The following is a 56,497-nucleotide window of genomic DNA, read 5'->3' as shown; positions in this document are numbered from 1 at the left end:
GGCTAAAGCTAAAACTGGCGAGTGTAGAGAGTATAGAGATATTGTTATCCACGTCGGCACCAATGATGTTAGGATGAAACAGTCAGAGATCACCAAGCGCAACATAGCTTCTGCGTGCATATCAGCTAGAAAGATGTGTCGGCATCGAGTAATTGTCTCTGGCCCCCTCCCAGTTAGGGGGAGTGATGAGCTCTACAGCAGAGTCTCACAACTCAATCGCTGGTTGAAAACTGTTTTCTGCCCCTCCCAAAAGATAGAATTTGTAGATAATTGGCCCTCTTTCTGGGACTCGCCCACAAACAGGACCAAGCCTGACCTGCTGAGGAGTGACGGACTCCATCCTAGCTGGAGGGGTGCTCTCATCTTATCTGCCAACATAGACAGGGCTCTAACTCCTCTAGCTCCACAATGAAATAGGGTGCAGGCCAGGCAGCAGGCTATTAGCCAGCCTGCCAGCATAGTGGAGTCTGCCACTAGCATAGTTAGTGTAGTCAGCTCAGCTATCACCATTGAGACCGTGTCTGTGCCTCGACCTGGGTTGGGCAAAACTAAACATGGCGGTGTTCGCCTTAGCAATCTCACTAGGATAAAGACCACCTCCATTCCTGTCATTACTGAAAGAGATCATGATACCTCACATCTCAAAATAGGGCTACTTAATGTTAGATCCCTTACTTCAAAGGCAATTATAGTCAATGAACTAATCACTGATCATAATCTTGATGTGATTGGCCTGACTGAAACATGGCTTAAGCCTGATGAATTTACTGTGTTAAATGAGGCCTCACCTCCTGGCTACACTAGTGACCATATCCCCGTGCATCCCGCAAAGGCGGAGGTGTTGCTAACATTTACGATAGCAAATTTCAATTTACAAAAAAAAAAAATGACGTTTTCGTCTTTTGAGCTTCTAGTCATGAAATCTATGCAGCCTACTCAATCACTTTTTATAGCTACTGTTTACAGGCCTCCTGGGCCATATACAGCGTTTCTCACTGAGTTCCCTGAATTCCTATCAGACCTTGTAGTCATTGCAGATAATATTCTAATCTTTGGTGACTTTAATATTCACATGGAAAAGTCCACAGACCCACTCCAAAAGGCTTTTGCAGCCATCATCGACTCAGTGGGTTTTGTCCAACATGTCTCTGGACCCACTCACTCTCACAGTCATACGCTGGACCTAGTTTTGTCCCATGGAATAAATGTTGTGGATCTTAATGTTTTTCCTCATAATCCTGGACTATCAGACCACCATTTTATTACGTTTGCAATTGCAACAAATAATCTGCTCAGACCCCAACCAAGGAACATCAAAAGTCGTGCTATAAATTCACAGACAACACAAAGATTCCTTGATGCCCTTCCAGACTCCCTCTGCCTACCCAAGGACGCCAGAGGACAAAAATCCGTTAACCACCTAACTGAGGATCTCAATTTAACCTTGCGCAATACCCTAGATGCAGTTGCACCCCTAAAAACTAAAAAAATGTCTCATAAGAAACTAGCTCCATGGTACACAGAAAATACCCGAGCTCTGAAGCAAGCTTCCAGAAAATTGGAACGGAAATGGCGCCACACCAAACTGGAAGTCTTCCGACTAGCTTGGAAGGATGGTACCGTGCAGTACCGAAGAGCCCTTACTGCTGCTCGATCGTCCTATTTTTCTAACTTAATTGAGGAAAATAAGAACAATCCGAAATTCCTTTTTGATACTGTGGCAAAGCTAACTAAAAAGCAGCATTCCCCAAGAGAGGATGACTTGCACTTTAGCAGTGATAAATTCATGAACTTCTTTGAGGAAAATATTATGATTATTAGAAAGCAAATTACGGACTCCTCTTTAAACCTGCGTATTCCTCCAAACCTCAGTTGTCCTGAGTCTGCACAACTCTGCCAGGACCTAGGATCAAGAGAGACGCTCAAGTGTTTTAGTACTATATCTCTTGACACAATGATGAAAATAATCATGGCCTCTAAACCTTCAAGCTGTATACTGGACCCTATTCCAACTAAACTACTGAAAGAGCTGCTTCCTGTGCTTGGCCCTCCTATGTTGAACATAATAAACGGCTCTCTATCCACTGGATGTGTACCAAACTCACTAAAAGTGGCAGTAATAAAGCCTCTCTTGAAAAAGCCAAACCTTGACCCAGAAAATATAAAAAACTATCGGCCTATATCGAATCTTCCATTCCTCTCAAAGATTTTAGAGAAGGCTGTTGCGCAGCAACTCACTGCCTTCCTGAAGACAAACAATGTATACGAAATGCTTCAGTCTGGTTTTAGACCCCATCATAGCACTGAGACGGCACTTGTGAAGGTGGTAAATGACATTTTGATGGCATCGGACCGAGGCTCTGCATCTGTCCTCGTGCTCCTAGACCTTAGTGCTGCTTTTGATACCATCGATCACCACATTCTTTTGGAGAGATTGGAAACCCAAATTGGTCTACACGGACATGTTCTGGCCTGGTTTAGGTCTTATCTGTCGGAAAGATATCAGTTTGTCTCTGTGAATGGTTTGTCCTCTGACAAATCAACTGTACATTTCGGTGTTCCTCAAGGTTCTGTTTTAGGACCACTATTGTTTTCACTATATATTTTACCTCTTGGGGATGTTATTCGAAAACATAATGTAAACTTTCACTGCTATGCGGATGACACACAGCTGTACATTTCAATGAAACATGGTGAAGCACCAAAATTGCCCTCGCTAGAAGCATGTGTTTCAGACATAAGGAAGTGGATGGCTGCAAACTTTCTACTATTAAACTCGGACAAAACAGAGATGCTTGTTCTAGGTCCCAAGAAACAAAGAGATCTTCTGTTGAATCTGAAAATTAATCTTAATGGTTGTACAGTCGTCTCAAATAAAACTGTGAAGGACCTCGGCGTTACTCTGGACCCTGATCTCTCTTTTGAAGAACATATCAAGACCATTTCGAGGACAGCTTTTTCCATCTACGTAACATTGCAAAAATCAGAAACTTTCTGTCCAAAAATGATGCAGAAAAATTAATCCATGCTTTTGTCACTTCTAGGTTAGACTACTGCAATGCTCTATTTTCCGGCTACCCGGATAAAGCACTAAATAAACTTCAGTTAGTGCTAAATACGGCTGCTAGAATCCTGACTAGAACCCAAAAATTTGATCATATTACTCCAGTGCTAGCCTCTCTACACTGGCTTCCTGTCAAAGCAAGGGCTGATTTCAAGGTTTTACTGCTAACCTACAAAGCATTACATGGGCTTGCTCCTACCTACCTCTCTGATTTGGTCCTGCCGTACATACCTATACGTACGCTACGGTCACAAGACGCAGGCCTCCTAATTGTCCCTAGAATTTCTAAGCAAACAGCTGGAGGCAGGGCTTTCTCCTATAGAGCTCCATTTTTATGGAACGGTCTGCCTACCCATGTCAGAGACGCAAACTCGGTCTCAACCTTTAAGTCTTTACTGAAGACTCATCTCTTCAGTGGGTCATATGATTGAGTGTAGTCTGGCCCAGGAGTGGGAAGGTGAACGGAAAGGCTCTGGAGCAACGAACCGCCCTTGCTGTCTCTGCCTGGCCGGTTCCCCTTTTCCACTGGGATTCTCTGCCTCTAACCCTGTTACGGGGCTGAGTCACTGGCTTGCTGGGGCTCTCTCGTGCCGTCCCTGGGGGGATGCGTCACCTGGGGGGTTGATTCACTGTTGTGGTCGCCTGTCTGGGTTCCCCCCCCCCCCTTGGGTTGTACCGTGTCGGAGATCTTTGTGGGCTATACTCGGCCTTGTCTCAGGATGGTAAGTTGGTGGTTGAAGATTTCCCTCTAGTGGTGTGGGGGCTGTGCTTTGGCAAAGTGGGTTGGGTTATATCCTTCCTGTTTGGCCCTGTCCGGGGTGTCCTCGGATGGGGCCACAGTGTCTCCTGACCCCTCCTGTCTCAGCCTCCAGTATTTATGCTGCAGTAGTTTATGTGTCGGGGGCTAGGGTCAGTTTGTTTATCTGGAGTACTTCTCCTGTCCTATTCGGTGTCCTGTGTAAATCTAAGTGTGCGTTCTCTAATTCTCTCCTTCTCTCTTTCTTTCTCTCTCTCGGAGGACCTGAGCCCTAGAACCATGCCCCAGGACTACCTGACATGATGACTCCTTGCTGTCCCCAGTCCACCTGGCCATGCTGCTGCTCCAGTTTCAACTGGCCTGGGCCCTAGGACCATGTCCCAGGACTACCTGACATGAGGACTCCTTGCTGTCCCCAGTCCACCTGGCCATGCTCCTGCTCCAGTTTCAACTGTTCTGCCTTACTATTATTCAACCATGCTGGTCATTTATGAACATTTGAACATCTTGGCCACGTTCTGTTATAATCTCCACCCGGCACAGCCAGAAGAGGACTGGCCACCCCACATATGCTCTCTCTAATTCTCTCTTTCTTTCTCTCTCTCGGAGGACCTGAGCCCTAGGACCGTGCCCCAGGACTACCTGACATGATGGCTCCTTGCTGTCCCCAGTCCACCTGACTGTGCTGCTGCTCCAGTTTCAACTGTTCTGCCTTATTATTATTTGACCATGCTGGTCATTTATGAACATTTGAACATCTTGGTCATGTTCTGTTATAATCTCTACCCGGCACAGCCAGAAGAGGACTGGCCACCCCACATAGCCCGGTTCCTCTCTAGGTTTCTTCCTAGGTTTTGGCCTTTCTAGGGAGTTTTTCCTAGCCACCGTGCTTTTACACCTGCATTGTTTGCTGTTTGGGGTTTTAGGCTGGGTTTCTGTACAGCACTTTGAGATATCAGCTGATGTACGAAGGGCTATATAAATAAATTTGATTTGATTTGATTTGTTTGTATTAAATACTTGTTCTCCCCACTGTATATACTGTACTCAATACCATCTACTGTATCTTGCCTATGCCGTTCTGTACCATCACTCATTCATATATCTTTATTTACATATTCTTCATCCATTTACAATTGTGTCTATAAGGTTGTTGTTGTGAAATTGTTAGTTAGATTACTTGTTGGTTATTACTGCATTGTCGAACTAGAAGCACAAGAATTTCTCTACACTCGCATTAACATCTGCTAACCATGTGTATGGGACAAATAAAATTTCATTTGATTTGGAATAGAGTTCCATGTGGTCATGGCTCTATGTAGTACTGTTCTGGACTTGGGGACTGTGAGGATACCTCTGGTGGCATGTCTTGTGGGGTATGCATGGGTGTCCGAGCTGTGTGCTAGTATTTTAAACAGACAGCTCGGTACCTTCAGCTTGTCAACACCTCTTACAAAAACAAGTAATGAGGAAGTCAATCTCTCCTCCACTTTGAGCCATGAGAGATTGACATGCACATCATTAATGTTAGCTCTCCATGTACTTTTCAGGGCCATGCTGCCCTGTTCTGAGTCCTTTTTTGTGGCACCTGACCACACGACTGAACAGTAGTCCAGGTGTGACAAAACTAGGGCCTGTAGGACCTGCCTTGTTAATAGTGCTGTTAAGACAGACTTCTCCCCATTTTGGCTACTGTTGTATCGATATGTTTTGACCGTGACAGGTTACAATCCAGGCAGTTTAGTCACCTCAACTTGCTCAATTTCCACATTATTCATTACAAGATGTAGTTGAGGTTTAGGGTTTAGTGAATGATTTTTCCCAAATACAATGTTTTTAGTTTTGGAAATATGTAGGACTAACTTATTCCTTACCATTCTGAAACAAACTGCAGCTCTTTGTTGAGTGTTGCAGTCATTTCAGTCGCTGTAGTAGCTGACATGTATAGTGTTGAGTCATCCTCATACCTAGACACACTGGCCTTACTCAAAGCCAGTGGAATGTTGTTTGTAAACATTTTAAAAAGAAAGGGGCCAAAACCGCTACCATGGGAATTCCTGTTTCTACCTGGATTATGTTTCTCTCAGCCAATCATCAGTCTAATCGACCTGGCCCGGGTATCCTGGAAGGACATAGACCTCATCCCGTTAGCTGAGGATGCCTGGTCATTCTTTAAAAGTAACTTCCTCACCATTTTAGATAAGCATGCTCCATTCAAAAATGCAGAACTAAGAACAGATGTAGCCCTTGGATCACTCCAGACCTGACTGCCCTCGACCAGCACAAAAACATCCTGTGGCGGATTGCAATAGCATCGAATAGTCCCCGCGATATGCAACTGTTCAGGGAAGTAAGGAACCAATACACGCAGTCAGTCTGGAAAGCTAAGGCCAGCTTCTTCAGGCAGAAATTTGCATCCTGTAGCTCCAACTCCAAAAAGTTCTGGGACACTGTGAAGTCCATGGAGAACAAGAGCACCACCTCCCAGCTGCCCACTGCTCTGAGGCTAGGTAACACGGTCACCATCGATAAATCCATGATTATCGGAAACGTCAACAAGCATTTCTCAACGGCTGGCCATGCCTTCCGCCTGGCTACTCCAACCTCGGTCAACAGCTCCGCCCCCCCGCAGCTACTCGCCCAAGCCTCTCCACGTTATCCTTTACCCAATTCCAGATAGCAGATGTTCTGAAAGAGCTGCAAAACCTGGACCCGTACAAATCAGCTGGGCTTGACAATCTGGACCCTCTATTTCTGAAAATATCCGCCGCCATTGTCGCAACCCCCATAACCAGCCTGTTCAACCTCTCTTTCATATCGTCTGAGATCCCCAAGGATTGGAAAGCTGCCGCAGTCATCCCCCTCTTCAAAGGGGGAGACACCCTGGACCCAAACTGTTACAGACCTATATCCATCCTGCCCTGCCTATCTAAGGTCTTCGAAAGCCAAGTCAACAAACAGGTCACTGACCATCTCGAATCCCACCGTACCTTCTCCGCTGTGCAATCTGGTTTCCGAGCCAGTCATGGGTGCACCTCAGCCACGCTCAAGGTACTAAATGATATCATAACCGCCATCGATAAAAGACAGTACTGTGCAGCCGTCTTCATCGACCTTGCCAAGGCTTTCGACTCTGTCAATCACCATATTCTTATCGGCAGACTCAGTAGCCTTGGTTTTTCTGATGACTGCCGTGCCTGGTTCACCAACTACTTTGCAGACAGAGTTCAGTGGGCCGACTCTTTACTCTGTATATATCAATGATGTTGCTCTTGCTGCGGGCGATTCCCTGATCCACCTCTACGCAGACGACACCATTCTATATACTTCCGGCCCGTCCTTGGACACTGTGCTATCTAACCTTCAAACGAGCTTCAATGCCATACAACACTCCTTCCGTGGCCTCCAACTGCTCTTAAACGCTAGTAAAACCAAATGCATGCTTTTCAACCGTTCGCTGCCTGCATCCGCACGCCTTACTAGCATCACCACCCTGGATGGTTCCGACCTTGAATATGTGGACATCTGTAAGTACCTAGGTGTCTGGCGATGTCATCTACAAAATAGCTTCCAACACTCTACTCAGCAAACTGGATGCAGTTTATCACAGTGCCATCCGTTTTGTCACTAAAGCACCTTATACCACCCACCACTGCGACCTGTATGCTCTAGTCAGCTGGCCCTCGCTACATATTCGTCGCCAGACCCACTGGCTCGAGGTCATCTACAAGTCCATGCTAAGTAAAGCTCCGCCTTATCTCAGTTCATTGGTCACAATGGCAACACCCATCCGTAGCATGCGCTCCAGCAGGTGTATCTCACTGATCATCCCTAAATCCAACACCTCATTTGGCCACCTTTCGTTCCAATTCTCTGCTGCCTGTGACTGGAACGAATTGCAAAAATCGCTGAAGTTGGAGACTTTTATCTCCCTCACCAACTTCAAACATCTGCTATCTGAGCAGCTAACCGATCGCTGCAGCTGTACATAGGCTATCGGTAAATAGCCCACCCAATTTTACCTACATCATCCCCATACTGTTTTTATACTGTTTTTTTATTTATTTACTTTTCCGCTGTTTTGCACACCAATATCTCTACCTGTACATGACCGTCTGATCATTTATCACTCCAGTGTTAATCTGCAATATTGTAATTATTCGCCTACCTCCTCATGCCTTTTGCACACAATGTATATAGACTCTCTTTTTTCTACTGTGTTATTGACTTGTTAATTGTTCACTCCATGTGTAACTCTGTGTTGTCTGTTCACACTGCTATGCTTTATCTTGGCCAGGTCGCAGTTGCAAATGAGAACTTGTTCTCAACTAGCCTACCTGGTTAAATAAAGGTGAAATAAAAAAAAATAAAAAAAAATAAAAAAAATAAAGGTCATTTGTGTAAGTGCCATGCCGTGCTTGTCGAGCGTCCTTCCCTGTAAGCATGTTGAAAGTCTGTTGTCAATTTGTTTACACCCTCGACAACTACTGTGATGATTATTATTTGACCATGCTGGTCATTTATGAACATTTGAACATCTTGGCCATGTTCTGTTATAATCTCCACCCGGCACAGCCAGAAGAGGACTGGCCACCCCTCATAGCCTGGTTCCTCTCATGGTTTCTTCCTAGGTTTTGGCCTTTCTAGGGAGTTTTTCCTAGCCACCGTGGGTTTCTGTACAGCACTGATCAAATCAAATGTATTTATATAGCCCTTCTTACATCAGCTGCTATATCAAAGTGCTGTACTAAAACCCAGCCTAAAACCCCAAACATATTGCACATACACGCACAAATCTAAATTACACCTGTGCTGGAATAATACATTATGGCATTTCAAACATGATAGTACAAAAAAACGCATTTCATATTTCCACAAACTTCAGTGTTTCCTTTCAAATGGTATCAAAAATAGGTCCTGAGCTACAGGCAGTTAGATTTGGGTCCTGAGCTACAGGCAGTTAGATTTGGGTCCTGAGCTACAGGCAGTTAGATTTGGGTCCTGAGCTACAGGCAGTTAGATTTGGGTCCTGAGCTACAGGCAGTTAGATTTGGGTCCTGAGCTACAGGCAGTTAGATTTGGGTCCTGAGCTACAGGCAGTTAGATTGGGGTCCTGAGCTACAGGCAGTTAGATTTGGGTCCTGAGCTACAGGCAGTTAGATTTGGGTCCTGAGCTACAGGCAGTTCGATTTGGGTCCTGAGCTACAGGCAGTTAGATTGGGGTCCTGAGCTACAGGCAGTTAGATTTGGGTCCTGAGCTACAGGCAGTTAGATTGGGGTCCTGAGCTACAGGCAGTTAGATTTGGGTCCTGAGCTACAGGCAGTTAGATTTGGGTCCTGAGCTACAGGCAGTTAGATTTGGGTCGTGAGCTACAGGCAGTTAGATTGGGGTCCTGAGCTACAGGCAGTTAGATTTGGGTCCTGAGCTACAGGCAGTTAGATTTGGGTCCTGAGCTACAGGCAGTTAGATTTGGGTCCTGAGCTACAAGCAGTTAGATTTGGGTCCTGAGCTACAGGCAGTTAGATTTGGGTCCTGAGCTACAGGCAGTTAGATTTGGGTCCTGAGCTACAGGCAGTTAGATTTGGGTCCTGAGCTACAGGCAGTTAGATTGGGGTCCTGAGCTACAGGCAGTTAGATTTGGGTCCTGAGCTACAGGCAGTTAGATTTGGGTCCTGAGCTACAGGCAGTTAGATTTGGGTCCTGAGCTACAGGCAGTTAGATTGGGGTCCTGAGCTACAGGCAGTTAGATTTGGGTCCTGAGCTACAGGCAGTTAGATTTGGTCCTGAGCTACAGGCAGTTAGATTTGGGTCCTGAGCTACAGGCAGTTAGATTTGGGTCCTGAGCTACAGGCAGTTAGATTGGGGTCCTGAGCTACAGGCAGTTAGATTTGGGTCCTGAGCTACAGGCAGTTAGATTTGGGTCCTGAGCTACAGGCAGTTAGATTTGGGTCCTGAGCTACAGGCAGTTAGATTTGGGTCCTGAGCTACAGGCAGTTAGATTTGGGTCCTGAGCTACAGGCAGTTAGATTTGGGTCCTGAGCTACAGGCAGTTAGATTTGGGTCCTGAGCTACAGGCAGTTAGATTTGGGTCCTGAGCTACAGGCAGTTAGATTTGGGTCCTGAGCTACAGGCAGTTAGATTTGGGTCCTGAGCTACAGGCAGTTAGATTTGGGTCCTGAGCTACAGGCAGTTAGATTTGGGTCCTGAGCTACAGGCAGTTAGATTTGGGTCCTGAGCTACAGGCAGTTAGATTTGGGTCCTGAGCTACAGGCAGTTAGATTTGGGTCCTGAGCTACAGGCAGTTAGATTTGGGTCCTGAGCTACAGGCAGTTAGATTTGGGTCCTGAGCTACAGGCAGTTAGATTTGGGTCCTGAGCTACAGGCAGTTAGATTGGGGTCCTGAGCTACAGGCAGTTAGATTTGGGTCCTGAGCTACAGGCAGTTAGATTTGGGTCCTGAGCTACAGGCAGTTAGATTTGGGTCCTGAGCTACAGGCAGTTAGATTTGGGTCCTGAGCTACAGGCAGTTAGATTGGGGTCCTGAGCTACAGGCAGTTAGATTTGGGTCCTGAGCTACAGGCAGTTAGATTTGGGTCCTGAGCTACAGGCAGTTAGATTTGGGTCCTGAGCTACAGGCAGTTAGATTTGGGTCCTGAGCTACAGGCAGTTAGATTGGGGTCCTGAGCTACAGGCAGTTAGATTTGGGTCCTGAGCTACAGGCAGTTAGATTGGGGTCCTGAGCTACAGGCAGTTAGATTGGGGTCCTGAGCTACAGGCAGTTAGATTGGGGTCCTGAGCTACAGGCAGTTAGATTGGGGTCCTGAGCTACAGGCAGTTAGATTTGGGTCCTGAGCTACAGGCAGTTAGATTGGGGTCCTGAGCTACAGGCAGTTAGATTGGGGTCCTGAGCTACAGGCAGTTAGATTGGGGTCCTGAGCTACAGGCAGTTAGATTTGGGTCCTGAGCTACAGGCAGTTAGATTTGGGTCCTGAGCTACAGGCAGTTAGATTTGGGTCCTGAGCTACAGGCAGTTAGATTTGGGTCCTGAGCTACAGGCAGTTAGATTTGGGTCCTGAGCTACAGGCAGTTAGATTTGGGTCCTGAGCTACAGGCAGTTAGATTGGGGTCCTGAGCTACAGGCAGTTAGATTGGGGTCCTGAGCTACAGGCAGTTAGTTTGGGGTCCTGAGCTACAGGCAGTTAGATTTGGGTCCTGAGCTACAGGCAGTTAGATTTGGGTCCTGAGCTACAGGCAGTTAGATTGGGGTCCTGAGCTACAGGCAGTTAGATTTGGGTCCTGAGCTACAGTCAGTTAGATTGGGGTCCTGAGCTACAGGCAGTTAGATTTGGGTCCTGAGCTACAGGAAGTTAGATTCGGGTATGTAATTTTAGGTGAAAATTTAAATAAAGGGGCGGATCCTTTTAATGGGTTTGTGCTTATTAGTAAGTGGAATAAGCAATTGCATAAATGTGTCAAGTGCAGCGTCTGGTTGCTCCTCATTACACACCACAGACCAGCAAATATTATTTACATCAACATATTAATCAATAAAAAACGTATTGTATGACCTCTCATACACCATATTAGGCCCAGACATTGGAACTTTGGTTTTCCTAGATAAATAAATGAAATCAAAGTTTATTTGTCACGTGCGCTGAATACAACAGGTGTAGACCTTACAGGGAAATGCTTAAAATGGCTATTATATTGTGATCAGTACATCTTATGGATTTGGATACTGCTTTAAAGCAAATATCTGCAGCATTAGTAAAGATATGATCAATACATGTTGATGATTTAATTCCTGTGATGTTTGTAACTACCTGGTAGGTTGACCGACAACCTGATCCAGGTTACAGGTTCTGGTTACAGTATGAAGCTTTTCCTGATTGGGCAGCTTGATGATGTCCAGTCAATATTTAAATCACCCAGAAAATATACTTCTGTTGATATCACATACATTATCAAGCATTTCACACATGTTATCCAGATACTGACTGTTGTCAATTGGTGATCTATAGCAGCTTTCCACCAGAATGGGCTTTAGGTGAGGCAGATGAACCTGTAGCCATATTACTTCAACAGTATTTAACATCATCCAGATACTGACTGTTAACACTTGGTGATCTATAGCAGCTTCCCACCAGAATGGGCTTTAGGTGAGGCAGATGAACCTGTAGCCATATTACTTCAAGATCATTTAGCATGCTATCCTCTCTAATCTTTACAGGAATGTGGTTCTTTATATTTCCTAGTCATGGCGACGTATATTTCCTCATTGTACATGTTTGGGGCTTTAAAGATCAGCTCCTACTGCTGCTAGCGTGGGGGTGAGACTGGTAGGGAGCACCACAGGGTTAAAGATCAGTTCCTACTGCTGCTGGCGTGGGGGTGAGACTGGTAGGGAGCACCACAGGGTTAAAGATCAGCTCCTACTGCTGCTAGCGTGGGGGTGAGACTGGTAGGGAGCACCACAGGGTTAAAGATCAGCTCCTACTGCTGCTAGCGTGGGGGTGAGACTGGTAGGGAGCACCACAGGGTTAAAGATCAGCTCCTACTGCTGCTAGCGTGGGGGTGAGACTGGTAGGGATACCACAGGGTTAAAGATCAGCTCCTACTGCTGCTAGCGTGGGGATGAGACTGGTAGGGAGCACCACAGGGTTAAAGATCAGCTCCTACTGCTGCTGGCGTGGGGGTGAGACTGGTAGGGAGCACCACAGGGTTAAAGATCAGCTCCTACTGCTGCTGGCGTGGGGGTGAGACTGGTAGGGAGCACCACAGGGTTAAAGATCAGCTCCTACTGCTGCTGGCGTGGGGTGAGACTGGTAGGGAGCACCACAGGGTTAAAGATCAGCTCCTACTGCTGCTCGCGTGGGGTGAGACTGGTAGGGAGCACCACAGGGTTAAAGATCAGCTCCTAATGCTGCTAGCGTGGGGGTGAGACTGGTAGGGAGCACCACAGGGTTAAAGATCAGCTCCTACTGCTGCTAGCATGGGGGTGAGACTGGCAGGGAGCACCACAGGGTTAAAGATCAGCTCCTACTGCTGCTAGCGTGGGGACGAGTGGGAGACTGCTAGGGAGCACCACAGGGTTAAAGATCATTCACAGTTGAGGGTTCCAGATCAAAGCTGATGCTGAATATTACATGGTTTGGGCTTTTCATGCAATAATCGTTTAGAGGTCATATATTTATTGATGACTAAGTATAAAAAACATACATGCTATAGTGCTAGCCATTAAAAAGTATTTTCCAATAGAGCTGACATACGACATCTACCGTGAATGGAGTCTCCGCGAATATGGGAACATTGCCTTTAAAGGCTTCTGACAAAGGGGCGATCAGATTGAATCCAGGTCAAGGTATGATGATTACCATACATCACTCCTTTATGGTCACCTCAAGAAAGTACCATGAACGGTAACACTTTTCTTAGAAGATGAGAGAATCGACAGTTGTCAGAAGTCAAACCATCCAGTCAACAAGCCACAGAAAATGTGTTTATTAAAAGTTAAGCCAAATGCCCCAAATTCATATCAAATACTGAACAATTTTTATTTAAGAGACAATAACAAGGAGTTTAAATACAGGAACATTTGTATTAATCAGAGAATCACTGTATAAAGATGAATGGTGGATGGTGGATGGCTTGATAAAGCGGCTAAGACAGGGGTTCTCGGACCTCTCCTCTGGGACCCCCAGCAGTTCCAAACCTCTCCTCAGGGCAACTAGCTGTTCCAAACCTCTCCTCAGGACAACTAGCTGTTCCAAACCTCTCCTCTGAGACCCCCAACTGTTCCAAACCTCTCCTCTGGGAACCCCAGCTGTTCCAAACCTCTTCTCAGGACAACTAGCTGTTCCAAACCTCCTCTCAGGACCCCCAGCTGTTCCAAACCTCTCCTCAGGAACCACAGCTGTTCCATACCTCTCCTCTGAGACCCCCAGCTGTTCCAAACCTCTCCTCTGGACCCCCAGCTGTTCCAAACCTGTCCTCAGGACCCACAGCTGATCCAAACCTCTCCTCAGGACCCCCAACGGTTCCAAACCTCTTCTCAGGACAACTAGCTGTTCCAAACCTCCTCTCAGGACTACTAGCTGTTCCAAACCTCTCCTCAGGACAACTAGCTGTTCCAAACCTCTCCTCGGAGACCCCCAGCTGTTCCAAACCTCTCCTCAGGACAACTAGCTGTTCCAAACCTCTCCTCTGACACCCCCAGGCTGTTTCATACCTCTCCCCAGGACAACTAGCTGTTCCAAACCTCTCCTCGGGACAACTAGCTGTTCCAAACCTCTTCTCAGGACCCCCAGCTGTTCCAAACCTCTCCTCAGGTACCACAGCTGTTCCATACCTCTCCTTTGAGACCCCCAGCTGTTCCAAACCTCTCCTCTGGACCCCCAGCTGTTCCAAACCTGTCCTCAGGACCCACAGCTGATCCAAACCTCTCCTCAGGACCCCCAGCGGTTCCAAACCTCTTCCCAGGACAACTAGCTGTTCCAAAAACCTCCTCTTAGGACAACTAGCTGTTCCAAACCTCTCCTCGGGACAACTAGCTGTTCCAAACCTCTCCTCTGAGACCCACAGCTGTTCCAAACCTCTTCTCAGGACAACTAGCTGTTCCAAACCTCTCCTCTGAGACCCCCAGCTCTTCCAAACCTCTCCTCTGGACCCCCAGCTGTTCCAAACCTTTCCTCTGGACCCCTAGCTGTTCCAAACCTCTTCTCAGGACAACTAGCTGTTCCAAACCTCTCCTCAGGAACCACAGCTGTTCCATACCTCTCCTCTGAGACCCCCAGCTGTTCCAAACCTCTCCTCTGGACCCCCAGCTGTTCCAAACCTGTCCTCAGGACCCACAGCTGATCCAAACCTCTCCTCAGGACCCCCAACGTTCCAAACCTCTTCTCAGGACAACTAGCTGTTCCAAACCTCTCATCTCAGGACTACTAGCTGTTCCAAACCTCTCCTCAGGACAACTAGTTGTTCCAAACCTCTCCTCTGAGACCCCCAGCTGTTCTCTCCTCAGGACAAAGCTGTTCCAAACCTCTCCTCTGACACCCCCAGGCTGTTTCATACAGGACAACTAGCTGTTCCAAACCTCTCCTCGGGACAACTAGCTGTTCCAAACCTCTTCTCTGGACCCCTAGCTGTTCCAAACCTCTCCTCAGGTACCACAGCTGTTCCATACCTCTCCTTTGAGACCCCCAGCTGTTCCAAACCTCTCCTCTGGACCCCCAGCTGTTCCAAACCTGTCCTCAGGACCCACAGCTGATCCAAACCTCTCCTCAGGACCCCCAGCGGTTCCAAACCTCTTCCCAGGACAACTAGCTGTTCCAAAAACCTCCTCTTAGGACAACTAGCTGTTCCAAACCTCTCCTCGGGACAACTAGCTGTTCCAAACCTCTCCTCTGAGACCCACAGCTGTTCCAAACCTCTTCTCAGGACAACTAGCTGTTCCAAACCTCTCCTCTGAGACCCCCAGCTCTTCCAAACCTCTCCTCTGGACCCCCAGCTGTTCCAAACCTTTCCTCTGGACCCCTAGCTGTTCCAAACCTCTTCTCAGGACAACTAGCTGTTCCAAACCTCTCCTCTGAGACCCCCAGCTGTTCCAAACCCCTCCTCTGGACCCCCAGCTGTTCCAAACCTTTCCTCTGGGTCCCCTAGCTGTTCCAAACCTCTTCTCAGGACAACTAGCTGTTCCAAATCTCTCATCTGAGACCCCCAGCTGTTCCAAACCTCTTCTCAGGACAACTAGCTGTTCCAAACCTCTCCTCTGAGACCCCCAGCTCTTCCAAACCTCTCCTCTGGACCCCCAGCTGTTCCAAACCTTTCCTCTGGACCCCTAGCTGTTCCAAACCTCTTCTCTGGACAACTAGCTGTTCCAAACCTCTCCTCTGAGACCCCCAGCTGTTCAAAACCCCTCCTCTGGACCCCCAGCTGTTCCAAACCTTTCCTCTGGGTCCCCTAGCTGTTCCAAACCTCTTCTCAGGACAACTAGCTGTTCCAAACCTCTCATCTGAGACCCCCAGCTGTTCCAAACCTCTTCTCAGGACAACTAGCTGTTCCAAACCTCTCCTCTGAGACCCCCAGCTGTTCCAAACCTCTCCTCTGGGAACCCCAGCTGTTCCAAACCTCTCCTCAGGACAACTAGCTGTTCCAAACCTCTCATCGGAGACCCCCAGCTGTTCCAAACCTCTCCTCAGGACAACTAGCTGTTCCAAACCTCTCCTCTGACACCCCCAGGCTGTTTCATACCTCTCCCCAGGACAACTAGCTGTTCCAAACCTCTCCTCGGGACAACTAGCTGTTCCAAACCTCTTCTCAGGACAACTAGCTGTTCCAAACCTCCTCTCAGGACCCCCAGCTGTTGCAAACCTCTCCTCAGGAACCACAGCTGTTCCATACCTCTCCTCGGAGACCCCCAGCTGTTCCAAACCTCTCCTCTGGACCCCCAGCTGTTCCAAACCTGTCCTCAGGACCCACAGCTGATCCAAACCTCTCCTCAGGACCCACAGCTGATCCAAACCTCTCCTCAGGACAACTAGCTGTTCCAAACCTCCTCTCAGGAATACTAGCTGTTCCAAACCTCTCCTCAGGACAACTAGCTGTTCCAAACCTCTCCTCGGAGACCCCCAGCTGTTCCAAACCTCTCCTCAGGACAACTAGCTGTTCCAAACCTCTCCTCTGACACCCCAGGCTGTTTCATACCTCTCCCCGGGATAACTAGCTGTTCCAAACCTCTCCTAGGGACAACTAGCTGTTCCAAACCTTTCATCGGGACAACTAGCTGTTCCAAACCTCTCCTTAGGACCCCCAGCTGTTCCATACCTCTCCTCCGAGACCCCCAGCTGTTCCAAACCTCTCCTCTGGACCCCCAGCTGTTCCAAACCTGTCCTCATGACCCACAGCTGATCCAAACCTCTCCTCAGGACCCCCAGCGGTTCCAAACCTCTCCTCAGGACAACTAGCTGTTCCAAACCTCTCCTCGGGACAACTAGCTGTTCCAAACCTCTCCTTTGAGACCCCTAGCTCTTCCAAACCTCTCCTCTGGACCCCCAGCTGTTCCAAACCTCTCCTCTGGACCCCCAGCTGTTCCAAACCTTTCCTCTGGGTCCCCTAGCTGTTCCAAACCTCTTCTCAGGACAACTAGCTGTTCCAAACCTCTCCTCAGGACCCCCAGCTATTCCAAACCTCTCCTCAGGACCCCCAGCTGTTCCGAACCTCTCCTCTGAGACCCCCAGCTGTTCCAAACCTCTCCTCTGGACCCCCAGCTGTTCCAAATCTCTCCTCAGGACCCCCAGCTGTTCCAAACCTATCCTCTGAGACCCCCAGCTGTTCCAAACCTATCCTCGGGAACCCCAGCTGTTCCAAACCTCTTCTCTTGGACCCCCAGACATTCAATGTATTTTACCTATACCACAGCTAGCACACCTGATTCAACTTGTCAACTAATAATCAGGCCCTTATAGGTGAATCAGGTGAGCTACGTCAGGGATATATCAACATTGTGAATTGTCTGAGGGTCCCCAGAGGAGAGGGGTAAGAGACTGGTAGCAGTCGAGATGTCTGAGGGTCCCCTGAGGAGAGGGGTAAGAGACTGGTAGCAGTAGAGATGTCTGAGGGTCCCCAGAGGAGAGGGGTAACAGACTGGTAGCAGTAGAGATGTCTGAGGGTCCGGTGAGGAGAGGGGTAAGAGACTGGTAGCAGTAGAGATGTCTGAGGGTCCCCAGAGGAGAGGGGTAAGAGACAGTAGAGATGTCTGAGGGTCCCTGAGGAGAGGGGTAAGAGACAGTAGAGATGTCTGAGGGTCCCCTGAGGAGAGGGGTAAGAGACTGGTAGCAGTAGAGATGTCTGAGGCTATGGTAGAGATAGTAGAGATGGGTACATGTCTTCATGAGAACTAGAGAACAGTCAGGTGTGATATCATCATTAATTATAGCAACAACAGAACATAGAAATGTCCAGCGAAATTCATCAAGAGCAGGAGGGAGTTCCAAACGGCACCCTCTTCACTAGATAGTGCACTACTGGCCCGGGTCAAAAGTAGTGCACTATTAAGGGACTAGGTTGCCATTTTGGACAAGACTTAGAAATGACCCAACAATTTACTAACAACAGGAGAAACAGAATATTACGTTTTATACGTGTGATGAGTAAATAGTGCATTGCTGTCATAAAACTCTGTCCGTCTGTCTGTGTGACCTTGGTGATGCAGCGCTGTCCTCTCTGTCTGTCCTGTCTGTCTGTTCTCTCTCTCTATCCTCTCTGTCTGTCCTCTCTCTAGGTCCTCTCTGTCTGTCCTCTCTGTCTGTCCTCTCTGTCTGTGCTCTATGTCTGTGCTCTATGTCTGTGCTCTCTCTTTGTCATCTGGTCTTGTCTAATGTACACCATGCAGGTTTCAACCAGGCACGTTCCAGGTCCTGACCTCTCAGGGCTGTAGATGGTCCTCATCCGTTCATTAAGGAGACCTGAGTATGGAGGTCTGAGGCACAAGGGGAATGTTTCTGTGGATCTGCTTGTACTCCTCCAGGGCTGGTCTGGGTTTGAGTGGGGAGGAACAGTTTATAAAGGTTCCCATTTCACCTTCTGTTTCTCTGTCGTTTTAAGAAAACATACAAAGCATCATCGTTCCATCAGAGGCTGTAGTAATAATATTACTACGACATATAAACGTCAACAAAAAAACTAAACGACATCCTCAAACCAAACAGGCTAATGAAGAGGAAACACGGGAGGCCAAAGAGAATGTGGGTGTGTCTAAGAGAGGACAACCAAAATGAAGAGATCCAGGGTCATAGTGAGCATGAAGCCAGTCTGTTCCTGGTTCAGCTGACATCTCTACAGACAGACGTCCAGGGAGAGTGATGTCTGTAGCCGCAGAGAGGCACTGTGCTGTGGTCAGGGTGTGTGTGGGCAGTGGTTTTTGCATGGTCAGGATCTCTGCCATAAAATCAGAATATAGACCTTCCCAAGGAGCCCTTTCAGATTCTTATGTGGAAGGTACTGTAAAACAGAGACAGAACCGACAGAAAACATGTTAAGGAACAACACACTGACCTACTATCATGACCTCAATAACACACTGACCTACTGTCATGACCTCAATAACACACTGACCTACTGTCATGACCTCAATAACACACTGACCTACTATCATGACCTCAATAACACACTGACCTACTATCATGACCTCAATAACACACTGACCTACTATCATGACCTCAATAACACACTGACCTACTGTCATGACCTCAATAACACACTGACCTACTGTCATGACCTCAATAACACACTGACCTACTATCATGACCTCAATAACACACTGACCTACTATCATGACCTCAATAACACACTGACCTACTATCATGACCTCAATAACACACTGACCTACTGTCATGACCTCAATAACACACTGACCTACTATCATGACCTCAATAACACACTGACCTACTATCATGACCTCAATAACACACTGACCTACTATCATGACCTCAATAACACACTGACCTACTGACCTCATGACCTCAATAACACACTGACCTACTGACCTCATCATGACCTCAATAACACACTGACCTCAATAACACACTGACCTACTATCATGACCTCAATAACACACTGACCTACTATCATGACCTCAATAACACACTGACCTACTGTCATGACCTCAATAACACACTGACCTCAATAACACACTGACCTACTCATGACCTCAATAACACACTGACCTACTGTCATGACCTCAATAACACACTGACCTACTATCATGACCTCAATAACACACCTGACCTACTACCTCATGACCTCAATAACACACTGACCTACTGTCATGACCTCAATAACACACTGACCTACTATCATGACCTCAATAACACACTGACCTACTGTCATGACCTCAATAACACACTGACCTACTGTCATGACCTCAATAACACACTGACCTACTATCATGACCTCAATAACACACTGACCTACTATCATGACCTCAATAACACACTGACCTACTATCATGACCTCAATAACACACTGACCTACTGTCATGACCTCAATAACACACTGACCTACTATCATGACCTCAATAACACACTGACCTACTATCATGACCTCAATAACACACTGACCTACTATCATGACCTCAATAACACACTGACCTACTATCATGACCTCAATAACACACTGACCTACTGTCATGACCTCAATAACACACTGACCTCAATAACACACTGACCTACGGTCATGACCTCAATAACACACTGACCTACTGTCATGACCTCAATAACACACTGACCTACTATCATGACCTCAATAACACACTGACCTACTATCATGACCTCAATAACACACTGACCTACTATCATGACCTCAATAACACACTGACCTACTGTCATGACCTCAATAACACACTGACCTACTATCATGACCTCAATAACACACTGACCTACTATCATGACCTCAATAACACACTGACCTACTATCATGACCTCAATAACACACTGACCTACTATCATGACCTCAATAACACACTGACCTACTATCATGACCTCAATAACACACTGACCTACTATCATGACCTCAATAACACACTGACCTACTATCATGACCTCAATAACACACTGACCTACTATCATGACCTCAATAACACACTGACCTACTAATACCTCAATAACACACTGACCTACTGTCATGACCTCAATAACACACTGACCTACTATCATGACCTCAATAACACACTGACCTACTGATCATGACCTCAATAACACACTGACCTACTATCATGACCTCAATAACACACTGACCTACTATCATGACCTCAATAACACACTGACCTACTATCATGACCTCAATAACACACTGACCTACTATCATGACCTCAATAACACACTGACCTACTGTCATGACCTCAATAACACACTGACCTACTATCATGACCTCAATAACACACTGACCTACTATCATGACCTCAATAACACACTGACCTACTATCATGACCTCAATAACACACTGACCTACTATCATGACCTCAATAACACACTGACCTACTATCATCATGACCTCAATAACACACTGACCTACTGACCTCAATAACACCTGACAATAAATAACACACTGACCTACTAATAAATAACACTGACCTACTGTCATGACCTCAATAACACACTGACCTACTATCATGACCTCAATAACACACTGACCTACTATCATGACCTCAATAACACACTGACCTACTATCATGACCTCAATAACACACTGACCTACTATCATGACCTCAATAACACACTGACCTACTGTCATGACCTCAATAACACACTGACCTACTATCATGACCTCAATAACACACGACCTACTGTCATGACCTCAATAACACACTGACCTACTATCATGACCTCAATAACACACCGACCTATTATCATGACCTCAATAACACACTGACCTACTGTCATGACCTCAATAACACACTGACCTACTGTCATGACCTCAATAACACACTGACCTACTATCATGACCTCAATAACACACTGACCTACTATCATGACCTCAATAACACACTGACCTACTGTCATGACCTCAATAACACACTGACCTACTATCATGACCTCAATAACACACTGACCTACTATCATGACCTCAATAACACACTGACCTACTATCATGACCTCAATAACACACTGACCTACTATCATGACCTCAATAACACACTGACCTACTATCATGACCTCAATAACACACTGACCTACTATCATGACCTCAATAACACACTGAACTACTATCATGACCTCAATAACACACTGACCTACTATCATGACCTCAATAACACACTGACCTACTATCATGACCTCAATAACACACTGACCTACTATCATGACCTCAATAACACACTGACCTACTATCATGACCTCAATAACACACTGACCTACTATCATGACCTCAATAACACACTGACCTACTATCATGACCTCAATAACACATATTAGATTATTCTAGATTATTCTGTAGGCTAACAAAACTTAAATTAGATGATGCTGGATACAGACATTACTCTACTGTAGGCTAATACAACACACGTTAGATGATATTGGATACAACAGACAGTAACGTACTGTAGGCTAACATAATACACATTAGATTATTCTGGATACAGACAGACAGTTCTGTAGGCTAATATACCACACATTAGATGATGCTGGATACAGACAGTACTGTACAGTAGGCTAATATACCACACATTAGATGATGCTGGATACAATACCCCATAATGACATGATTAAAAAAAGGTTTTTATCAATAAAAACTGAAATATCACAATTACATAAGTATTCAGGCCCTATACTCAGTACTTTGTTGAAGCACCTTTGGCAGCGATTACAGCCTTGAGTCTTCTCCGGTATGACGCTACAAGCTTGGCACACCCGTATCTGGGGAGTTTCTACCATTCTTCTCTGCAGATATCCTGAGTGGCGCAGTGGTCTAAGACACTGCATCTCAGTGCTAGAGGTGTCACTACAGACCCTGGTTTGATTCCAGGCTGTATCACAACTGGCCGTGAGTGGGAGACCCATAGGGCTGCGCACAATGCCCAGCGTTGTCCGGGTTAGGGTTTGGCCGGGGTAAGTCGTCATTTTAAATAAGAATGTGTTCTAAACTGACTTGCCTACTTAATTTAAGGTTAAATAAAAATGTATTAATTAAAAGGTCATCTCAAGCTCTGTCAGGTTGGATGGGGAGCGTCGCTGCACAGCTATTTTCTGGTCTCTCCAGAGATGTTCGATTGGGTTCAAGTCCGGGTTCTGGCTGGGCCACTCAAGGACATTCAGAGACTTGTCCCGAAGCCACTCCTGCATTGTCCTGGCCCTGTGTTTAGGATTGTTGTCCTGTTGGAAGGAGAACCATCGGCCCAGTCTGAGGTCATGGAGCAGGTTTTCAACAAGGATCTCTCTGTACTTTGCTCCGTTCATCTTTCCATCGATCCTGACTAGTCTCCAAGTCTTTGCAGCTGAAAAACATCGCTACAGCATGATACTGCCACCACCATGCATCACCATTGGGATGGTGCCAGGTTTCCTCCAGACGTGACGCTTGGCATTCAAGCCAAAGATTTCATCAGACCAGAGCATCTTGTTTCTCTGAGAGTCTTTAGGTGCCTTTTGGCAAACTCCAAGCAGGCTGTCATGTGCCTTTTACTGAGGAGTGGCTTCCATCTGGCCACTCTACCATAAAGATCTGATTGGTGGAGTGCTACAGAGATGGTTGTCCTTCTGGAAGGTTCTCCCTTCTCCACAGATGAACTCTGGACCACGGAGGCATTTCTCCCCTGATTGCTCAATTTCGTTGGGCGGCCACCTCTTATATAGGTGTGTACCTGTCTATATCATGCCCAATCTACTGAATTTACCAAAGGTGGACTCCAATCAATTTTAGAAACATCTCAAGGATGATCAATGGAAATAGGTTGCTTTGTTATTATGGGGTACGGTGTGTAGATTGATGAGGATTTATTATGTATTTAATCAATTTTAGAATAAGGCTGTAATGTAACAAAATGTGGAAAACGTCAAGTGGTCTGAATACTTTCCGAATGCAGTTCATGTACAGTATTACACTGACTAAAATAATACTGTTACCTTAAAAAGTCAGGAGCCCTGGTGATCATGTTTTCAAAGTCAGCGAAGGACAGTTTGCTATCTCCGTCTAGGTCAGCCTCTTGGATGGCCTTCTCACAGACCAGGGTGACCTCTTCAGGGCTCAACTCCTCCCTCGTCAGCTTGTTCAAAGTCTTCTCCAGATCCTCCTTACACAGGAAGTTATCCACATTGAAATCTACACACACACACACACACACATATACACACACACACACACACACACACACACACACACACACACACACACACACACACACACACACACACACACACACACACACACACACACACACACACACACACACACACACACACACACACACACACACACACACACACACACACACACACGGGATGTTATACAAGTTCAAAACTAACACAGAAAGTTACATAGGTGATGAATCCCAAACCAGCTCCTCACCCATACCAACTCGCTCGGAAGGCCCTCTGTTGTAGCGTGTCACTGATGAAACTCAGAGGGTGACTTCAAGAGTGGTGAGGGGATCAAATAAACCCATCAATTTCGGGACAGACTGGACACTTGAATGATACAATTCATGTTCCACATTTTAGTAATAGAACGAGCATGAAACTCAAATAAGAAAATCCCCCCTGTAGTTTTACAAGATGTGAACCTCATTTAACAGTTAAACATTTAATTTGGAGTTATTTCATATGTTACATGTGTCAAGACTCAAAGTCAGACACAAACATATTGTGCATCATGCAGTGCATTATGGGATTCCACTATCTGGTGTACGTATGTAATATTATTTTTGTGCTGGCAACTGACATGGTCGAAGTGACTATCAAAGGGTCTAATTAGCCCCTACACCCTCCATCATTTTTACTCCCTCAGCTTTGGGACACTTAATGTCAACAGGTAGGGTTAACATGAAACTATATTTTTTTCTACAAAATGCAGAAATGTGCCTTTTTCACATATGTATACACTGGATTTGTGCTGAAATATTGAAAATGAAGTTGACAAGTGGTAGAATGACCCTTTTAACAGAGATTCATGTCAGATTAAATGTGATTATCATATTTAGTGCCTTCAGCAAGTATTCACACCCCTTGAATTTTTCCACAGTTTGTTGTGTTACAAGTGAAATGAAATGGATTTAATTGTAATGTTTGGTCGACGATCTACACAATACTCCATCATGTGAACGTGGAAGAAAAATTCAACCTTTTTTTTTTATATGAAAAATAAAACACTAAAATAGGTTGATTAGATTTGTATTCACCCCCCTAAGACAATACATATTGGGAACACATTTGGCAGCGATAACAGCTGTGAGTCTTTTGGGATAAGCCTCTAAGAGCTTTGCACACCTGGATTGTACAATATTTATTCATTTGTATTTAGTTATTTAACCTTTATTTATCTAGGCAAGTTGCCCATTTATTCTTGAAAAAATTCTTCAAACTCTGTCAAAGTGGTTGTTAATCATTGCTAGAAAGCCATTTTCAAGTCTTGCCATACATTTTCAAGCCAAGTCAAGTCAAAACTGTAACTACGCCACTCAGGTACATTCAATATCATCTTGGTAAGCAACTCTACTGTATATTTGGCCTTGTGTTTTAGGTTATTGTCCTGTGGAAAGGTGAATTTGTCTCCCAGTGTCTCTTGTAAAAAGATTGAACTAAGTTTTCCTCTTTTGCCTGTGCTTAGCTCTTTCTTTATATCATAAAAAACTCCATAGTCCTTGCCAATGACAACTATACCCATAACATGATGCAGCCACTACTATGCTTAAAGAAATATGAAAAGTGGTACTCAATGATGTGTTTCCGTCACGCTCTGACCATAGAGAGCCCTTTGTTCTCTATGGTGTAGTAGGTCAGGGCGTTACTAGGGGGTGTTCTAGCTCAATATTTCTATGTTGGTGTTTTGTATGGTTCCAATTAGAGGCAGCTGGTAATCGTTGCCTCTAATTGGGGATTATATTTAGGTAGCCATTTTTCCCACCTGTGTTTGTGGGATATTGTTTTGTGTTTGTGCACCACTACTTTCACGTTTTGTTATTGGTTTATTGTTTTTGTTTAAAGTTTCACCGTAATAAAGATGTGGAACTTCAATCACGCTGCACCTTGGTCCGTCTTTAATCACGAGCGTGACAGTTTCCCCAAACATAATGCCTTGTATTTATGACAAAGAGTTCATTTCTTTGCCACATTTTTTTTGCAGTATTACTTAAGTACCTTGTTCCAAGCAGAAGGCATGTTTTGTAATATTGTTATTCTGTACAGGCTTCCTTCTTTTTACTCTGTTATTTATGTTAGTATTGTGGAGTAACTACAACATTGTTGATCCATCCTCAGTTTTCTCCTGTCACAGCCATTAAACTCTGTTACTGTTTTAAAGTCACCATTGGCCTCATGATGAAATCCCTGGGCAGTTTCCTTCCTCTCCGGCAACTGAGTTAGGAAGGACACTATAAATGGCTCTCTATCCACTGGATGTGTACCAAACTCACTAAAAGTGGCAGTAATAAAGCCTCTCTTGAAAAAGCCAAACCTTGACCCAGAAAATATAAAAAACTATCGGCCTATATCGAATCTTCCATTCCTCTCCAAACTTTTAGAGAAGGCTGTTGCGCAGCAACTCACTGCCTTCCTGAAGACAAACATTGTATACGAAATGCTTCAGTCTGGTTTTAGACCCCATCATAGCACTGAGACGGCACTTGTGAAGGTGGTAAATGACATTTTAATGGCATCGGACCGAGGCTCTGCATCTGTCCTCGTGCTCCTAGACCTTAGTGCTGCTTTTGATAGCATCGATCACCACATTCTTTTGGAGAGATTGGAAACCCAAATTGGTCGACACGGACAAGTTCTGGCCTGGTTTAGATCTTATCTGTCGGAAAGATATCAGTTTGTCTCTGTGAATGGTTTGTCCTCTGACAAATCAACAGTAAATTTCAGTGTTCCTCAAGGTTCTGTTTTAGGACCACTATTGTTTTGACTATACATTTTACCTCTTGGGGATGTTATTCGTAAACATAATGTTAACTTTCACTGCTATGCGGATGACACACAGCTGTACATTTCAATGAAACATGGTGAAGCCCCAAAATTGCCCTCACTAGAAGCATGTGTTTCAGACATAAGGACGTGGATGGCTGCAAACTTTCTACTATTAAACTCGGACAAAACAGAGATGCTTGTTCTAGGTCCCAAGAAACAAAGAGATCTTCTGTTGAATCTGACAATTAATCTTAATGGTTGTACAGTCGTCTCAAATAAAACTGTGAAGGACGTCGGCGTTACTCTGGACCCTGATCCCTCTTTTGAAGAACATATCAAGACCATTTTGAGGACAGCTTTTTTCCATCTACGTAATATTGCAAAAATCAGAAACTTTCTGTCCAAAAATGATGCAGAAAAATTAATCCATGCTTTTGTCACTTCTAGGTTAGACTACTGCAATGCTCTACTTTCCGGCTACCCGGATAAAGCACTAAATAAACTTCAGTTAGTGCTAAATACGGCTGCTAGAATACTGACGAGAACCAATTTTTTTTATCATATTACTCCAGTGCTAGCCTCTCTACACTGGCTTCCTGTCAAAGCAAGGGCTGATTTCAAGGTTTTACTGCTAACCTACAAAGCATTACATGGGCTTGCTCCTACCTATCTCTCTGATTTGGTCCTGCCGTACATACCTACACGTACGTTACGGTCACAAGACGCAGGCCTCCTAATTGTCCCTAGAATTTCTAAGCAAACAGCTGGAGGCAGGGCTTTCTCCTATAGAGCTCCATTTTTATGGAAAGGTCTGCCTACCCATGTCAGAGACGCAAACTCGGTCTCAACCTTTAAGTCTTTAGATTGCTGTGCAATCTGGTTTCCGAGCCGGTCACGAGTGCACCTCAGCTACACTCAAGGTACTAAACGATGTCATAACCGCCATCGATAAAAGACAGTACTGTGCAGCCGTCTTCATCGACCTCGCCAAGGCTTTCGACTCTGTCAATCACCATATTCTTATCGGCAGACTCAATAGCCTCGGTTTTTCGGATGACTGCCTTGCCTGGTTCACCAATTACTTTGCAGACAGAGTTCAGTGTGTCAAATCGGAGGGCATGCTGTCCAGTCCTCTGGCAGTCTCTGTGGGGGTGCCACAGGGTTCAATTCTCGGGCCGACTCTTTTCTCTGTATATATCAATGATGTTGCTCTTGCTGCGGGCGATTCCCTGATCCACCTCTACGCAGACGACACCATTCTATATACTTTTGGCCCGTCATTGGACACTGTGCTATCTAACCTCCAAACGAGCTTCAATGCCATACAGCACTCCTTCTGTGGCCTCCAACTGCTCTTAAATGCGAGTAAAACCAAATGCATGCTTTTCAACCGATCGCTGCCTGCACCCGCATGCCCGACTAGCATCACCACCCTGGATGGTTCCGACCTTGAATATGTGGACACCTATAAGTACCTAGGTGTCTGGCTAGACTGCAAACTCTCCTTCCAGACTCACATCAAACATCTCCAATCGAAAATCAAATCAAGAGTCGGCTTTCTATTCCGCAACAAAGCCTCCTTCACTCATGCCGCCAAGCTTACCCTAGTAAAACTGACTATCCTACCGATCCTCGACTTCGGCGATGTCATCTACAAAATGGCTTCCAACACTCTACTCAGCAAACTGGATGCAGTCTATCACAGTGCCATCCGTTTTGTCACTAAAGCACCTTATACCACCCACCACTGCGACTTGTATGCTCTAGTCGGCTGGCCCTCACTACATAGTCGTCGCCAGACCCACTGGCTCCAGGTCATCTACAAGTCCATGCTAGGTAAAGCCCCACCTTATCTCAGCTCACTGGTCACGCTGGCAACACCCATCCGTAGCACGCGCTCCAGCAGATGTATCTCACTGATCATCCCTAAAGCCAACACCTCATTTGGCCGCCTTTCGTTCCAGTACTCTGCTGCCTGTGACTGGAACGAACTGCAAAAATCGCTGAAGTTGGAGACTTTTATCTCCCTCACCAACTTCAAACATCAGCTATCCGAGCAGCTAACCGATCGCTGCAGCTGTACATAGTCTATTGGTAAATAGCCCACCCATTTTCACCTACCTCATCCCCATACTGTTTTTATACTGTTTTTTTATTTATTAACTTTTCTGCTCTTTTGCACACCAATATCTCTACCTGTACATGACCATCTGATCATTTATCACTCCAGTGTTAATCTGCAAAATTGTATTATTCGCCTACCTCCTCATGCCTTTTGCACACATTGTATATAGACTGCCCATTTTTTTTTCCTACTGTGTTATTGACTTGTTAATTGTTTACTCCATGTGTAACTCTGTGTTGTCTGTTCACACTGCTATGCTTTATTTTGGCCAGGTCGCAGTTGCAAATGAGAACTTGTTCTCAACTAGCCTACCTGGTTAAATAAAGGTGAAATGAAAAAAATAAAATAAAAATTTACTGAAGACTCATCTCTTCAGTGGGTCATATGATTGAGTGTAGTCTGGCCCAGGAGTGGGAAGGTGAACGGAAAGGCTCTGGAGCCATGAACCGCCCTTGCTGTCTCTGCCTGGCCGGTTCCCCTCTTTCCACTGGGATTCTCTGCCTCTAACCCTATTACAGGGGCTGAGTCACTGGCTTACTGGGGCTCTCTCATGCCGTCCCTGCAGGGGGTGAGTCACCTGAGTGGGTTGATTCACTGTTGTGGTCATCCTGTCTGGGTTGGCGCCCCCCCCTTGGGTTGTGCCGTGGCGGAGAACTTTGTGGGCTATACTCAGCCTTGTCTCAGGATGGTAAGTTGGTGGTTGAAGATATCCCTCTAGTGGTGTGGGGGCTGTGCTTTGGCAAAGTGGGTGGGGTTATATCCTTCCTGTTTGGCCCTGTCCGGGGGAGTCCTCGGATGGGGCCACAGTGTCTCCTGACCCCTCCTGTCTCAGCCTCCAGTATTTATGCTGCAGTAGTTTGTGTCGGGGGGCTAGGGTCAGTTTGTTATATCTGGAGTACTTCTCCTGTCCTATTCGGTGTCCTGTGTGAATCTAAGTGTGTGTTCTCTAATTCTCTCCTTCTTGCTTTCTCTCTCTCAGAGGACCTGAGCCCTAGGACCATGCCCCAGGACTACCTGACATGATGACTCCTAGCTGTCCCCAGTCCACCTGGCCATGCTGCTGCTCCAGTTTCAACTGTTCTGCCTTACTATTATTTGACCATGCTGGTCATTTATGAACATTTGAACATCTTGGCCATGTTCTGTTATAATCTCCACCCGGCACAGCCAGAAGAGGACTGGCCACCCCACATAGCCTGGTTCCTCTCTAGGTTTCTTCCTAGGTTTTGGCCTTTCTAGGGAGTTTTTCCTAGCCACCGTGCTTCTACACCTGCATTGCTTGCTGTTTGGGGTTTTAGGCTGGGTTTCTGTACAGCACTTTGAGATATCAGCTGATGTACGAAGGGCTATATAAATACATTTGATTTGATTTGACACCTGTATCTTTGTAGTGACTGGGTGTATTGATACACCATCCAAATTGTATCTAATAACTTCACCATGCTAAAAGGGATATTCAGCATCTGTACCCTTCTTTGCAAGGCATTGGTTGAATCTGTGGTTGAAATTCACTACTCACTTGAGTTACTTTACATGTAATTGTATGTGTGGGGTACAGAGATGGGGTAGTCATTTAAACATCATGTTAAACACTATTATTGAACACAGAATGAGTCCAAAAAACTTGTGATTTGTTAAGCACATTTTTACTCTTGAATTTATGTAGGATTGTCATAGCAAAGGGTTGAATATCAGCTTTTCATTCATTTAGAAAATGTTTTACAAACAAAATTCCATTTTGAAATGATGGAGTATTGTGTGTAGATCAGTGACACAACATCTCAATGTAATACATTTTTATTTCAGGCTGTAACACAACAAAATGTGGAAAAGGTTAAGGGGTGTGAATACTTTCTGAAGGCACAGTATATTAGCATACCCACCGTATATTTTGAAGGCGTATATGGCCTTGAGCTCCCTGGGGGCTGTCTCACTGAGGACAGAGAACATATCCACAAAGTCGTTGAAGCTCAGGTTCCCCGCTCCGTCCTCAGAGAAGGACTCCACGATCCTGTTCCTGAACGGGTTCTCCTACAGGACACACAGTGAGAGGGGGAGACAAGGCAAAGCTGTCATTACTCATACATAACTGTCTATCAAGGCTATCATCAGTATGTCACTGATACAATACGGGTTTTATTCTACAAGAAACAGAGAGAGGAGAAGGCTAACATCACTGATAGAAGACAGTGAGCCAGTGGTCAGACAATTACTTATTTACTATGTGTGAATGGAATTTAATGTGGAAAGCAAATAAGTGTCATATCTATTTATTATCATTAAACAAAGCCTGTGTGTCTATGTATGCTGATTATTCAACAATATGCGGGTCAGCAACCACAGCTAATGAAGTCACTGAAGCCCTTAAAACTTCTTCGGGATCGGTATCCCTTCCACGGGACGGTTGAGCTCACGTAGGCTAATGCGATTAGCATGAGGTTGTAAGTAACAAGATCATTTCCCAGGACATAGACATATCTGATATTGGCAGAAAGCTTAAATACCACGAGGACAAGGCTATTGTTTGAGGAGAGTGCACAAATTTGAACATGAAAAGTTATTTAAAAACTAATTAGGCACATTTGGGCAGTCTTGATAAAACATTTTGAACAGAAATACAATGGTTCATTGGATCAGTCTAAAACTTTGCACATCCAAAATCTAAATTGCACATGGGCTGGAATAATACATCATGGCCTTTCTCTTGCATTTCAAGGATGATGGTACAAAAAAATATAAAAGAATGGTTGGATTTTTCTTTGTATTATCTTTTTCCAGATCTATTGTGTTATATTCTACTACATTCCTTTCACATTTCCATAAACTTCAAAGTGTTTCATTTGAAATGGTACCAAGAATATGCATATCCTTGCTTCAGGTCTTGAGCTTCAGGCAGTTAGATTTGGGTATGTCATTTTAGGCGAAAATTGAAAAAAAGGGCTAATCCTTAAAACCTTTTAGGGATGATGCGAATTTTCGCAGCTTTTTGTTAAAAATCGCGCAACATTTCAATTTCACACCTTTTGGAAGGTGTGGCCAGCAATAAACTGGTCCTGAACATCTCTAAAACTAAGAACATTGTATTTGGTACAAGTTGTTCCCTAAAGTCTAGACCTCAGCTGAATCTGGTAATGAATGGTGTGGCTCTTGAACAAGTTGAGGAGACTAAATTACTTGGCTTTACCTTAGATTGTAAACTGTCCCGGTCAAAACATATACTGTACGTAGACACACAGGCTTTATTCAGAACAAGTGGCAGATCATTAGTAAAGCTTGAAAAAAGAAAGAGGGGCCTAGACAGCTGCCCTGGGGAATTTCTGATTCTACCTGGATTATGTTGGAGAGGCTTCCTTTAAAGAACAACCTCTGTGTTCTGTTAGACAGAACACATTATAGCAGGGGGTGTAAAGCCATAACACATCCGTTTTTTCCAGACTATGATCGATAAATACAAAAGCTGCACTGACGTCTAACAGACAGCCCCCACAATCATTTTATCATCAATTTCTCTCAGCCAATCATCAGGCATTTGTTTAAGTAATAATAATAATAATATATGCCATTTAGCAGACGCTTTTATTCAAAGCGACTTACAGTCATGTGTGCATACATTCTACGTATGGGTGGTCCCGGGAATCGCACCCACTACCCTGGCGTTACAAGCGCCATGCTCTACCAACTGAGCTACAGAAGGACCACGTACATGTTGAATGCCCTTCCCTATAAAAAAGTGCCAAAAATCTGTTAATTTGTTTACTGTGAGAGAGCATTGTATCTGGTCAAGCACACCTGTTCCCCAACATTTACTAAGGGTTGGTAACTGGCTGATTGCTCGGCTATTTGAGCCAGTAAAGGGGGCTTTACTATTCTTAGGTAGCGGAATTACTTTAGCTTCCCTCCAAGCCTGAGGGCACACACTTTCCAGTGTGTGTTGATTACCAGTGTGATTACCAGTGTATGTTGACTACCAGTGTGATTACCAGTGTGATTACCAGTGTATGTTGACTACCAGTGTGATTACCAGTGTATGTTGACTACCAGTGTGATTACTAGTGTGATTACCAGTGTATGTTGATTACCAGTGTGATTACTAGTTTGTGTCGATAACCAGTGTAATTACAGTGTGCATTGATTACTAGTATGTGTTGATTAACAGTCTGATTACCAGTGTTGATTACCAGTGTGTATTGATTAGAGGTCTGATTACCAATGTGATTACAGTGTGGTGTTGATTACCAGTGTGATTAGTAGTGTTTGTTGTTTACCAGTGTGTGTTGATTACCAGTGTGATTGGTAGTGTTTGTTGTTTACTAGTGCGTGTTGATTACCCTTCTGATTACCAGTGTTGATTACCAGTGTGTGTTGATTACCATTCTGATAACCCATGTTGATTACCAGTGTGTGTAGTGTGTGTTGATTACCAGTCTGATTACCAGTGTTGATTACCAGTGTGTGTTGATTACCCTTCTGATTACCAGTGTTGATTACCAGTGTGTGTTGATTACCAGTGTGTGTTGATTAGAGGTCTGATTACCAGTGTGATTACAGTGTGGTGTTGATTACCAGTGTGATTAGTAGTGTTTGTTGTTTACCAGTGTGTGTTGATTACCAGTGTGATTGGTAGTGTTTGTTGTTTACTAGTGTGTGTTGATTACCCTTCTGATTACCAGTGTTGATTACCAGTGTGTGTTGATTACCATTCTGATAACCCATGTTGATTACCAGTGTGTGTAGTGTGTGTTGATTACCAGTTTGATTACCAGTGTTGATTACCAGTGTGTGTTGATTACCTTTCTGATTACCCGTGTTGATTACCAGTGTGTGTTGATTACCAGTGTGTGTTGATTACTAGTGTGTGTTGATTACCAGTGTGATTACAGTGGGTGTTGATTACTAGTGTGTGTTGATTACCCGTGTGATTACAGTGTGTGTTGATTACCAGTGTGATTACCAGTGTGTGTTGATTACCATTCTGATTACCAGTGTTGATTACCAGTGTGTGTTGATTACCCGTTTGATTACCAGTGTGTGTTAATTACCAGTTTGATTACCAGTGTGTGTTGATTACCAGTGTGTGTTAATTACCAGTTTGATTACTAGTGTGTGTTAATTACCAGTTTGATTACCAGTGTGTGTTGATTACCCGTTTGATTACCAGTGTGTGTTAATTACCAGTTTGATTACCAGTGTGTGTTAATTACCAGTTTGATTACCAGTGTGTGTTAATTACCCGTTTGATTACCAGTGTGTGTTAATTATCAGTTTGATTATCAGTGTGTGTTAATTACCAGTGTGTGTTAATTACCAGTGTGTGTTAATTACCAGTTTGATTACCAGTGTGTGTTAATTACCAGTGTGTGTTAATTACCCGTTTGATTACCAGTGTGTGTTAATTATCAGTTTGATTACCAGTGTGTGTTAATTACCAGTGTGTGTTAATTACCAGTGTGTGTTAATTACCAGTTTGATTACCAGTGTGTGTTAATTACCAGTTTGATTACCAGTGTGTGTTAATTACCAGTTTGATTACCAGTGTGTGTTAATTACCCGTTTGATTACCAGTGTGTGTTGATTACCAGTTTGATTACCAGTGTGTGTTAATTACCAGTTTGATTACCAGTGTGTGTTAATTATCAGTTTGATTACCAGTGTGTGTTAATTATCAGTTTGATTACCAGTGTGTGTTAATTACCAGTTTGATTACCAGTGTGTGTTGATTACCAGTTTGATTACCAGTGTGTGTTAATTACCAGTTTGATTACCAGTGTGTGTTGATTACCAGTGTGTGTTAATTACCAGTTTGATTACCAGTGTGTGTTAATTACCAGTTTGATTACCAGTGTGTGTTAATTACCAGTTTGATTACCAGTGTGTGTTGATTACCAGTTTGATTACCAGTTTGATTACCAGTGTGTGTTAATTACCAGTTTGATTACCAGTGTGTGTTGATTACCAGTGTGTGTTAATTACCAGTTTGATTACCAGTGTGTGTTGATTACCAGTGTGTGTTAATTACCAGTTTGATTACCAGTGTGTGTTGATTACCAGTGTGTGTTGATTACCAGTTTGATTACCAGTGTGTGTTGATTACCAGTGTGTGTTAATTACCAGTTTGATTACCAGTGTGTGTTGATTACCAGTGTGTGTTAATTACCAGTTTATTACCAGTTTGATTACTAGTGTGTGTTGATTACCCGTTTGATTACCAGTGTGTGTTGATTACCAGTGTTAATTACCAGTGTGTGTTAATTACCAGTTTGATTACCAGTGTGTGTTGATTACCAGTTTGATTACCAGTGTGTGTTGATTACCAGTTTGATTACTAGTGTGTGTTGATTACCAGTGTGTGTTGATTACCAGTCTGTGTTGATTACCAGTGTTGATTACCAGTGTGTGTTGATTACCCTTCTGATTACTCGTGTGATTACCAGTGTGTGTTGATTACCAGTTGATTACCAGTGTGTGTTGATTACCAGTTTGATTACCAGTGTGTGTTACCAGTGTTGATTACCAGTGTTATTACCAGTTGATTACCCGTGTGATTACCAGTTTACCAGTGTTGATTACCAGTGTGTGATTACCCTTCTGATTACCATTACCAGTGTGTGTTGACCACCAGTGTGACAACTAGTGTGGTGTGTATGTTGATTACCAGTTTGATTACCAGTGTTGTTTACCAGTTGATTACCAGTCTGATTACCAGTGTTGATTACCAGTGTATGTTGATTACCAGTTACCAGTTGTGTTGATTACCAGTCTGATTACCAGTCTGATTACCAGTGTGTGTTGATGTATGTTGATTACCAGTCTGATTACCAGTGTTGATTACCAGTGTGTGTTGATTACCCTTCTGATTACCAGTCTGATTACCAGTGTGTGTTGATTACCCTTCTGATTACCAGTGTTGATTACCAGTGTGTGTTGATTACCAGTCTGATTACCAGTGTGTGTTGATTACCAGTGTGATTAGTAGTGTGATTACCAGTGTGTGTTGATTACCAGTGTGTGTTGATTACCCTTCTGTTTGATTACCAGTGTGTGTTGATTACCAGTCTGATTACCAGTGTGTGTGTGATTAGTAGTGTGTGATTACCAGTGTGTGTTAATTACCAGTTTGATTACCAGTGTGTGTGTTAATTACCAGTTTGATTACCAGTGTGTGTTGATTACCAGTGTGTGTTAATTACCAGTTTGATTACCAGTGTGATTACCAGTGTGTGTTTGATTACCAGTTATTACCAGTGTGTGTTAATTACCAGTTTGATTACCAGTGTGTGTTGATTACCAGTGTTGTTGATTACCATTACCAGTGTTGATTACCAGTGTGTGTTGATTACCAGTTTGATTACTAGTGTGTGTTGATTACCAGTGTGTGTTGATTACCAGTCTGTGTTGATTACCAGTCTGTGTTGATTACCCTTCTGATTACCAGTGTTGATTACCAGTGTGTGTGATTACCCTTCTGATTACTCGTGTGATTACCAGTGTGTGTTGATTACCAGTGTTGATTACCAGTGTGTGTTGATTACCCTTCTGATTACTCGTGTGATTACCAGTGTGTGTTGATTACCAGTGTTGATTACCAGTGTGTGTTGATTACCCTTCTGATTACCCGTGTGATTACCATTGTGTGTTGATTACCAGTGTTGATTACCAGTGTGTGTTGATTACCAGTCTGATTACCCGTGTGATTACCAGTGTGTGTTGATTACCAGTGTTGATTACCAGTGTATGTTGATTACCCTTCTGATTACCAGTGTTGATTACCAGTGTGTGTTGACCACCAGTGTGACAACTAGTGTGGTTACCAGTGTATGTTGATTACCAGTCTGATTACCAGTGTTGTTTACCAGTGTATGTTGATTACCAGTCTGATTACCAGTGTTGTTTACCAGTGTGTGTTGATTACCAGTCTGATTACCAGTGTTGATTACCAGTGTGTGTTGATTATCCTTCTGATTACCAGTCTGATTACCAGTGTGTGTTGATTACCAGTCTGATTACCAGTGATTACTAGTGTTGTTTACCAGTGTGTGTTGTTTACCAGTGTGTGTTGATTACCAGTCTGATTACCAGTGTGTGTTGATTACCAGTGTGATTAGTAGTGTGATTACCAGTGTGTGTTGATTACCAGTCTGATTACCAGTGTTGATTACCAGTGTGTGTTGATTACCAGTTTGATTACCAGTCTGATTACCAGTGTGTGTTGATTACCAGTGTTGATTACCAGTGTGTGTTGATTACCAGTGTTGATTACCAGTGTGTGTTGATTACCAGTTTGATTACTAGTGTGTGTTAATTACCAGTCTGATTACCAGTGTTGTTTACCAGTGTGTGTTGATTACCAGTCTGATTACTAGTGTTGTTTACCAGTGTGTGTTGATTACAGTGTGTGTTGATTAGAGTGTTCTGATTACTAGTGTGTGTTGATTACCAGTGTGTGTTGATTACCAGTCTGATTACCAGTGTGATTACAGTGTGTGTTGATTACCAGTGTGTGTTGATTACCAGTGTTTATTACCAGTGTATGTTGACTACCAGTGTGATTACTCGTGTGATTACCAGTGTGTGTTGATTATCAGTGTGATTACCAGTGTGATTACCAGTGTGTGTTGATTATCAGTGTGTGTTGATTACCATGTTTGTTGATTACTAGTGTGTGTCGATTACCAGTGTGATTACAGTGTGTATTGATTACTAGTGTGTGTTGATTACCAGTCTGATGACCAGTGTGATTACAGTGTGTGTTGATTACCAGTGTGATTAGTAGTGTTTGTTGTTTACCATTGTGTGTTGATTACTAGTGTGTGTTGATTACCAGTGTGATTACAGTGTGTGTTGATTACTAGTGTGTGTTGATTACCATTCTGATTATCAGTGTTGATTACCAGTCTGATTAGTAGTGTGATTACCAATGTGTGTTGATTACCAGTGTTGATTACCAGTGTGTGTTGATTACCAGTCTGATTAGTAGTGTGATTACCAATGTGTGTTGATTACCAGTGTTGATTACAGTGTGTGTTGATTACCAGTCTGATTAGTAGTGTGATTACCAATGTGTGTTGATTACCAGTGTTGATTACCAGTGTGTGTTGATTACCAGTCTGATTAGTAGTGTGATTACCAATGTGTGTTGATTACCAGTGTTGATTGCAGTGTGTGTTGATTACTAGTGTGTGTTGATTACCATTCTGATTAGTAGTGTGATTACCAGTGTGTGTTGATTACCAGTGTTGATTACCAGTGTGATTAGTAGTGTATGTTGTTTACCATTGTGTGTTGATTACTAGTGTGTGTTGATTACCAGTGTGATTACAGTGTGTGTTGATTACTAGTGTGTGTTGATTACCATTCTGATTATCAGTGTTGATTACCAGTGTGTGTTGATTACCAGTCTGATTAGTAGTGTGATTACCAATGTGTGTTGATTACCAGTGTTGATTACCAGTGTGTGTTGATTACCAGTCTGATTAGTAGTGTGATTACCAATGTGTGTTGATTACCAGTGTTGATTACAGTGTGTGTTGATTACCAGTCTGATTAGTAGTGTGATTACCAATGTGTGTTGATTACCAGTGTTGATTACCAATGTGTGTTGATTACCAGTCTGATTAGTAGTATGATTACCAATGTGTGTTGATTACCAGTGTTGATTACAGTGTGTGTTGATTACTAGTGTGTGTTGATTACCATTCTGATTAGTAGTGTGATTACCAGTGTGTGTTGATTACCAGTGTTGATTACCAGTGTGATTAGTAGTGTATGTTGTTTACCATTGTGTGTTGATTACTAGTGTGTGTTGATTACCAGTGTGATTACATGTGTTTGATTACTAGTGATGTGTTGATTACCATTCTGATTATCAGTGTTGATTACCAGTGTGTGTTGATTACCAGTCTGATTAGTAGTGTGATTACCAATGGGGATGTGTTGATTACCATGTTGATTACCATGTGTGTGATTACCAGTCTGATTAGTAGTGTGATTACCAATGTGTGTTGATTACCAGTGTTGATTAACAGTGTGGATTACTAGTAGTGAGTTGATTACATTCTGATTAGTAGTGTGATTACCAGTGTGTGTTGATTACCAGTGTTGATTACCAGTGTGTGTTGATTACCAGGGTTGGTTGATTACCAGTTTGTTTTGATTACTAGTGTGATTACCAGTTTGTGTTGATTACCAGTGTGATTACTAGTGTTACCTACATTTAGTTCCGGCATGCTGACTATAAGAGCTAAGGGTATTGTAACATCAGGCTGTAGTCCATGGGTATTAGGTGTGGAGCCAGCTCATGCCCATGTAACCTAGAACACAAGACAATAAGGACTATTAGTAGTGGTAACAACACATTGGCTTTCACTTCTTTCATTCCTACAATATATTGGATGTAAGAAAACAAACAATGTTACTGAATAAAGATACTGGATGAGATGAAGCATGCTGTTAACATGGGGATGTGTAGGAGCTGAAAACATGCTGTTAACATGCGGATGTGTAGGAGCTGAAAACATGCTGTTAACATGGGGATGTGGAGCTGAAAACATGCTGTTAACATGGGGATGTGTAGGAGCTGAAAACATGCTGTTAACATGGGGATGTGGAGCTGAAAACATGCTGTTAACATGGGGATGTGGAGCTGAAAACATGCTGTTAACATGGGGATGTGTAGGAGCTGAAAACATGCTGTTAACATGGGGATGTGTAGGAGCTGAAAACATGCTGTTAACATGGGGATGTGTAGCTGAAAACATGCTGTTAACATGGGGATGTGTAGGAGCTGAAAACATGCTGTTAACATGGGGATGTGTAGGAGCTGAAAACATGCTGTTAACATGGGGATGTGTAGGAGCTGAAAACATGCTGTTAACATGGGGATGTGTAGGAGCTGAAAACATGCTGTTAACATGGGGATGTGTAGGAGCTGAAAACATGCTGTTAACATGGGGATGTGTAGGAGCTGAAAACATGCTGTTAACATGGGGATGTGTAGGAGCTGAAAACATGCTGTTAACATGGGGATGTGGAGCTGAAAACATGCTGTTAACATGGGGATGTGTAGGAGCTGAAAACATGCTGTTAACATGGGGTGTAGGAGCTGAAAACATGCTGTTAACATGGGGATGTGTAGGAGCTGAAAACATGCTGTTAACATGGGGATGTGTAGGAGCTGAAAACATGCTGTTAACATGGGGATGTGTAGGAGCTGAAAACATGCTGTTAACATGGGGATGTGTAGGAGCTGAAAACATGCTGTTAACATGGGGATGTGTAGGAGCTGAAAACATGCTGTTAACATGGGGATGTGTAGGAGCTGAAAACATGCTGTTAACATGGGGATGTGTAGGAGCTGAAAACATGCTGTTAACATGGGGATGTGTAGGAGCTGAAAACATGCTGTTAACATGGGGATGTGTAGAGCTGAAAACATGCTGTTAACATGGGGATGTGTAGGAGCTGAAAACATGCTGTTAACATGGGGATGTGGGAGCTGAAAACATGCTGTTAACATGGGGATGTGGGAGCTGAAAACATGCTGTTAACATGGGGATGTGTAGGAGCTGAAAACATGCTGTTAACATGGGGATGTGTAGGAGCTGAAAACATGCTGTTAACATGGGGATGTGTAGGAGCTGAAAACATGCTGTTAACATGGGGATGTGTAGGAGCTGAAAACATGCTGTTAACATGGGGATGTGTAGGAGCTGAAAACATGCTGTTAACATGGGGATGTGGAGCTGAAAACATGCTGTTAACATGGGGATGTGTAGGAGCTGAAAACATGCTGTTAACATGGGGATGTGTAGCTGAAAACATGCTGTTAACATGGGGATGTGTAGGAGCTGAAAACATGCTGTTAACATGGGGATGTGTAGGAGCTGAAAACATGCTGTTAACATGGGGATGTGTAGGAGCTGAAAACATGCTGTTAACATGGGGATGTGGGAGCTGAAAACATGCTGTTAACATGGGGATGTGTAGGAGCTGAAAACATGCTGTTAACATGGGGATGTGTAGGAGCTGAAAACATGCTGTTAACATGGGGATGTGTAGGAGCTGAAAACATGCTGTTAACATGGGGATGTGGAGCTGAAAACATGCTGTTAACATGGGGATGTGTAGGAGCTGAAAACATGCTGTTAACATGGGGATGTGTGTAGGAGCTGAAAACATGCTGTTAACATGGGGATGTGTAGGAGCTGAAAACATGCTGTTAACATGGGGATGTGTAGGAGCTGAAAACATGCTGTTAACATGGGGATGTGGAGCTGAAAACATGCTGTTAACATGGGGATGTGTAGGAGCTGAAAACATGCTGTTAACATGGGGATGTGTAGGAGCTGAAAACATGCTGTTAACATGGGGATGTGTAGGAGCTGAAAACATGCTGTTAACATGGGGATGTGTAGGAGCTGAAAACATGCTGTTAACATGGGGATGTGTAGGAGCTGAAAACATGCTGTTAACATGGGGATGTGTAGGAGCTGAAAACATGCTGTTAACATGGGGATGTGGAGCTGAAAACATGCTGTTAACATGGGGATGTGTAGGAGCTGAAAACATGCTGTTAACATGGGGATGTGTAGGAGCTGAAAACATGCTGTTAACATGGGGATGTGTAGGAGCTGAAAACATGCTGTTAACATGGGGATGTGTAGGAGCTGAAAACATGCTGTTAACATGGGGATGTGTAGGAGCTGAAAACATGCTGTTAACATGGGGATGTGTAGGAGCTGAAAACATGCTGTTAACATGGGGATGTGGAGCTGAAAACATGCTGTTAACATGGGGATGTGTAGGAGCTGAAAACATGCTGTTAACATGGGGATGTGTAGGAGCTGAAAACATGCTGTTAACATGGGGATGTGTAGGAGCTGAAAACATGCTGTTAACATGGGGATGTGTAGGAGCTGAAAACATGCTGTTAACATGGGGATGTGTAGGAGCTGAAAACATGCTGTTAACATGGGGATGTGTAGAGCTGAAAACATGCTGTTAACATGGGGATGTGTAGGAGCTGAAAACATGCTGTTAACATGGGGATGTGTAGGAGCTGAAAACATGCTGTTAACATGGGGATGTGTAGGAGCTGAAAACATGCTGTTAACATGGGGATGTGGAGCTGAAAACATGCTGTTAACATGGGGATGTGTAGGAGCTGAAAACATGCTGTTAACATGGGGATGTGGAGCTGAAAACATGCTGTTAACATGGGGATGTGTAGGAGCTGAAAACATGCTGTTAACATGGGGATGTGTAGGAGCTGAAAACATGCTGTTAACATGGGGATGTGGAGCTGAAAACATGCTGTTAACATGGGGATGTGTAGGAGCTGAAAACATGCTGTTAACATGGGGATGTGTAGGAGCTGAAAACATGCTGTTAACATGGGGATGTGTAGGAGCTGAAAACATGCTGTTAACATGGGGATGTGTAGCTGAAAACATGCTGTTAACATGGGGATGTGTAGGAGCTGAAAACATGCTGTTAACATGGGTATGTGTAGGAGCTGAAAACATGCTGTTAACATGGGGATGTGTAGGAGCTGAAAACATGCTGTTAACATGGGGATGTGGAGCTGAAAACATGTTGTTAATATGGGGATGTGTAGCTGAAAACATGCTGTTAACATGGGGATGTGTAGGAGCTGAAAACATGCTGTTAACATGGGGATGTGTAGGAGCTGAAAACATGCTGTTAACATGGGGATGTGTAGGAGCTGAAAACATGCTGTTAACATGGGGATGTGTAGGAGCTGAAAACATGCTGTTAACATGGGGATGTGTAGGAGCTGAAAACATGCTGTTAACATGGGGATGTGTAGGAGCTGAAAACATGTTGTTAACATGGGGATGTGGAGCTGAAAACATGCTGTTAACATGGGGATGTGGAGCTGAAAACATGCTGTTAACATGGGGATGTGTAGGAGCTGAAAACATGCTGTTAACATCGAGGATGTGTAGGAGCTGAAAACATGTTGTTAACATGGGGATGTGTAGGAGCTGAAAACATGCTGTTAACATGGGGATGTGTAGGAGCTGAAAACATGCTGTTAACATGGGGTATGTGTAGGAGCTGAAAACATGCTGTTAACATGGGGATGTGGAGCTGAAAACATGTTGTTGACATGCCAGCAGCACACCACCCTGCATCCCACTGCTGACCACCCTGCATCCCACTGCTGACCACCCTGCATCCCACTGCTGACCACCTGCATCCCACTGCTGACCACCCTGCATCCCACTGCTGACCACCCTGCATCCCACTGCTGACATGTGACTGAAATCAGCAGAGAGGACTAGACACACAAAGACTGACCATAACAACAATCAACAGGATATACCAGGACAGCAGAGAGGACTGGACCCACAAAGACTGACAATACAGACAACAGATATGACATAAGAATCACTGCAATGAAACAATGATGAGTACGCACACACAAAAAAATAAAAATCATGGACATCATTGCTCTCTGATCTATCGTTGCTCTTTGAACTATCGTAGCTCTTTGATCTATCGTAGCTCTCTGATCTATCATAGCACTCTGATCCATTGTTGCTCTCTGATCTATCGTAGCCTTCTGATCTATCATAGCTCTCTGATCTATCATAGCACTCTGATCCATCGTTGCTCTTTGATCTATCATAGCTCTCTGATCCATAGTTGCTCTTTGATCTATCATGGCTCTCTGATCCATCGGTGCTCTTTGATCTATCATAGCTCTCTGATCCATCGTAGCTCTCTGATCTATCATAGCTCTCTGATCCATCGTTGCTCTTTGATCTATCATAGCTCTCTGATCCATCATAGCTCTCTGATCCATCATAGCTCTCTGATCCATCGTTGCTCTTTGATCTATCATAGCTCTCTGATCCATCGTTGCTCTCTGATCCATCATAGCACTCTGATCCATCGTAGCTCTCTGATCCATCGTTGCTCTTTGATCTATCATAGCTCTCTGATCCATCGTGAAAATCCATCGTAGTTCTCTGATCCATCGTTGCTCTTTGATCTATCATAGCTCTCTGATCCATCGTTGCTCTCTGATCTATCATAGCACTCTGATCCATCGTAGCTCTCTGATCCATCGTTGCTCTTTGATCTATCATAGCGCTCTGATCCATCGTAGCTCTCTGATCTATCATAGCACTCTGATCCATCGTTGCTCTCTGATCTATCGTAGCTCTCTGATCTATCATAGCTCTCTGATCCATCGTTGCTCTTTGATCTATCATAGCTCTCTGATCCATCGTTGCTCTTTGATCTATCATAGCTCTCTGATCCATCGTAACTCTCTGATCCATCGTAGCTCTCTGATCCATCGTTGCTCTTTGATCTATCGTAGCTCTTTGATCTATCGTAGCTCTATGATCTATCATAGCACTCTGATCCATTGTTGCTCTCTGATCTATCGTAACTCTCTGATCTATCATAGCACTCTGATCCATCGTTGCTCTTTGATCTATCGTAGCTCTCTGATCTATCATAGCTCTCTGATCTATCATAGCACTCTGATCCATCGTTGCTCTTTGATCTATCATAGCTCTCTGATCTATCATAGCTCTCTGATCTATCATAGCACTCTGATCCATCGTTGCTCTTTGATCTATCATAGCTCTCTGATCTATCATAGCTCTCTGATCCATCGTTGCTCTTTGATCTATCATAGCTCTCTGATCCATCGTTGCTCTTTGATCTATCATAGCTCTCTGATCCATCGTAGCTCTCTGATCCATCGTAGTTCTCTGATCCATCGTTGCTCTTTGATCTATCATAGCTCTCTGATCCATCATAGCACTCTGATCCATCGTTGCTCTCTGATCTATCATAGCACTCTGATCCATCGTAGCTCTCTGATCCATCGTTGCTCTTTGATCTATCATAGCTCTCTGATCCATCGTAGCTCTCTGATCTATCATAGCACTCTGATCCATCATAGCACTCTGATCTATCATCTGATCCATCGTAGCTCTCTGATCCATCGTTGCTCTTTGATCTATCATAGCTCTGATCCATCGTAGCTGCTATCATAGCTGATCCATAGCTCATCTATCATAGCACTCTGATCCATCGTAGCTCTGATCTATCATAGCACTCTGATCTATCGTTGCTCTCTGATCCATCGTTGCTCTCTGATCCATCGTTGCTCTCTGATCTATCATCGCACTCTGATCCATCGTAGCACTCTGATCCATCGCTCTCTGATCTATCATAGCTCTCTGATCTATGCTCTCTGATCCATCGTTGCTCTCTGATCTATCATAGCACTCTGATCCATCGTAGCACTCTGATCCATCATAGCTCTCTGATCTATCATCTCTGATCTATCATAGCTCTCTGATCCATCATAGCTCTCTGATCTATCATAGCACTCTGATCCATCGTTGCTCTTTGATCATAGCACTCTGATCTATCATAGCACTCTGATCCATCGTAGCATCTGATCCATCGTTGCTCTTTGATCTATCATAGCTCTCTGATCCATCGTAGCTCTCTGATCTATCATAGCTCTCTGATCCATCGTAGCTCTCTGATCTATCATAGCACTCTGATCCATCGTAGCTCTCTGATCTATCATAGCTCTCTGATCTATCGTTGCTCTCTGATCCATCGTGATCTCTGATCCATCGTTGCTCTCTGATCCATCATCGCATCTGTAGATCTGATCCATCGTTGCTCTCTGATCTATCATCTAGCTCTCTGATCCATCGTTGCTCTCTGATCTATCATAGCACTCTGATCCATCGCTCTCTGATCCATCGTTGCTCTTTGATCTATCATAGCGCTCTGATCCATCGTAGCTCTCTGATCTATCATAGCACTCTGATCCATCGTTGCTCTCTGATCTATCGTAGCTCTCTGATCTATCATAGCTCTCTGATCCATCGTTGCTCTTTGATCTATCATAGCTCTCTGATCCATCGTTGCTCTTTGATCTATCATAGCTCTCTGATCCATCGTAACTCTCTGATCCATCGTAGCTCTCTGATCCATCGTTGCTCTTTGATCTATCGTTGCTCTTTGATCTATCGTAGCTCTTTGATCTATCGTAGCTCTATGATCTATCATAGCACTCTGATCCATTGTTGCTCTCTGATCTATCGTAACTCTCTGATCTATCATAGCACTCTGATCCATCGTTGCTCTTTGATCTATCGTAGCTCTGATGATCTCTGATCTATCATAGCTCTCTGATCTCTGATCTATCATAGCACTCTGATCCATCGTTGCTCTTTGATCTATCATAGCTCTCTGATCTATCATAGCTCTCTGATCTATCATAGCACTTGATCCATCTTGCTCTTGATCTATCATAGCTCTCTGATCCATCGTTGCTCTTTGATCTATCATAGCTCTCTGATCCATCGTACTCTCTGATCCATCATAGCTCTCTGATCTATCATAGCTCTCTGATCCATCGTGCTCTCTGATCTATCATAGCTCTCTGATCCATCGTTGCTCTTTGATCTATCATAGCTCTCTGATCCATCAGCTCAGCCATCGTAGTTCTCTGATCCATCGTTGCTCTTTGATCTATCATAGCTCTCTGATCCATCATAGCACTCTGATCCATCGTTGCTCTCTGATCTATCATAGCACTCTGATCCATCGTAGCTCTCTGATCCATCGTTGCTCTTTGATCTATCATAGCTCTCTGATCCATCGTAGCTCTCTGATCTATCATAGCACTCTGATCCATCATAGCACTCTGATCTATCACAGCACTCTGATCCATCGTAGCTCTCTGATCCATCGTTGCTCTTTGATCTATCATAGCTCTCTGATCCATCGTTGCTCTTTGATCTATCATAGCTCTCTGATCCATCGTTGCTCTTTGATCTATCATAGCTCTCTGATCCATCGTAGCTCTCTGATCCATCGTAGTTCTCTGATCCATCGTTGCTCTTTGATCTATCATAGCTCTCTGATCCATCATAGCACTCTGATCCATCGTTGCTCTCTGATCTATCATAGCACTCTGATCCATCGTAGCTCTCTGATCCATCGTTGCTCTTTGATCTATCATAGCTCTCTGATCCATCGTAGCTCTCTGATCTATCATAGCTCTCTGATCCATCGTAGCTCTCTGATCCATCGTAGTTCTCTGATCCATCGTTGCTCTTTGATCTATCATAGCTCTCTGATCCATCATAGCACTCTGATCCATCGTAGCTCTCTGATCCATCGTTGCTCTTTGATCTATCATAGCTCTCTGATCCATCGTTGCTCTTTGATCTATCATAGCTCTCTGATCCATCGTTGCTCTTTGATCTATCATAGCTCTCTGATCCATCGTAGCTCTCTGATCCATCGTAGTTCTCTGATCCATCTTGCTGATCTATCATAGCTCTCTGATCCATCATAGCACTCTGATCCATCGTTCTCTGATCTATCATAGCACTCTGATCCATCGAGCTCTCTGATCCATCGTTGCTCTTTGATCTATCATAGCTCTCTGATCCATCGTAGCTCTCTGATCTATCATAGCACTCTGATCCATCATAGCATCTGATCTATCATAGCACTCTGATCCATCGTAGCTCTCTGATCCATCGTTGCTCTTTGATCTATCATAGCTCTCTGATCCATCGTAGCTCTCTGATCTATCATAGCTCTCTGATCCATCGTCGCTCTCTGATCTATCATAGCACTCTGATCCATATCGTTGCTCTCTGATCTATCATTGCTCTCTGATCTATTGTTGCTCTCTGATCCATCGTCGCACTCTGATCCATCATAGCACTCTGATCCATCGTAGCACTGATCTATCATAGCATCTGATCCATCGTTGCTCTCTATCATAGCTCTCTGATCTATCATAGCTCTCTGATCCATCGTTCTTTGATCTATCATAGCTCTCTGATCCATCGTTGCTCTTGATCTATCATAGCTCTCTGATCTCTGATCCATCGCTTCTCTGATCCATCGATCTGATCTATCATAGCTCTCTGATCCATCGTTGCTCTTTGATCTATCATAGCTCTCTGATCTATCATAGCTCTCTGATCCATCGTTGCTCTTTGATCTATCATAGCTCTCTGATCCATCGTTGCTCTTTGATCTATCATAGCTCTCTGATCCATCGTAGCTCTCTGATCCATCGTAGTTCTCTGATCCATCGTTGCTCTTTGATCTATCATAGCTCTCTGATCCATCATAGCACTCTCTTTGATCCATCGCTCTCTGATCCATATCATAGCACTCTGATCCATCGTTGCTCTCTGATCCATCGTTGATCTATCATAGCTCTCTGATCCATCATAGCACTGATCTATCATAGCACTCTGATCCATCATCTCTGAGCTCTTTGATCTCTGATCCATATCATAGCACTCTGATCCATCATAGCATCCATCTATCATAGCACTCTGATCCATCGTAGCTCTCTGATCCATCGTTGCTCTTTGATCTATCATAGCTCTCTGATCCATCGTAGCTCTCTGATCTATCATAGCTCTCTGATCCATCGTAGCTCTCTGATCTATCATAGCACTCTGATCCATCGTAGCGATCTGATCTATCATAGCACTCTGATCTATCGTTGCTCTCTGATCCATCGTTGCTCTCTGATCCATCGTTGCTCTCTGATCTATCATCGCACTCTGATCCATCGTAGCACTCTGATCCATCGTTGCTCTCTGATCTATCATAGCTCTCTGATCTATTGTAGCTCTCTGATCCATCGTTGCTCTCTGATCTATCATAGCACTCTGATCCATCGTAGCGATCTGATCTATCATAGCACTCTGATCCATCGTTGCTCTTTGATCTATCATAGCTCTCTGATCTATCATAGCTCTCTGATCCATCGTTGCTCTTTGATCTATCATAGCTCTCTGATCCATCGTTGCTCTTTGATCTATCATAGCTCTCTGATCCATCGTAGCTCTCTGATCCATCGTAGTTCTCTGATCCATCGTTGCTCTTTGATCTATCATAGCTCTCTGATCCATCATAGCACTCTGATCCATCGTTGCTCTCTGATCTATCATAGCACTCTGATCCATCGTAGCTCTCTGATCCATCATTGCTCTTTGATCTATCATAGCTCTCTGATCCATCGTAGCTCTCTGATCTATCATAGCACTCTGATCCATCATAGCACTCTGATCTATCATAGCACTCTGATCCATCGTAGCTCTCTGATCCATCGTTGCTCTTTGATCTATCATAGCTCTCTGATCCATCGTAGCTCTCTGATCTATCATAGCTCTCTGATCCATCGTAGCTCTCTGATCTATCATAGCACTCTGATCCATCGTAGCGATCTGATCTATCATAGCACTCTGATCTATCGTTGCTCTCTGATCCATCGTTGCTCTCTGATCCATCGTTGCTCTCTGATCTATCATCGCACTCTGATCCATCGTAGCACTCTGATCCATCGTTGCTCTCTGATCTATCATAGCTCTCTGATCTATTGTAGCTCTCTGATCCATCGTTGCTCTCTGATCTATCATAGCACTCTGATCCATCGTAGCGATCTGATCTATCATAGCACTCTGATCCATCGTTGCTCTTTGATCTATCATAGCTCTCTGATCTATCATAGCTCTCTGATCCATCGTTGCTCTTTGATCTATCATAGCTCTCTGATCCATCGTTGCTCTTTGATCTATCATAGCTCTCTGATCCATCGTAGCTCTCTGATCCATCGTAGTTCTCTGATCCATCGTTGCTCTTTGATCTATCATAGCTCTCTGATCCATCATAGCACTCTGATCCATTGTTGCTCTCTGATCTATCATAGCACTCTGATCCATCGTAGCTCTCTGATCCATCGTTGCTCTTTGATCTATCATAGCTCTCTGATCCATCGTAGCTCTCTGATCTATCATAGCACTCTGATCCATCATAGCACTCTGATCTATCATAGCACTCTGATCCATCGTAGCTCTCTGATCCATCGTTGCTCTTTGATCTATCATAGCTCTCTGATCCATCGTAGCTCTCTGATCTATCATAGCTCTCTGATCCATCGTAGCTCTCTGATCTATCATAGCACTCTGATCCATCGTAGCGATCTGATCTATCATAGCACTCTGATCTATCGTTGCTCTCTGATCCATCGTTGCTCTCTGATCCATCGTTGCTCTCTGATCTATCATCGCACTCTGATCCATCGTAGCACTCTGATCCATCGTTGCTCTCTGATCTATCATAGCTCTCTGATCTATTGTAGCTCTCTGATCCATCGTTGCTCTCTGATCTATCATAGCACTCTGATCCATCGTAGCGATCTGATCTATCATCGCACTCTGATCCATCGTAGCGATCTGATCTATCATAGCACTCTGATCTATCATAGCACTCTGATCCATCGTTGCTCTCTGATCTATCATAGCTCTCTGATCTATTGTAGCTCTCTGATCCATCGTTGCTCTCTGATCCATCGTTGCTCTTTGATCTATCATAGCTCTCTGATCCATCGTTGCTCTCTGATCCATCGTTGCTCTTTGATCTATCATGGCGATCTGATCTATCATGGCGATCTGATCTATGATAGCGATCTGATCTATCATGGCGATCTGATCTATGATAGCGATCTGATCTATCATGGCGATCTGATCTATGATAGCGATTTGTTTGATCTATCATGGCGATCTGATCTATCATGGTGATCTGATCTATGAGAGCGATCTGATCTATGTTGTCATACAGAAGAAGAACAGATGTTATTTGAACAGTCAGCAGTGTTGTTCTGTTCTCTGGACAGGCAGGGAGGTCAGAGCTAAACCTCTGACCCCTGACCCCTTCCAGGTGCCATCTCAGTTGCCATGGCAGCACTATGCATCTGGAAGGCCATTGGTCTCTGATGACGAGCCCACTGAGGTAGCATAATATAAACCTGTCAGGATGAGCATGTGTCTGAGATCGTGTTACATACAGGACAGATTAAACACCTCCTGATGACCTTGACCTCTGATCCACCTCAAGCTGAACCTCGGCAAGACGGAGCTGCTCTTCCTCCCGGGGAAGGACTGCCCGTTCCATGATCTCGCCATCACGGTTGACAACTCCATTGTGTCCTCCTCCCAGAGCGCCAAGAACCTTGGCGTGATCCTGGACAACACCCTGTCGTTCTCAACCAACATCAAGGCGGTGGCCCGTTCCTGTAGGTTCATGCTCTACAACATCCGCAGAGTACGACCCTGCCTCACACAGGAAGCGGCGCAGGTCCTAATCCAGGCACTTGTCATCTCCCGTCTGGATTACTGCAACTCGCTGTTGGCTGGGCTCCCTGCCTGTGCCATTAAACCCCTTCAACTCATCCAGAACGCCGCAGCCCGTCTGGTGTTCAACCTTCCCAAGTTCTCTCACGTCACCCCGCTCCTCCGTTCTCTCCACTGGCTTCCAGTTGAAGCTCGCATCCGCTACAAGACCATGGTGCTTGCCTACGGAGCTGTGAGGGGAACGGCACCTCAGTACCTCCAGGCTCTGATCAGGCCCTACACCCAAACAAGGGCACTGCGTTCATCCACCTCTGGCCTGCTCGCCTCCCTACCACTGAGGAAGTACAGCTCCCGCTCAGCCCAGTCAAAACTGTTCGCTGCCCTGGCCCCCCAATGGTGGAACAAACTCCCTCACGACGCCAGGACAGCGGAGTCAATCACCACCTTCCGGAGACACCTGAAACCCCACCTCTTTAAGGAATACCTAGGATAGGATAAGTAATCCCTCTCACCCCACCCCCCCTAAGTTTTAGATGCACTATTGTTAAGTGACTGTCCCACTGGATGTCATAAGGTGAATGCACCAATTTGTAAGTCGCTCTGGATAAGAGCGTCTGCTAAATGACTTAAATGTAAATGTAAATCAAACAATAGATGAAGCTCATATAGTTAGTAGGCTTTCCAGCAGTATCAACTAAAAAGTGCCTTAATTTGCATAAAAAACTAGTTCACGACAAGTGCAAACAATGACATGTCAATTACCAACTACATGTAGCTTCACGAAAAACTGATCAATGAATAAAAATGGCTGTCCAAACTATTAGCATTAGCGGCTGAAATGCTACACCAAACAAATGTTGTTATTGAGTGAATTCCTTTTCCGTTTCCTTGTTCAATGTGATAATCCCTGCAATAAACCATTCATACATACTTTCAGGGATTGTTTTGGAGAGTTTCATCTGAATGTCTGGTGTGCTCTCACCTGTCTGGCTGTGTGAATGAACCAAATACAGGGGAGGTGCCTGCAAACTTGCCTGTTTTTATACTTGGTTTGCTAGAGAGAACACCTGCCACAAATACCCTCTCTCCACCTCCATGCCGCAGACTGGGAGAATTCTGAACAGTATGGCAGCACAATGTTTGAAGTTCACATTTTGCCTTTATTTTTAAAATGTGTCTTCTGATATGGGGCCCAGTTCCTCACATGGTACATGGCTGTGTGGTTGAGTGGGTCAGATTCCAAATAAATATTTTACAGGGGTTCAATTCCAGTTTCCAACTCACTCCTTCTCAGTCTCCTCCTGTTTCTAATGTGTCTTATCTGTCTAAACAAAGCACTGAAAAACTAAAGGTGGAATTTCACACCAAAGATATTCTCCCTCGGTCCCATTCAGATGATTTAACATGGATATACACATACAGTGAGGTCAGCCACCAAGTTCTCCCACTTAGGAAGATGAGAGAGGCCTGTAATTTTCATCAGAGGTCCACTTCAACTATGACAGACAAAATGAGAAAAAAAATCCAGAAAATCACACTGTAGGATTTTTTAATGAATTTATTTACAAATTATGGTGGAAAATAAGTATTTGGTCAATAACAAAAGTTTCTCAATACTTTGTTATATACCCTTTGTTGGCAATGACAGAGGTCAAACGTTTTCTGTAAGTCTTCACAAGGTTTTCACACACTGTTGCTGGTATTTTGGCCCATTCCTCCATGCAGATCTCCTCGAGAGCAGTGATGCTTTGGGGCTGTTGCTGGGCAACACGAACTTTCAACTCCCTCCAAAGATGTTATATGGGGTTGAGATCTGGAGACTGGCTAGGCCACTCCAGGACCTTGAAATGCTTCTTACGAAGCCACTCCTTCGTTGCCCGGGCAGTGTGTTTGGGATCATTGTCATGCTGAAAGATCCAGCCATGTTTCATCTTCAATGCCCTTCAAATCAAATCAAATGTTATTTGTCACATACACATGGTTAGCAGATGTTAATGCGAGTGTAGCGAAATGCTTGTGCTTCTAGTTCTGACAATGCAGTAATAACCAACTAGTAATCTAGCTAACAATTCCAAAACGAATACCTTATAGACACAAGTGTAAGGGGATAAAGAATATGTACATAAAGATATATGAATGAGTGATGGTACAGAGCAGCATAGGCAAGATACAGTTGATGGTATTGAGTGCAATATATACATATGAGATGAGTATGTAAACAAAGTGGCATAGTTAAAGTGGCTAGTGATACATGTATTACATAAGGATGTAGTAGATGATATAGAGTACAGTATATACATATACACATGAGATGAATAATGGGCTCAGAACGCACCCTTGTGGGGCCCCAGTGTTGAGGATCAGCGGGGTGGAAATGTTGTTGCCTACCCTCACCACCTGGGGGCGGCCAGTCAGGAAGTCCAGTACCCAGTTGCACAGGGCGGGGTCGAGACCCAGTATGGTGTTAAATGCCGAGCTGTAGTCGATGAACAGCATTCTCACATAGGTATTCCTCTTGTCCTCTTACACCATCATGGGTTAGGGCAGTGTGCAGTGTGGTTGAGATTGCATCATCTGTGGACCTATTTGGGCGGTAAGCAAGTTGGAGTGGGTCTAGGGTGTCAGGTAGGGTGGAGGTGATATGGTCCTTGACTAGTCTCTCAAAGCCCTTCATGATGACGGAAGTGAGTGATGTAAGAAATAACACGTAAAAAAAACAAAAAACTGCATAGTTTCCTAGGAACGCGAAGCGAGGCGGCCGTCTCTGTCGGCGCCGGAAGTAGTAGTGCTGATGCAAGGAGGTTTTCACTCAAAATCTCACGATACATGGCCCCATTCATTCTTTCCTTTACATGGATCAGTTGTCCTGGTCCCTTTGCAGAAAAACAGCCCCAAAGCATGATGTTTCCACCCCCATGCTTCACAGTAGGTATGGTGTTCTTTGGATGCAGCTCAGCATGCTTTGTCCTCCAAACACGACGAGTTGAGTTTTTACCAAAAAGTTATATTTTGGTTAAATCTGACCATATGACATTCTCTCAATCTTCTTCTGGATCATCCAAATGCTCTCTAGCAAACTTCAGACGGGCCTGGACATGTACTGGCTTATGCAGTGAGACACGTCTGGTACTGCAGGATTTGAGTCCCTGGCGGCGTAGTGTGTTACTGATGGTAGGCTTTGTTACTTTGGTCCCAGCTCTCTGCAGGTCATTCACTAGGTCCCCCCGTGTGGTTCTGGGATTTTTGCTCACCGTTCTTGTGATCATTTTGACCCCACAGGGTGAGATCTTGCGTGGCGCCCCAGTGGTCTTGTATGTCTTCCATTTCCTAATAATTACTCCCACAGTTGATTTCTTCAAACCAAGCTGCTTACCTATTGCAGATTCAGTCTTCCCAGCCTGGTGCAGGTCTACAATTTTGTTTCTGGTGTCCTTTGACAGCTCTTTGGTCTTGGCCATAGTGGAGTTTGGAGTGTGACTGTTTGAGGTTGTGGACAGGTGTCTTTTATACTGATAACAAGTTCAAACAGGTGCCATTAATACAGGTTATGAGTTGAGGACAGAGGAGCCTCTTAAAGAAGAAGTTACAGGTCTGTGAGAGTCAGAAATCTTTTGTTTGTTTGTAGGTGACCAAATACTTATTTTCCACCACAATTTGCAAAGAAATTCATAAAAAATGCTACAATGTGATTTTCTGGATTTTTTTTCTCATTTTATCTGTCATAGTTGAAGTGGACCTATGATGAAAATTACAGGCCTCTCATCTTTTTAAGTGGGAGAACTTGCACAATTGGTGGCTGACTACTTTTTTGCCCCACTGTATATATATATATATATATATATATATATATATATATATATATATATATATATATATATATATATTTTTTTTTTTTTATTTTATATTTTTTTTTTTTTTATTTTTTTTATTTACTTAAGTCCATATTTTTGTCATGTTTTGTCTTATTTTGTCTTGTCATTTTGCTTTTCCCTCTGTTCGTTTTCCCCCTGCTGGTCTTTTTAGGTTCGTTCCCCTCTTTCTCTCTTCCTCCCTCTCTCTCTTCTCTCTATCGCTCCGTTCCTGCTCCCAGCTGTTCCTATTCCCCTAATCAATCATTTAGTCTTCCCACACCTGTTCCCTATCTTTCCCCCTGATTAGAGTCCCTATTTCTCCCCTTGTTTTCCGTTTCTGCCCGGTCGGATCCTTGTCTATTGTTCACCGTGCTGTGTTTGTGTATCGCCCTGTCGGGTCGTGTTTCCCTCAGATGCTGCGTGGTGAGCAGGTGTCTGAGTCTGCTAAGTTCAAGTGCCTTCCCGAGGCAACCTGCAGTTCAAGATCGAGTCTCCAGTCTGTTCTCGTCATTACGAGTGGAAATTGTGTTTTTTGATTGTATTTTACTTTACTGGATTAAAGACTCTGTTTTCGCCAAGTCGCTTTTGGGTCCTCATTCACCTGCATAACAGAAGGATCCGACCAAGAATGGACCCAGCGACTATGGATTCTCTCTACTCTACTCTCGAGTTCCAGGGAGCGATGCTCGGCAGACACGAGCAGGAATTGTCTGCTGCTCGGCATGCCGTTGAGACCCTGGCCGCTCAGGTCTCCGACCTCTCAGGACAGTATCAGAGTCTTCGTCTCGTGTCACCAGCTACTTCCGGTTCTTCCGAGCCTCCGGAACCTAGGGTTAATAACCCACCATGTTATTCTGGGCAGCCCACTGAGTGCCGCTCCTTTCTCACCCAGTGTGATATAGTGTTCTCTCTCCAACCCAACACATACTCAAGAGAGAGAGCTCGGATTGCCTACGTCATATCACTCCTTACTGGTCGGGCTCGGCAGTGGGGCACAGCTATCTGGGAGCGCTTTTTAGGTTTCGCTAATTTCTATCGCGTTTCATTAGTAATTTCGGTCAAGTTGCTGCCCCTCACAGGCAAGCGCTGAGTGTACTAACAATTATCTGAACTTTAAAGAGGAGATGATAAGGGTTTTTGATCGCTCAGTTTTTGGGAAAGAAGCTTCCTGGTCCCTGTCTTCCCTATGTCAAGGTAATCGATCCATAACGGATTACTCTATAGAGTTTCGCACTCTTGCTGCCTCCAGTAACTGGAACGAGCAGGCGTTGCTCGCTCGTTTTCTGGAGGGACTCCACGCTAAGGTTAAGGATGAGATTCTCTCTCGGGAGGTTCCATCCAGCGTGGATTCTTTGATTGAACTCGCTATTCGCATTGAACGACGGGTAGATCTTCGTCACCGAGCTCATAGAAGAGAGCTCGCGTTAACTGTGTCTCCCTCTCTCCGACACTACCGTCTTTCCCCACTGACTCAGGTGTTGAGCCCATGCAGCTGGGGGTATTCGCATCTCGACTAAGGAGAGGGAACGGAGAATCACCAACCGCCTCTGTCTCTATTGCGGTTCCGCTGGTCATTTTGTCATTTCATGTCCAGTTAAAGGCCAGAGCTCATCAGTAAGCGGAGGGCGACTGATAAGCGCTACTAGACGGTCCTCTCCGTCAAGTACATGTACTACCTTACCGGTCCATCTACGCTGGACCGGATCGGCAGCTTCCTGCAGTGCATTAATAGACTCTGGGGCAGAGGGCTGTTTTATGGACGAAGCCTGGGCGCGGGAACATGACATTCCTCTCAGACAGTTAGGGAGCCCACGGTCATGTTTGCCTTGGATGGTAGTCCTCTCCCCAGTATATTAAATGAAACACTACCTTTAACCCTCACTGTATCTGGTAACCATAGTGAGACCATTTC

The 56,497-nt window shown here is 44.3% G+C and overlaps 2 protein-coding genes across 2 annotated transcripts; both read right to left on the bottom strand.

Annotated features, from left to right (window-relative positions):
* Positions 1-16,038: 16,038 nt before the first annotated feature.
* On the bottom strand, positions 16,039-38,821 carry LOC124031471 (calcium and integrin-binding family member 2-like). The gene is made up of 5 exons (XM_046342740.1): positions 38,765-38,821; positions 30,440-30,587; positions 23,435-23,630; positions 16,342-18,818; positions 16,039-16,070 (listed from the first exon to the last, which is right to left on the bottom strand). The coding sequence occupies exons 1-4, from the start codon at positions 38,777-38,779 to the stop codon at positions 18,797-18,799; spliced, it is 381 nt and encodes a 126-aa protein (XP_046198696.1). The 5' UTR covers positions 38,780-38,821; the 3' UTR covers positions 16,039-16,070; positions 16,342-18,796.
* Positions 38,822-47,903: 9,082 nt separating this feature from the next.
* Positions 47,904-50,177, bottom strand: LOC124037852 (serine/arginine repetitive matrix protein 5-like). Its single transcript, XM_046353050.1, has one exon. The coding sequence runs from the start codon at positions 50,175-50,177 to the stop codon at positions 47,904-47,906; it is 2,274 nt and encodes a 757-aa protein (XP_046209006.1).
* Positions 50,178-56,497: the final 6,320 nt, after the last annotated feature.

This window comes from Oncorhynchus gorbuscha, linkage group LG01 (genome assembly GCF_021184085.1).
Source record: "Oncorhynchus gorbuscha isolate QuinsamMale2020 ecotype Even-year linkage group LG01, OgorEven_v1.0, whole genome shotgun sequence".
In the NCBI taxonomy this organism is placed as follows: domain Eukaryota; kingdom Metazoa; phylum Chordata; class Actinopteri; order Salmoniformes; family Salmonidae; genus Oncorhynchus; species Oncorhynchus gorbuscha.
This window is presented reverse-complemented; position numbering and strand designations above follow the sequence as displayed.

Excerpts from the sequence above, each read along its gene's own strand:
- LOC124031471 (XM_046342740.1), bottom strand. Across the intron at positions 23,631-30,439 it reads ATACGCCTTCAAAATATACG|ATTTCAATGTGGATAACTTC; the intron begins GTGGGTATGCTA and ends GTGTGTGTGTAG. Across the intron at positions 18,819-23,434 it reads AGGGCTCCTGACTTTTTAAG|TACCTTCCACATAAGAATCT; the intron begins GTAACAGTATTA and ends TCTGTTTTACAG.
- LOC124037852 (XM_046353050.1), bottom strand. The coding sequence starts at position 50,177 with ATGATAGATCAGATCGCCATGATAGATCAAACAAATCGCTATCATAGA.